The sequence below is a fragment of the Entelurus aequoreus genome, linkage group LG01 (genome assembly GCF_033978785.1).
Source record: "Entelurus aequoreus isolate RoL-2023_Sb linkage group LG01, RoL_Eaeq_v1.1, whole genome shotgun sequence".
Taxonomy (NCBI): Eukaryota; Metazoa; Chordata; class Actinopteri; order Syngnathiformes; family Syngnathidae; genus Entelurus; species Entelurus aequoreus.
In genome coordinates this window covers 98,429,020-98,501,108 of record NC_084731.1, presented here as the reverse complement: position 1 = coordinate 98,501,108, position 72,089 = coordinate 98,429,020, and positions in this window count along the sequence as shown.

Genomic DNA, 72,089 nt, shown 5'->3' with positions numbered 1-72,089 from the left:
CTTCTTTGCAGTCTTCATTGTTCATTAAACAAATTGCAAAAGATTCACCAACACAGATGTCCAGAATACTGTGGAATTTTGAGATGAAAACAGAGCTTTTTTGTATTGGATTCAAAGATGTACCAATACTTCCGTTTAACTATTGACGTCACTCGCATACGTCATCATACAAAGATGTTTTCAACCGGAAGTTTAGCGGGAAATTTAAAATGTCACTTTATAAGTTAACCCGGCCGTATTGGCATGTGTTGCAATGTTAAGATTTCATCATTGATGTATAAACTATCAGACTGCGTGGTCGCTAGTAGTGGCTTTCAGTAGGCCTTTAATTATTGCAATTTTTCTCATTCAAAACACATTTAAATAATTACGATTATTTTGAGAACACATACAGGTAAATATGACCTAAATGAGGGGACTCAAACTTGGTCTTGTGGGCCTTTTGTGTTTGATACTTTTCTTCACTTGAGGACAACTTTAGCCAATGCTTGGGTCAGTTTCTGGAGGTATTTGTTGACACATTTGGCCTTTGGTTGAAACCTGATTTTGATGTGAATCACGGGTACTCTTCCTCCAGGCAAGTTGAGTTTGTGAAGCCTGATCTAAGTTGTTTAGGATCATCGTCACAGAAAGCCAAATCATTCCAACATGGAGACTGTGTTATTGTCCCAGCAGTAAAACGGGTTTAAACGGTTTATATATTTATTTATTTGTATAGCGCTTTTCTACCTTCAAGGTACTCCTTGACACTATTTCCACATTCACCCATTCACACACACATTCACACACTGATGGCGGGAGCAGCCATGCAAGGCCCTAACCACGGCCCATCAGGAGCAAGGGTGAAGTGTCTTGCTCAAGGACACGACGGACGTGACTAGGTTGGTAGAAGGTGGGGATCTGTCAGGTTCAAACACTGATGACATGTATTAATCAGACAAGAAGCAAGGAATCATGCAGAGACAGAGTTCAATTTAGCTCATGAGGAGAACGCATGGAGCTGCACACTTAGTCACAGTCTCACCCTACGCTCTAAGGCAGTGGTTCTTAACCTTGTTGGAGGTACCGAACCCCACCAGTTTCATATGCGCATTCACCGAACCCTTCTTTAGTGAAAAATAAAAAGTTTTTTTTTTTTTTCAAATTTAAGACAAAGTTATATGTTTTTGGTAACACTTTAGTATGGGGAACATATTCTAAGTAACAAAGACTTAATTTAGAGTTTTTTGGACACTAGGGGAACATATTCTAAGCAACAAAGACTTAATTTAGAGTTATTTGGACACTAGGGGAACATATTCTGAGTAATGAAGACTTAATTTAGAGTTATTTGGTTAGGATTAGGGTCAGGGTTAGAGGGTTAGGGTTATAACCCTCTAATGCCGAATAAGGCATTAATAAGTACTTAATAATGACTAGTTAAGAGCCAATATGTTACTAATTTGCATGTTAATAAGCAACTAATTAATGGTGAATATGTTCCCCATACTAAAGTGTTACCATGTTTTTTTTACTGGTGCACATAATGAAGCGTGCATGAACATCACCTTTTTCAAACAACAAAACCAACACAGTGCATAAACTCACAACAAATTACACACAGTGGGACTTCTGCTGTTGCCGTATCCGTAATACGCCGATAAGGATAAGTTTGTATTTACACGATGAGTCGGGTGTGTTTTGACCTCCGCCGAACCCCTGAGGTCGACTCACCGAACCCCTAGGGTTCCATCGAACCCAGGTTAAGAACCACTGCTCTAAGGTTCAGCTCTCTCGTCACTCTATTTATTCAGGAGTTCCACAGTCAACATCACTAAGGCCGCCTCTAAAAGGAGTGGTCACATATATTATGCAAAGCAGGTCCAGGACGCACAATATGTGACGGAATGTGCTGGGGGACTTGTGATTTCGCCTTGTCTCCGCTTCGTTTGCGTGCTGTCATCTTATCTGCGTTGAGGTCCTTGTTGTCTTTGCTTCGTCTGCGTGCTGTCGTCTTATCTTCGTAGAGGTCCTTGAAGTCCTTGGCTGTTAGTGGGCTAAAACAAAGATAACATCTGCGGCTGAGGCCACCCCTCAGACAATAAGTTTTGTCCTTGCACAGATAGAAAAAAAAACACTTTAGCACCATTGACAATAATTTATAGCAACGGCCCTTAAGCATAAAGTTATTGTGATAATAATAATAATAATAATAATAATAATAATACATTTTATTTATAAGGCGCCTTTCTGGGCACTCAAAGATCACCGTACAAAATCAAAACAATAAAATCACATTGGATAAAAAACAACAACAACAACAACAACAACAAAGATAGAGAAGAAAAGATGATTACAATGAATAAGCAGTCAGGAATAGGTGTGTTTTGAGTCTTGATTTGAAGCGGGATATTGAGTCTAAGTTACGAAGGTCTGGTGGCAAAGAGTTCCAAAGATGTGGGGCAGAGCGGCTGAAAGCTGGGGCACCCCTGGTGGACACTTTAAATAAAGGGACAGTGAGATGGATGGATGAAGAGGATCTTAGGGAACGTGAGGGTGTGGCGACATTGATCCGGTCAGAGAGATATGACGTAGAGAGGTTATGGATGGCTTTGAAAGTGAGGAGAATTATCTTAAAGTGGGTACGATGTTTGATGGGTAGCCAGTGGAGTTGCTGCAGAACAGGGGTGATGGGCTGGATTGAAGGAGTTCTGGTGATTATCCGGGCTGCAGAGTTCTGGAGAAGCTGAAGTTTGTGAAGTGACTTGTGAGGGAGACCAAACAGGAGAGAGTTGCAGTCGTCCAGGTGAGAGCTGACCAGGCTATGGACTAGTATGGCATCAGTATGAGGGGTAAGGGATGGGCGAAGATGATTAATGTTCCGAAGATGATAATATCTACATTATTATATTAACAGGATCGAACCAAGAACCCTCAGGTTGGTGGCACTGCCAGTTTCCCAACGGCGCCACGCCGTCCCCAGTAATCATGGTTCTAAGGAAGCAGGAAACCGGGGTGTGGCGAAGGAGTTCTGAAAAGTTTCACTAACTTTCACTGAAGTTATAATGTGATTCAGTTCATTTTCTATGTGCATTAAATTACGATTGTCACTGAATTTGGCGTGAATTTGTACTTGTCCTACAAAGTCCTGGTGTTAAAAATGTCACGTCGATGGCGACCCACGATGCTAATCTAGTCACTGTGGGAACAACTAGCTCAGCACCCTAGTCCATGTCACCCCAGAGTGTTCACCGTGGCATCCAGGCTGCAATTTCAGGGGCTTCAGAATGTCCTGGAAGCCCCCGATGCGACCGCGCACCTGCCACACATTTCATTTCTTGCATCCCGAACACCGCACCACACCTCAGCGATATCAAAGAGCTCGACTGGCGCCGACTCGCAGGCGGCAACAGCCAGGGCATCTGCGGAGCATTGGCTGCATTGGCGCCTCGACTGTGCGACACCAGCCAGCCTACCCGGCCTGTTTCTTGGCCAACGAGCCAGCGGGAGCCCCGCCGTGTGTTACAAGTGGCGGCCATGTCGGAAGCAGAGGCCTGTGGCTGCATCCTGGACGTCTGACGGCGAATCCGCCAGCCAGGAGCCGTGCACGCTCGCACACACACACACACACACACACACACACTTTGTCGTGGTCTGAATTACACACGTGAACACTTAAACACGCGCACTGGCTCCCTTGACTCCATGAATATTCATTTGCAACTGTGATGAGCTGTGACATGTTTCCTGGCAGCGGCCCGGGACCACATGGCAAATCCTGCAAAAAAAGAAAGGCCGTGTCCGAGCGTGTTACCCGGACCTGTCTCATTCAATCGCGTCCAACCGTAATGCTCGGGATTTCTCCGACTCAGATAGATTCCAGACGTTCCCTCGAGCAACTCCTCCCCTCTTTCAGCTCTTTGATGGAAGAACTTTCCGTGTGCACGTTCACATATGGCAACGGAGTCGAGGTGCACCTTGCTCCTGAGCCGCACCACGTTTTCCCGGTTACGAACCTCGTTGGTCTTTTGTGTCCGTCAGTTCAGGGAAATCTGGCAAGGCAACAGCACCTTTCCACGGCCTGCTCATTGTGCACAGATCTTAGCATTGTTCACTTCCCCCTCGTCCCCTTTTTGCTCCTCCCGCCCGGGCCAGCTGGCACGGCGATGGCAGTGCCTTTGACGAGGTTCACAATACCCCCTCCAGTCCACGCCACAATAGCGGGACATGGACGCAGGCACCTTTTGAGGCACACAAACAGCCCGTGGAGGGGAAACGCGGGGCGCACGGGCAGGTGTTCCTGCCAACTTCTACACGGTGTGTCTGCAGCTTTCAGCCTGGACAAGAGGCTGGCAAAGAGGGTTTTTTTTTCATTTAGCCTCAAATTGTTTAGTTTTTTTTATAAGGAGCACAGGCGCCGACATTGCCGAGCACCCTTATGGGATTCATGGCAACTTTCAATCTTTATAATAAGTTTTGAAAAATCGATCTTGTTGTTGTTAATTTTGTGGCGGGTTTGGTCTTTGGTTTTACGTAATATAAAAAGTCACAAATCATGTAGACCAGTGGTCCCCAACCTTTTTGTAGCTGCGGACCGGTCAACGCTTGAAAATTTGTCCCAAATTTGTCCCAAATTTGAAATATTTTTTTATTTGTTTATTTTTTCATAAAGAAATACAATCATGTGTGCTTACGGACTGTATCCCTGCAGACTGTATTATACTATATTGATACATAATGTATACATTGTGTTTTTATGTTGATTTAATTTTTTTTTTTAAATTAAAAAATTAAAAAATTCTTGTGCGGCCCGGTACCGGTCCGCGGACCGATTGGTACCGGTCCACGGACCGATTGGTACAGGGCCGCACAAGAAATAAAAAAAAAAAAAAAAAAAAAAATTAAATTAAATCAACATAAAAACACAATGTATACATTATATATCAATATAAATCAATACATTCTGCAGGGATACAGTCCGTAAGCACACATGATTGTATTTCTTTATGTGGCCCGGTGGTTAGGGACCACTGATGTAAACCAGGGGTGTCCAAAGTGCGGCCCGGGGGCCATTTGCGGCCCGCAGGTAATTTTTTTAACGGCCCTGTGGCACATTCTAAAAAATACAATAAAAAAAAAACAAAAAACATAAACAGTGGTATAAAAGAACAAACAGGTGAAATTTAACAAGAACATGTTGCAATGTTTTACTCTAATGCAGGCTATTTATTTCTTCAAAAAATAATAATGAATACAATTCAATGTTATTATGAATTATTGACCTATTCAAGGCTCCAATTACTTCACATTAAATATTCCACTTTGAGATTTTTTGGGGGGAAAATTATGCATATTTAGTGTTTGTCATTTAAAAAACAAAGTTGTTCTTATTGTTTTAAAAGAAGCGCCTGAAACGAACAAACACAAAAACATAAAGAACAATAAAACTTATAATTGACGTATAGATCCGAAGTTGATTTTGAGACTATTGTGTTAAAAGTAAAAAAAAAAAGTTTTAAACTTTACTGAGCAGGACTCTTTTGGATCCCCAATAATTTTAGTAGGACTTTTTTCAAGCGTGATTGCTCAAAAATAATAATGAATACAAATCAATGTTGTTATGATTTATTGACCCTTTTAAGGCTCACATTATTTTATAATCTCAAATAGTCCACTTTCAAATTTTATTGGGGGAAAATATTCCATATTTTGTGTTTTTTCCATAAAAAAACAGGGGTTTCTTTGACAAAAAGGGCATACAACTTAAATCTTAAAACACTTTATATTGACAGATAGACCTAATGTTGATCTAGAGATTTAAACCTTGAATAATACTAAAAATAATAATACTAAATAATGACACAATTTTAATATTTTTTTTACCAAAACCCTTTAGGGTCCCCAGGATCAAGCCTGAGTGGAGGCCTAAATGTATATGTTTTGTACATATATTGTATTGGTTTTAAAAAAATAAAAAATATCAAAATTGCTTTGGTTTTCCAGTGTGCGGCCCTCAGTGGAAAAAGTTTGGACACCCCTGATGTAGACTATTATTAACAAAGCCTAACCAGATTTTATTGTACCCGATAATGAACTAAAAACACAATTATCTTGTCATGAACACACTGCACACAAATGAATGAAGTGCATACTTACATGTCACACTAAGGGTGGCAGTATGAACAATGCCAACACTGTCATAAACAGGTGCCATATAGTGAAAGCACACTAAACAACAACGACAAACACATTTTGGAAGAATATTTGCACCGCAACACAACATAAACACTACAGAACAAATTCCAATATATTAACATATAAACAAACGCCATTGGTGGATCTACACCTAACATCCACTGTAATGATACCACGTACAATAGCGTATCTAGTCGATACTACTATTATTATACCGATATTTTTTAACATCACAAAATCTTCTTTCGTTTAAAAAAAAAATATATTATGTTTATAAACTCGGGAAATATGTCCCTGGACACATGAGGACTTTGAATATGACCAATGTATGATCCTGTAACTACTTGGTATCGGATTGATACCCAAAACTAATGTAAAGTATCAAAAAACAGAAGAATAAGTGATTATTACATTTTAACAGAAGTGCAGATAGAACATGTTAAAAGAGAAAGTAAGCAGATATTAACAGTAAATGAACAAATTGATTAATAATTAATTTTCTACGACTTGTCCTTAATAATTTTGACAAAATAATAGGTAGATAAATGACACAATATGTTACTGCAGCTAAATTAGGAGCCTTTTTTTGTTTACTTACCACTAAAAGACAAGTTCACTCTTTTATTTAAGGACTAAATTGCAATAATAAACATATGCTTAATGTACCGTAAGATTTTTTTGTTAAAATAATGCCAATTATGACATTTTTTGTGGTCAACCTTTATTTAGAAAAGTACCGAAAAGTACCAACATACTTTCGGTACCGGTACCGGTACCAAAATATTGGTATCGTGACAACACTAATACACACACACATCGAGCACCCACTGGCAGAAGTGTAGATCAGCGCCTATGATAAGGTGCACAGTAAAAAACAGTATGTTGGATTAACTCTTAAAGGCCTACTGAAATGATTTTTTTTTATTTAAACGGGAATAGCAGATCCATTCTATGTGTCATACTTGATCATTTCGCGATATTGCCATATTTTTGCTGAAAGGATTTAGTAGAGAAAATCGACGATAAAGTTCGCAACTTTTGCTCGCTGATAAAAAAAAGCCTTGCCTGTAGCGGAAGTAGCGTGACGTCACAGGAGCTAGTATTCCTCACAATTCCCCGTTGTTTACAATGGAGTGAGAGAGATTCGGACCGAGAAAGTGATGATTACCCCATTAATTTGAGCGAGGATGAAAGATTCGTAGATGAGGAACGTTACAGTGAATGCCTTGAGAGGCAGCGATGGACGTATCTTTTTCGCTCTGACCGTAACTTAGGTACAAGCTGACTCATTGGATTTCACACTCTCCTTTTTCTATTGTAGATCACAGATTTGTATTTTAAACCACCTGGGATACTATATCCTCTTGAAAATGAGAGTCGAGAACGCCAAATGGACATTCAGTGCCTTTTATCTCCACGACAATACATCGGCAAAATGCTTTAGCTACGAGCTAACGTGATAGCATCGTGCTTTAACTGCATATAGAAACAAAAGAAATAAACCCCTGACTGGAAGGATAGATAGAAAATCAACAATACTATTAAACCGTGGACATGTAAATACACGGTTAATGCTTTCCAGGCTGGCGAAGGTTAACAATGCTGTGCTAACGACGCCATTGAAGCTAACTTAGCAACCGGACTGCACAGATCTATGCTAAAAACATTAGCTCTCCACCTACGCCAGCCAGCCCTCATTTGCTCATCAACACCCGTGCTCACCTGCGTTCCAGCGATCGGCAGAAGGACGAAGGACTTAACCCGATGCGTTTGGCGGCCCGAAGACGTAGGAAGTCAAGGTGAGGTCGGCGGCTAGCGCGGCTAGCGCTCCAACAAAGTCCTCCTGGTTGTGTTGCTGTAGTCCGTTGCTAATACACTGATCCCACCTACAACTGTCTTCTTTGCAGCCTTCATTGTTCATTAAAACAATTGCAAAATATGTCCAGAATACTGTGGAATTATGAAATGAAAACAGAGCTTTTTGTATAGGATTCTACGGGGTACCATAACTTCCGTTACTCGGACTTCGTCACGCGCATACGTCATCATACCGCGATGTTTCAGCCGGATATTTCCCGGGAAGTTTAAAATGTCACTTTATAAGTTAACCCGGCCGTATTGGCATGTGTTGCAATGTTAAGATTTCATCATTGATATATAAACTATCAGACTGCGTGGTCGGTAGTAGTGGCTTTCAGTAGGCCGTTAAAGAGTTGATATTTACTCCGTTTCAGATAACATTTGGTCCCACTCAAAAACAGAGTAAAATTTACTCAATGGCCAGTGTCAACTTTTCAGAGTTAAGTCTACTCAATTTAGTGTCACAAGTAACAAGTATCATTCCTGCAGGGATGATACTTGTAAGAAACTGACTTTATTAGAAGCATTTAAGTCCCATCTTAAAACTCATTTGTGTACTGTAGCCTTTAAATAGACCCCACTTTTAGACCAGTTGATCTGCCGTTTCTTTTCAGCTCTGCCCCCCTCCTCTTCCTGAGGGTGTTTCAGTGTTATAACTTCACCTTTATCTTTAGTTTTTAAGCCAAAATGCGTCTGTTCTTCCTTTTCTGTCTACACACTGTGTCTGCTTGTAAGTACTCTGTGTGTGTGTGCTGCCGAACATGCTCGTCTGCTTGTAAACCAGTATTGACATGACGTGACGACGACAGGGGGCGGAGGGGTGGAGGACCGGTACTTTTTAGAGGCTGTATAGTACCGAATATGATTAATTAGTATCGCGGTACTATACCAATCAGGGCCGGCCCGTGGCATAGGCCGTATAGGCAAATGCTAAGGGCGCTGTCCATTAGGGGGCGCCACGCCAGTGCCACAAATGTTGGAGAAAAAAAAAATTAAAAAAAGTTGGTACTATTTTTTCTAAATACAAAAAATAATCCCACGTTAATTAAAATGCAAAGTAAAGCCTATTTAATAGAAATATTATTTGTTACAACATTACGCCCTCCCCTCCCCCCCGCACGGTGCGCCCCCCCTCCCTTCCCGTATCATGACTCTTTTTGGACGTCACCACATCAAAAAATCAACACAAGATGTCAAAACGGCCAAAACTGTCAGGTGCCCAGGGAAGAAAAAAGAGAAAAGAAGAGGAGAAACGAGAAAAAGACAGAGGTAGCAGGTAGGTAACGTTAGCCTACATGAAATTATTTGTCTGTTACAGAATGTGATAGTAACCTGGCTTTTTAGCATTAAGCTAATGTTACATGATTCGGCAATCACTAATCAATAAATAGCTAGTTCTGTTTTAACATCGGGTTAATATTGTGGAGGGGGCTAAATTGTTATGGAAAATAATAATGTAATGTTAGGTAATTACAGTACTCCCTGGTGTACAGTAATTTGTAAGTCATTCTAGTTAATGCAATATTAAAAAGCACAAATAGAGAACTCTGTAGGATCCCCTTTTTTTGTAATATAGTTGTTAAAGTCATACTGATTTGATATCTTGTTTTGTGCAGTGCCTTATTTATATTGTATTTTTAATTTATTTTATGCAACTTGTTGACACGTCTTATTTTGTGTTTATGTATGTAAAAATTATTGTATTTCATATATTCATTTTTTATTTTTTGTATTCATTTATTTATTCATATTTTTTTTTATCTTGTTAACTATTCTGATTGTTAATTTGCTTTCTTTAAGTAAAAAAAAAAAGGTCAAAGACAAAGCTATTCGGTTTCTTGTGAGTATATACACTTCACTGCCGATGTGGGGGGGGGGGGGGGGGATTGGGCGCCACCTAAAATCTTGCCTAGGGCGCCAGATTGGTTAGGGCCAGGCCTGATACCAATACCGGTATAGGTACCGGGCCTTTTTTTTTTATTTTTTTTTTTTTATTAAATCAACATAAAAAACACAATATATACATTATATATCAATATAGATCAATACAGTCTGTAGGGATACAGTCCGTAAGCACACATGATTGTATTTCTTTATGAAAAAAAAAAAAAGAAAAAAAAAAAAAAAAATCACCCCCCCCCCCCCCCCCGGTCCGTGGGACAAATTTTCAAGCGTTGACCGGTCCACAGCTACAAAAAGGTTGGGGACCACTGGTATAACTAACAGCTTAACTATTAGCTTTTATCTGGAACCCTCTCACACACGCATACCATGCAACCCTTATATCGCCCCTCTTTGATTGTGTCAGCCTGTTCAGCACTTTTAAGGGAACTAATGCTCTTTGAAATGCATAATGTGCACAGCCTGACACTGTGTGCATTGCTGACTAATAGCGGAGGCCAAATGTTTAATTGCACATGGCAGGCCAAGCAGCGGGAGGCCACACTGCGGCGGGGGGCTCAACAACAACGGCCGGGGCGCTTTTTTTCTCAGTCGGAAGGGCCAACAACAAGCGCCCCCCTTTCCAGAAAGCACACTGGGATTACAGACGTTAGGCCATAGGGGGGCGATGGAAGACGTTTTGTCGGTAGGTTGAGGGTACTATCAAAATACATGAATTCTGTGTTTCCGTGCCATGCACTATCACAGCTCACTGAGTAAGGTCAAACAACTTGCACTGAGCCTGGTCTATAAAATCCGCCACACCTCCCTGATACCGAAGTACATGTCAAACTACTTCCATAACGTAAATGACCGCCATAACCACAACACCAGGGGGAGCTCCACAAACCTCGTCAAACCCAGATTCCGAACTAACAAAGGTCTTAACTCATTCTCTTTCTATGCCACATCAATATGGAATGCGCTCCCAACAGGTGTAAAAGAAAGGGCATCTCTATCCTCCTTCAAAACCGCACTAAAAGAACACCTCCGGGCAACTTTAACCCTTGACTAACACCCTCCCCCCTCCACATCCCACCTCCCCGGATTGTAAATAATCAAATGTACAAACCCCGTTTCCATATGAGTTGGGAAATTGTGTTATATGTAAATATAAACGGAATACAATGATTTGCAAATCCTTTTTGAACCCATATTCAGTTGAATGCACTACAAAGACAACATATTTGATGTTCAAACTCATAAACTTTATTTTTTTTTGCAAATAATAATTAACTTAGAATTTCATGGCTGCAACACGTGCCAAAGTAGTTGGGAAAGGGCATGTTCACCACTGTGTTACATGGCCTTTCCTTTTAACAACACTCAGTAAAGGTTTGGGAACTGAGGAGACACATTTTTGAAGCTTCTCAGGTGGAATTCTTTCCCATTCTTGCTTGATGTACAGCTTAAGTTGTTCAACAGTCCGGGGGTCTCCCTTGTGCTATTTTAGGCTTCACACATTTTCAATGGGAGACAGGTCTGGACTACAGGCAGGCCAGTCTAGTACCCGCACTCTTTTACTATGAAGCCACGTTGATGTAACACATGCAGCTTGGCATTGTCTTGCTGAAATAAGCAGGGGCATCCATGGTAACGTTGCTTGGATGACAACATATGTTGCTCCAAAATCTGTATGTACCTTTCAGCATTAATGGTGCCTTCACAGATGTGTAAGTTACCCATGTCTTGGGCACTAATACACCCCCATACCATCACACATGCTGGCTTTTACACTTCGCGCCTATAACAATCCGGATGGTTCTTTTCCTCTTTGGTCCGGAGGACACGACGTCCACAGTTTCCAAAAACAATTTGAAATGTGGACTCGTCAGACCACAGAACACTTTTCCACCTTGTCTCAGTCTATCTTAGATAAGCTCAGGCCCAGCGAAGCCGACGGCGTTTCTGGGTGTTGTTGATAAACGGTTTTCGCCTTGCATAGGAGAGTTTTAACTTGCACTTACAGATGTAGCGACCAACTGTAGTTACTGACAGTGGGTTTCTGAAGTGTTCCTGAGCCCATGTGGTGATATCCTTTACACACTGATGTCGCTTGTTGATGCAGTACAGCCTGAGGGATGGAAGGTTAGCTGCTTACGTGCAGTGATTTCTCCACATTCTCTGAACCCTTTGATGATATTACGGAGCGTAGATGGTGAAATCCCTAAATTCCTTGCAATAGCTGCTTGAGAAAGGTTTTTCTTAAACTGTTCAACAATTTGCTCAGGCATTTGTTGACAAAGTGGTGACCCTCGCCCCATCCTTGTTTGTGAATGACTGAGCATTTCATGGAATCTACTTTTATACCCAATCATGGCACCCACCTGTTCCCAATTAGCCTGTTCACCTGTGGGATGTTCCAAATAAGTGTTTGATGAGCATTCCTCAACTTTATCAGTATTTATTGCCACCTTTCCCAACTTCTTTGTCACGTGTTGCTGCCATCAAATTATAAAGTTAATGATTATTTGCAAAAAAAAAAAGTTTATCAGTTTGAACATCAAATATGTTGTCTTTGTAGCATATTCAACTGAATATGGCTTGAAAATGATTTTCAAATCATTGTATTCCGTTTATATTTACATCTAACACAATTTCCCAACTCAATCAATGTTTATCAATCAATGTTTATTTATATAGCCCTAAATCACAAGTGTCTCAAAGGGCTGCACAAGCCACAACGACATCCTCGGTACAGAGCCCACATACGGGCAAGGAAAAACTCACCCCAGTGGGACGTCGGTGAATGGCTATGAGAAACCTTGGAGAGGACCGCATATGTGGGTAACCCCCCCACCCCCCTCTAGGGGAGACCGAAAGCAATGGATGTCGAGTGGGTCTGACATAATATTGTGAAAGTCCAGTCCACAGTGGATCCAACACCTCAGCGAGAGTCCAGTCCATAGTGGGGCCAGCAGGAAACCGTCCCGAGCGGAGACGGGTCAGCAGCGCAGAGATGTCCCCAACCGATGCACAGGCTAGTGGTCCACCCGGGGTCCCGACTCTGGACAGCCAGCACTTCATCCATGGCCACCGGACCTGTGCAACTCCCCCTCCAAAGGGACAGGGGAGAAGAGGAGAGAAGAAAAGAAACGGCAGATCAACTGGTCTAACTCATATGGAAACGGGGTTTGTATATACTTGTTCTCATGCTTTCTGAACTCACCATGTTCACTGCTCGCTGTACATATCCTACCAAGTCAGACCTACACGGTTTCAATGTCCATTTCTCTGATTATGCAATTGTTGATGACTGAAATACTGATATCAACCCCCCCCCTCCCCCCTCCACATCCCACCCCCTGGATTGTAAATAATGTAAATAATGTAAATAATTCAATGTATATACTCTGATGATTAACTTGTGTGATGACTGTACTATGCTGATAGTATATATTTGTACCATGAATTGATTTACTTGGACCCCAACTTAAACATGTTGAAAAACTTATTTGGGTGTTACCATTTAGTGGTCAGTTGTACGGAATATGTACTGTACTGTGCAATCTACTAATAAAAGTTTCAATCAATCAATCAAAAAGGTATGTCGTATCCCATATTTGTACCGTCCTGCTTAGCATGAATTCCATGACGGGCCCTCTTCTTCCCAGCAGATTGTCCTGGTGCCGCTAATGGTTCCCGACTGGTCCCCGGGAGCTAGACGGGGTAAGTCGAGCAAGTCGGGACCCCGTGTCCCAGACACCCGGAGGGCGGGAGGAAGCGCAGATCAGCACGCGAAGTGAAAGCACCTGTGCAGGTCAGCGGCAGGCTGTCAAGCTTCGCTAATTTTAAAATTGACCCCTGACACCCATTCCCACGGTGCACCGTGACCGAGAAAGTTCTGGTTTCCAGTTCGACTCCTGTTTCTAATTATCTGCTAAACAAAGTTGTTATCCGATAAGGCTACTTAGAACACCAAATCATTGATCGTCTCCTTCGCGGGGTGTTGTTACAAATGGGCCCATTACCACGCAACGGGGATGTGGCGAGTGGTTTAATAAATTGGAGCGAAAGCTGATAATCGCCATTGCTCGGGCGGTCGACCCACTGTGAGGGATTATCTTGGTCAGTGATACAGCACACACACACTCACACACACCTAGGCCTGAGACGACAACACGTTATATTGTCCGACAAATTATTGTCAATAAACAAAATTATCATCAGCAATAGTTTGAGAGCAAATTAAGCACTAATCTAATCACAATAAATAAATCAGAACAATGCAAATATTTTTTTTTTTTTAAGTACTTTAAAAATGTTATTTGACAATCAACAATTTTTATTTATCCTAAATAAATAAACAAATAATATGAATTGTCATCTCTGTTCCAAATTTTTTTTTTATTTTTTAAATTTATTTATTTTGGCTTTTGTTGACGGGCTCATGTTGCTCATTCGGATTGAGGTCAAAATATTCCCGCAACGAGACATTCGGCTATGCAATCATATTTTTTTCCTCCTAATTGTTGTTACCATGCGGCGCTTGCAAGGTCATGGAGGCAACAAGTGTCGATCACTGACAAGAGGGTTCACTCTGTTTATTTAATTCCGCTTTTGAATAAACGTTCTCAGTTGCTGAGAGCGACGTGTAGGGATGATGTAGCCTCTTGTGTTTTTTCCTGACCTAACGTAAAAAATGCAGTATATGAATTACAGATTATTCGACCCTGGAAAAACAACACTTTATTAAATTAAAATCCCCTGACGAGCAGGGAAACCTGAGAAACAGGCTTGTAGGGATGATATAGCCTCTTGTGTTTTTTCCTAACGTAAAAAATGCAATATATGAAATACAGATTATTCGACCCTGGAAAAACAACACTTTATTAAATTTAAATCCCCTGACGAGCAGGGAAACCTGCGAAACAGGCTTGTAGGGATGATATAGCCTCTTGTGTTTTTCCTGACCTAACGTAAAAAATGCAATATATGAATTACAGATTATTCGACCCTGGAAAAACAACACTTTATTAAATTAAAATCCCCTGACAAGCAGGGAAACCTGCGAAACAGGCTTGTAGGGATGATATAGCCTCTTGTGTTTTTTCCTGACCTAACGTAAAAAATGCAATATATAAATTACAGATTATTCGACCCTGGAAAAACAAGACTTTATTAAATTAAAATCCCCTGACGAAAAGGGAAACCTGAGAAACAGGCTTGTAGGGATGATATAGCCTCTTGTGTTTTTTCCTGACCTAACGTAAAAAATGCAATATATGAATTACAGATTATTCGACCCTGGAAAAACAACACTTTATTAAATTAAAATGCCCTGACGAGCAGGGAAACCTGAAAAACAGGCTTGTAGGGATGATATAGCCTCTTGTGTTTTTTCCTGACCTAACGTAAAAAATGCAATATATGAATTACAGGTTATTCGACCCTAGAAAAACAACACTTTATTAAATTAAAATCCCCTGACGAGCAGGGAAACCTGAGAAACAGGCTTATAGGGATGATATAGCCTCTTGTGTTTTTTTCTGACCTGACGTACAAAATGCAGTATATGAATTACAGATTATTCGACCCTGGAAAAACAACACTTTATTAAATTAAAATCCCCTGACGAGCAGGGAAACCCGCGAAACAGGCTTGTAGAGATGATATCGCCTCTTTTGTTTTTTCCTGACCTAACGTAAAAGATGCAATATATGAATTACAGATTATTCGACCCTGGAAAAACAACACTTTATTAAATTAAAATCCCCTGACGTGCAGGGAAACCTGCGAAACAGGCTTGTAGGGATGATATAGCCTCTTGTGTTTTTTCCTAACGTAAAAAATGCAATATATGAATTACAGATTATTCGACCCTCGAAAAACAACACTTTATTAAATTAAAATCCCCTGACGAGCAGGGAAACCTGAGAAACAGGCTTGTAGGGATGATATAGCCTCTTGTGTTTTTTTCTGACCTGACGTAAAAAATGCAGTATATGAATTACAGATTATTCGACCCTGGAAAAACAACACTTTATTAAATTAAAATCCCCTGACGAGCAGGGAAACCCGCGAAACAGGCTTGTAGAGATGATATCGCCTCTTTTGTTTTTTCCTGACCTAACGTAAAAGATGCAATATATGAATTACAGATTATTCGACCCTGGAAAAACAACACTTTATTAAATTAAAATCCCCTGACGTGCAGGGAAACCTGCGAAACAGGCTTGTAGGGATGATATAGCCTCTTGTGTTTTTTCCTAACGTAAAAAATGCAATATATGAATTACAGATTATTCGACCCTCGAAAAACAACACTTTATTAAATTAAAATCCCCTGACGAGCAGGGAAACCTGAGAAACAGGCTTGTAGGGATGATATAGCCTCTTGTGTTTTTTTCTGACCTGACGTAAAAAATGCAGTATATGAATTACAGATTATTCGACCCTGGAAAAACAACACTTTATTAAATTAAAATCCCCTGACGAGCAGGGAAACCTGCGAAACAGGCTTGTAGGGATGATGTATCCTTTTGTGTTTTTTCCTAATTAAAATCCCCTGATGAGAAGGGAAACCTGCGGAACAGGCTTGTAGGGATGATATAGCCTCTTGTGTTTTTTCCTGACCTAACGTAAAAAATGCAATATATGAATTACAGATTATTCGACCATGGAAAAACAACACTTTATTAAATAAAAATCCCCTGACGAGCAGGGAAACCTGCGAAACAGGCTTGTAGGGATGATGTATCCTTTTGTGTTTTTTCCTAATTAAAATCCCCTGATGAGCAGGGAAACCTGCGAAACAGGCTTGTAGGGATGATATAGCCTCTTGTGTTTTTTCCTGACCTAACGTAAAAAATGCAATTTATGAATTACAGATTATTCGACCCTGGAAAAACGACACTTTATTAAATTAAAATCCCCTGACGAGCAGGGAAACCTGCGAAACAGGCTTGTAGGGATGATGTATCCTTTTGTGTTTTTTCCTAATTAAAATCCCCTGATGAGCAGGGAAAAATGCGAAACAGGTTTGTAGGGATAATATAGCCTCTTGTGTTTTTTCCTGACCTAACGTAAAAAAAATGCAATATATGAATTACAGATTATTCAGGGGATTTAAATTAAAATCCCCTGACGAGCAGGGGAACCTGTGAAAAAGGCTTGTAGGGATGATACTACCTCTTGTGTTTTTTCCTGACCTAACGTAAAACATGCAATGTATGAATTACATATTATTCAACCCTGGAAAAACAACACTTTATTAAATTAAAATCCCTTGACGAGCAGGGAAACCTGCGAAACAGGCTTGTAGGGATGATATAGCCTCTTGTGGTTTTTCCTAATTGAAATCCCCTGACGAGCAGGGAAACCTGCAAAACAGGCTTGTAGGGATGATATAGCTTCTCGTGTTTTTTTCTGACCTGACGTAAAAAATGCACTATATGAATTACAGATTATTCGACCCTGGAAAAACAACACTTTATTAAATTAAAATCACCTGACGAGCAGGGAAACCTTAAAAACAGGCTTGTAGGGATGATATAGCCTCTTGTGTTTTTTCCTAATTAAAATTCCCTGACGTGCAGGGAAACCTGTGGAACAGGCTTGTAGGGATGATATAGCCTCTTGTGTTTTTTCCTGACCCAACGTATATTCCGCTGTACCCCGGTATTGAGCACTGTATAACGGAAAAAAAACACAGAAACCTCGAGTATATTGCATTTTTAATGTTGTTTTTATTATATTTCATTAATTGATTCTGGCTCAAAATTATACATAGAATGACCTAAATATTTTAATAAGTTATGTCTTAACATAACACTATTAAGTCCTATTACCTTCTTGTTAATGATTATAATTGGAGGTGGTAGTTTCTATTTGGCAGGAAGAATGTATGTAGGAAGTAGATTTACAAACATTGGGAAAGTCATTCGGTGCCATTTCTAAACACCTGCAAATTCAAACATTAGTTCAAGCAATTGAACATACAGAAAGTGTACGTTTATTTATTTGTTTTGCATTTATTTAAGGTTACCTTCAATTAAAAGGAAATTGGCCACAATTAAGAACCACAGAGCCTGCCATGAACTGGAGACAGCTGGAACACCAGTGTCACTATCTCCAGCAATGACAGTTTTCCCAAGAAGGAACACCCTGTTCTGAAATGAACACCTTCAAACTTGCCTAAAAGTTTCAGCTGGCCACATGAACAAACCAGACGCTGTCTGGACAAACTTTTTAAAGTTTCGACAAATATTGAGCTATTTGGCCATCATGACAAGAAATTAGTTTTAAGGGGTCAAGATGATGCATTTAAACCCAAGTTCAATGTACCATCGTTAGGCAAGGTGTTGGTCTGGGTATGTTCTAGGAATGGGTGCGCTCTAGGAATGGGATATTGGAGAAGGAGGAATAAATTATCTCCAAATTCACCACAAATCAGCAGCTAGACAGCAGAAACATGGACACAATTTGTTTGGTGTTCCAACATGCCAATCATCCCAAACATACATCAAATCAATATTGGTTAAGAGATAAAGCAGTATAATATATGTTTTCCTCCTAAATACTCAACCCTAACCCTATTGAAAATTTGAGGACTGTGCTGAAAAGCCTGATCCATGACAGGAAACCAACGGATTGAAATTAACTCCATTATCGTTACTACTCCTGCCAAAGAAATGTGGTCAAATCTGCAACCGGAATTATGACCGATGCTGGCTACAGAAAGGTCTGGTTGTGGTGAAATTTGAAAAAGCACATTTAACCATACAGTCGTGGTCAAACGTTTACATACACTTGTAAAGAACATAATGTCATGGCTGTCTTGAGTTTCCAATAATTTCTACAACTTTTGTGATAGAGTGATTGGAGCACATATTTGTTGGTCACAAAAAACATTCATGAAGTTTGGTTCTTTTATGAATGTTATGAAACAGCTCAATTTTTGTTTCTTCTGACATCACATGGACAAAGATAAGACCTTCTGGAGGAAAGTTCTGTGGTCAGATGAAACAAAAATTTAACTGTTTGGCCACAATACCCAGCAATATGTTTGGAAGAGAAAATGTGAGGCTTTTAATCCAAGGAACACCAGTCAGGCATGGTGGTGGTAGTATTATGCCCTGGGACTGTTTTGCTGCCAATGGAGCTGGTGCTTTACAGAGAGTCAATGGACAATGAAAAAGGAGGATTACCTCCAAATTCTTCAGGACAATCTAAAATCATCAGCCCGGAGGTTGGGTCTTGGGCGCAGTTGGGTGTTCCAACAGGACAATGACCCCAAACACACGTCAAAAGTGGTAAAGGAATGGCTAAATCAGGCTAGAATGAAGGTTTTAGAATGGCCTTCCCAAAGTCTTGACTTAAACATGTGGACAATGCTGAAGGAACAAGTCCATGTTGGAGAACCAACAAATTTAGCTGAACTGCACCAATTTTGTCAAGAGGAGTGGTCAAACATTCAACCAGAAGCTTGCCAAAAGCGCCTTATTGCAGTAAAACTTTTACCAAATGACATGTAACAAAATATTAACATTGCTGTATGTATACTTTTGACCCAGCAGATTTGCTCACATTTTCAGTAGACCCATAATAAATTCAAAAAAGAACCAAACTTCATGAATGTTTTTTGTTGCAAACAAGTATGTGCTCCAATCACTCTATCACAAAAAATTAAGAGTTGTAGAAATTATTGGAAACTCAAGACAACCATGACATTATGTTCTTTACGCTATTTATGTATACATTATGTATGTACATTTAACCATGTATGTATGTTGTTGACAACTGGTTGAATGATTAGATCATTCTTTTCCTTAGCTTTATAAAAGTGATCTCAGTATGCCAGTGGTTCTTAACCTGGGTTCGATCCAACCCTAGGGGTTCGGTGAGTCGGGCTCGGGGGTTCGGCGGAGGTCAAGACACACCCGACTCATCGTGTAAATAAAAACTTCTCCCTATCGGCGTATTACGGATACGGCAACAGCAGAAGTCAGACTGATTTGCAGGTGTGTAATTTGTTGTGAGTTTATGCACTGTGTTGGTTTTGTTGTTTGAACAAGGTGATGTTCATGCACGGTTCATATTGTGCACCAGTAAAAAAACATGGTAACACTTTAGTATGGGGAACATATTCACCATTAAATAGTTGCTTATTAACATGCAAATTAGTAACATATTGGCTCTTAACTAGTCATTATTAAGTACTTATTAATGCTTTATTCAGCATGGTCTTATTATAACCCTAACCCTCTAACCATGGCCCTAAACCTCTAACCCTGGCCCTAACCCTCACCAAATAACTCTAAATTAAGTCTTTGTTACTTAGAATATGTTCCCCTAGTGTTCAAAAAACTCTAAATTAAGTCTTTGTTACTTAGAATATGTTCCCCATACAAAAGTGTTACCAACAACTTATAACTTTGTCTTGAATTTGAAAAAAAACATTTTATTTTTCACTAAAGAAGGGTTCGGTGAATGCGCATATGAAACTTGTGGGGTTCGGTACCTCCAACAAGGTTAAGAACCACTGCAGTATCCCAAAAATTGTGTCACTAAGCTAAAGACACAACTGATTTCCTCTGTTGACATTTTGAGGATTTATCGTTTTCACCCGTCAGTAAAAGGCACAATACACACACTCACATGGCCGCCTTCATTTATCACAAGCATATCCCTTGAATCCTGGCATTCTGCTCCTCCATTGTTCCTCTACTGCTGCCATTAACATCATAAAAGCCGTGCGGCTATGCATGGTTTCATTTACAAAATCATCTCCCGGTGTATGGGTGATGAAATCCAGGGAGGGGTAGGAAGTGTGTGTGTTGGGGTTGGTTTGCATGCTGCCCCAGGAGCAACAATTAAACGAAACCAGCAGTCTCAAGCCAAGGCGTGCTCACTCAAGCAGAAACCCCCCCCCCCCCCCCCCGAACAAAGAGGTGCTTGTGTGTTTTCATCAGCCCACCGTTGTATGGGGCCTTGACCCCAACCTGTAAGAGAAACGCTTGTTTGTTTGGAAATTACACTCGTGACCTTGTGTTGGACCACAAAGATTCTGTCAGTCATAGCGCCGTGTAAAATCTTAGATTGGGACTGGTTGAAGCATCACGCCAGCACGCAGCTGCTGGTCAGTTTGACAATACGTATACCTTGTGAGGGCTTTTAAGCAGTTGTCCACTTTCAATCAGCCAGCGTAGCTCCTGACCACCAGGGATGGTCCGAACATGAGGCGGCACTCAGTGCATGCTGGGCCTTGGAGCCAGCAGGGGAACCTAGTTGAACGATGCTCTGGGAGATGCGATGCTTAGGGCGTCATGGCTTAAGAAAGCCAAACAAAAACAAACCTAATTCCATGCTCCGATGTTGTAGACCTGGACTGCCTCCTTCACCTTGCGTTCACCTTAAAAGGTGTTCTTTGCAGCGGTTATGCGGCTACATATTGAGGGTGCTGGCATTCAGATGAGCTGCAGGCGTTATACCCCACACTCTTCCTGGTCTGTCCATGAGAGCTAATCATAATGAGAGGCATTGGATTAATATAATGCCTTTGGAAACACAGCTGCCAATTTAAGCCAAGTGCCTTGCCGACTAGCAGCAAACATTTCTACACCAGTGTAGGCTGCGCTGGAGGCAAAGTATGTGAAGTGTCTTGCCCAAGGACACAACAGCAGTGACTAGGACTGTGGGAGTGAGGTTTGAATGGATGGATGGGTGGATGGATAGACTACATTCAACCCACAATGGGGAAGTTATGCGGTTGCAGTGCATACACAACAAGTCCACAAAGAACTAGAAGAGGCAATTCCTGAAGGAATTGCGTGTGAATGCTCCAATGCTGAAGTTGAACTGAAATGCTGACGGAATGTAGTATGAATGTAAGAATAGTTTCAATGTTGGAATGGTTTGAATATTGAAGAGCTGACGCTGAACTGAAATGCTAATGGAATGAAGGGTGAATGTAGAAATGGTTTAAACGCTGAAATGGTTTGAATGTTGGGATGGTTTGAATGTTGTAATGGTTTGAATGTTGAAGAGTTTGAATTTCCAGGAAAACCGGAATTTGGTTTGGAACTTGGGAAACTTTTAGTTTGAATGTCCAGGATGAGAGGAATGTGTTGATGTTGGGATGGTTTGGATCGGTTGAAGAATGTGGGGATTGTTGAACTTGGAAAAATGTCCCATTGATTTCAATGGGAATTTCAGAAAAAAATAGGGAATTTTGGGAAAAGCGGGAATAAGAAGTTGATTGGTCTTAATGAGTTGAAATGGTTGGTATTTAAATTTTTCAAATCGGTCGAGAAATGTTGAAGTAGTAAGACATTGAGTTGAGAAATGGTATTACGGAATTCCTGGAATTTCGGGAAAACCGGGGAATTTTTCCAGTTCAAAAACAACTTTGTTTTTTGTCCTGATTAAGAGGAATGTTTTGACGGTGGAACAGTTGACATGCGTTGAAAAATGTGGAAGGAGTAGTTGCCAGTAAAAAGGGTGGAAATAGGGCTTTGGAAAACCAGGAATTCTGGAAAATCCTGAAATTTTTTTGAACTTGAAAAAATACAAGTTTGAATTTCCAGAATGGTGGAATATGTTGTAGGTAAAATGGTTTGAATAGGTTGAAAAATGTGGAAAAGGTGGAAGTTTGAAAAATGGTCAATTCATTTTGAATGGGAAACATGTCCCAGAAAACCTGGAATTATGGGAAATCTGGTAATATTTGGAATTTTTCAAGGGAAAGCCCGCGATTCCTGAATAGGCTGAACAGTTTTAATTTGGAACGGTTTGAATCGGGTGAAAAATGTGGAAGGTAGAGCGCGCCAAAATCTGGAGAAGAAGAAGAAGTTGAATAAAAACCATGTGTGAGTGCTTGGAGCATTCACAGAATAAGATAAAACCATATTAAAAAAAGAGGGAACACAAAGGAAAAAAGAGACATTAAGAGCACAGAGCTAATAAAAAACAGCCGCCACTTCGGCTAAAAAGGAAAAAACACAAAAACAATGAGCAATAAATTATACACGTTGCGTTTGCACCATGCATAGACAAAGAACAAAACAAAACAAAAACACAATTTCAACACCCTCCTACACCGCGGTGGCCTCTGCAGTGATTCACGCTATCGTCTGCTGGGGTGGGGGGGCAGCACGACCAGAGACAGGAACAGACCCAACAAAGCAACCAAAAGAGCCGACTCTAGGCTGCCCACTAGCTCTCGACCAATGTCCTGTCTGCGCCTATGAGCGAGAATCCGTCCAGGGAGACCGAGGCGACCAATACATGCTTATTCAGCCAGAGCCCCGTGACGCTCGACCATCCCGACGCTCAACCCTAGCACCGCAGCCCCGTCTCTTCATCCAGTCTCTCCACACGGACTCTAATGTGTCAGAGAGCCAGCAACTGGTCTCTGGGATGAACTTGACCTCATGGCGGATCCAAAAGTTCACAAACACCACCAAATAGCACCACAGAAATCACAAAAGTGCCATTTCTTGTTGCGCAGTCCAAAAGGTGCCCGAAGCAAAAGTCAAATAACACATGAAAACAAGAGGGAGACATCAATAAGACAAATGAGGGAACACAAGAGCCCAGAGCTCCTGCAACCACCAGCCAATACAGAGGCACCACCTTGGTAAAAAAATAAAATAATTTAAATGAACCACCAACCCCCGGTTTCTGGATGATCTGCTCAACCTCCAGTGCCACTGCCACCCACTAATACGCCTCACTAATACACACACTTGCAACAAAAGATAATGTAATGCTACAAAAGCAGTGTTTGTAAAAGCATATCATTTTACTCACCGGTTCAACATAAATATACTGTAGCAACCTTAGCATCCGTTTTTTAATCCTTTTCACATTTGCATGAGTAAGCCGTGATTGACAGGTAATACTCCACTTGTGTGGATAGAGATTATTTTAAAATCTGAGTGGGGGAAATGCACATTTTTAAAAATATCAATTTTCATGTGCACAAGGCCTTCAACTGGTCACTGGATGAGCAAGTAAGGAAGGCATGGAAAATGGAGGGGGAGCTAGTGTGTGGTGGTTGACAGAAATGCATTTGTCCAATAAAAAAATTGCTGATCCACCACCTTCGCTTCATCCTTTCCGGGCACAAGCTACAGTATTCTATATACAAACAAAAACATCACAATCAGAAAGTCGGGATGTCGATACATAGGGGAGTGTTATGTTCCACGTAGCGGTGGTTTGTTTGTCTTTCTTCCCCTATTGCTTCTACAGGTCACACTCCCGGACAAGCCCCCATAATTTATGTTATAATAAAAATAATAATGGATTAGATTTGATATAGTGCTTTTCTATCATTAGATACTCAAAGCTAGTTATGTTCCCAGATGGCTCCTAGTCTAGGGATCGTAGGAGAACGCAACATAAAAGTGCTTAAACTAAATAAGGTGTATATTAAAGACAACGAAGCCAAGAATTGAAAACAAAACTAGCGTTATTGAAAGGTAACCATGTTACAACAAGACACAACACTAGCCTAGCTTGGGAATACAGGTGCTGTCAAAGGAATGAACAAATCATACCAAAATACACCTCTGAAAAAGAAAGGTAAGCTTACTAACCAAAGCTATGTAATTAGCATAAACCAAAAACCTACCTACCCACTCTAGCCAAGAGGGGGTCCGAAACCTACAAGGGTGACAGCCACCACTAAGCCTGTTGTCTCTATACATTAACAAGTCCTACGTGATGGCCTAGAGGCCTCTGTCTAACCTTTCCCAGGACTAGGCTGCACATTAAAAATACACTTACCAAACACGGACAGTTAAAAGGTAAAACAAAATGAAGACAAACATTGGGTATGCAAAGAGTTTAACAAAAATAGGTACAAAACAATGTAGCGTCAAAGACAAAGTAGAGTCTATCAAGGCTACACACAGCATGAAAGAAAAATAATCACCCCGATCCAGTGGTGAGCAGGTGGTTTTCAGCAGGATAGGAGGATGAATGGTGGACCGGGTTTGGCTGGCTGATCAACAGGTGAAATGAGGAGCAGCTGGGAACAGGAACCGGTTGATTGTCAGCAGCTGCAGTGAATGAGCGTGACCTACAGAAACAATAGGGGAAGAAACACAAACAAACCACCACTACGTGGAACGTAATCGGGAGATATCCGGGAGTCTTCAGCAGAATCTAAACAAGTTTGCAACTCTGCCTTAAATGAACCCTCTAATGCCGACAACATTGGCACTTATTTCATACTGTAATTTTGAAACTACAGTGGGGAGTTTTAGGACATTTCGGAATGCCTACGTTTAGCGCCAAAATGTGGGAAAACCTGCATCAGCCTGTTGACGTCACCTGCAGATGACTGGAGGCAATTTCATATTGTGTCTTACGTGTTTTGGTAGCATCTTCATACTGCATCGTGTAATATTTGAGGAACTTAAAGAATTTTGCAAAATACAGAACTCTTGAGGGGAAAAAGACTGAGTCATGTTGTGTTGTACAAGTTTTAGCAATTTTTGGCCATGGACTTTGCGGTTCTTTCTTGAAGCAGACAAGTCATTGGTGTGCGTAATGGAGCTTTTTTGCTTCCCTGGATGAAAGCGGTAGACAATGGATGGATGGATGGATGGATGTGGTCGTTTCATCGAGACTTTGCGGCTTCTCTTTGGCTTGGAGGCCACACCCCAGTGGCTACATTATGAAGCTTAATAGTATTCATATCATAAACATGCAGTAGCGGACATAAGCTCCACCGCGCTCTGAAAGGACACAAAAAAAGGTAAAGCGCTAGTAATCTATTTTGCGTCCTCTTCTACTAATGTTTTATTGCTGGAGTTGTACCTTGAGTTGACCTGAATTTTGCTTAAGTAAATGCTGAAAGAACATAGATGAGACAGATACTTGATTCGTCTTGAAGAGAAATTCACATTACCAGCAGCTTGATAAGGGTGGTAACACACAGGAGCATGCAAAATAAAATAATACAATGTATTAAAAATGTCCTAATAAACTTAAGCAAATACCCATGAAAGGTAGACACTGGAGATAAGGACTACAGTAACACTGCAGGGTCAGATGGCCAATTCAGATTTTTTTTGTCGAATCTGATCTTTTCTACAGGTCACACTCCCGGACAAGCCCCCATAATTTATGTTATAATAATAATAATAATGGATTCAATTTGATATAGCGCTTTTCTATCAATAGATAGAACATGCGATTTCTAATGTGAATGCAATCTGACCCGCATGCGGACAAGACATGTTTACGGAGGTAGAAATGACTTCAACCGTATTCAGTCTAGTTGTGGCACGTTTGTGGCAGTTTCAAGGATTTTGTGCAATCATTGTCAACATTCTATGAATCAAATTATTGCACATAGACGATTAAGGCGGTATTTTGGCTCTTGCAGTTTTACGGGATCATTTGCTTCGATGTCAGTTTGACATCGAAGCAGACGTGCAGGCAGAGACAGGAGTAGTGGAACTTTTTTGTGCTCCATAATGTCATGGCTGTCTTGAGTTTCCAATAATTTCTACAACTCTTATTTTTTTTGTGATAGAGTGATGGGAGCACATACTTGTTGGTCACAAAAAAACATTCATGAAGTTTGGTTCTTTTATGAATTTAATATGGGTCTACTGAAAATGTGAGCAAATCTGCTGGGTCAAAAGTATACATACAGCAATGTTAATATTTGGTTACATGTTCCTTGGCAAGTTTCACTGCAATAAGGCACTTTTTGTAGCCATCCACAAGCTTCTGCTTGAATTTTTGACCACTTCTCTTGACAAAATTGGTGCAGTTCAGCTAAATTTGTTGGTTTTCTGACATGGACTTGTTTCCTCAGCATTGTCCACACGTTTGAGTCAGGACTTTGGGAAGGCCATTTTAAAACCTTAATTCTAGCCTGATTTAGCCATTCCATTACCACTTTTGTGTGTTTGGGGTCATTGTCCTGTTGGAACACCCAACTGCGCCCAAGATCCAACCTCCGGGCTGTGGATTTTAGGTTGTCCTGAAGAATTTGGAGGTTATCCTCCTTTTTCATTGTCCCATTTACTCTCTGTAAAGCACCAGTTCCATTGGCAGCAAAACAGGCCCAGAGCATAATACTACCACCACCATGCTTGACGGTAGGCTTGATGTTCCTGGGATTAAAGGCCTCACCTTTTCTCCTACAAACATATTGCTGGGTATTGTGGCCGAACAGCTCAATTTTTTGTTTCATCTGACATCCCATGGACAAAGATCTGGAGGGAATTTCTGTGGTCAGATGAAACAAAAATTGTCCACATACGAAAGAGGCCTGGGTCGGATATTACAAAATTGGAATCGCACTGTTGACACGGCCATGACAAAATCTGATACAGGTTGCATATAGGCAAAAAAAATCTGCAGTGGGAACAAGGCCAAAGAAACACATAAAGATATACAATCATGTGTGCTTACGGACTGTATCCCTGCAGACTGTATGTATATATTGTATTTTTTATGTTGATTTAATTTAAAAAAAAAAAATATATATATATATATATATATATATTTCTTGCGCGGCCCGGTGGTTGGGGACCACTGGTCTACATAACATGTGATTGTGGTTCTTTGGTCAAAATGTTGCATAGATAATGTTTTACAGATCATTTTCAAGCCGTTTTGTGGGCGGTCTTATTTGCATGGCTCACCTTCGGTAGCGTCTTCTCCCCGCTATCTTTGTTGTAGCGGTGTAGCGTGCAAGGACGGGAGTGGAAGAAGTATCAAAAGATGGAGCTAACTGTTTAAATGACATTCAGACTTTACTTCAATCAATAACGGCGCAACCACACCGGAAATGTGTCCCGTGAAAAACGTCTGACCGGAACTCTCTAATAACGAAAGTTACTTGGGTGAATAATATAAACTCACTACACCGGTATGTTTTAGCGCTTCCATGGCGAGTTTACTGACAGATATAAGTAAGAAATTTACACTACTTTTTATTAGAAATGGCAACAGCGGAGGATGAATGTCCCATAACAAGAAGATAGAGAAAAATAACGAGATTATCGAGTACGTGTCGGCACGGACTACAAAGGCGGACTCGTGCAATTTTTCAGGATTCACGCAGATCCCAAATAAAGATCAGCAGGTACCAGAAGGTAAGAAAAGTTGCTTTTGCATAATATTGCGAAACAAAACGCCAGATAATATGTCTTACCTTTTACACACACCATAATAATACTCGTATGTTTAATGTGCCGACGATCCTTCAAGCAGTGCGGCTTCATAGCTTACCAAAGTCGTACAAAAACATTTTGATAGATTTTTGAGCGCCGTGTGTAATGTTATATATTTTCAATGGAACATTTAAAATGTAGCACCTCCAAGTCCGAGTCCATGGTTCTCGCCCGGAAAAGGGTGGAGTGCCATCTCCGGGTTGGGGAGGAGACCCTGCCCCATGTGGAGGAGTTCAAGTACCTCGGAGTCTTGTTCACGAGTGAGGGAAGAGTGGATCGTGAGATCGACAGGCGGATCGTTGCGGCGTCTTCAGTAATGCGGACGCTCTATCGATCCATTGTGGTGAAGAAGGAGCTGAGCCGGAAGGCAAAGCTCTCAATTTACCGGTCGATCTACGTTCCCATCCTCACCTATGGTCATGAGCTTTGGGTTATGACCGAAAGGACAAAATCACGGGTACAAGCGGCCGAAATTAGTTTCCTCCGCCGGGTGGCGGGGCTCTCCCTTTGAGATAGGGTGAGCTCAAAGTAAAGCCAATGCTCCTCCACATGGAGAGGAGCCAGATAAGGTTGTTCGGGCATCTGGTCAGGATGCCACCCGAACGCCTCCCTCGGGAGGTGTTTAGGGAACGTCCGACCGGTAGGAGGCCACGGGGAAGACCCAGGACACGTTGGGCCTGGGAATGCCTCGGGATCCCCCGGGAAGAGCTGGACGAAGTGGCTGGGGAGAGGGAAGTCTGGGCTTCCCTGCTTAGGCTGCTGCCCCCGCGACCCGACCTTGGATAAGCGGAAGAAGATGGATGGATGGATGGCATTTAAAATGCTGGTGTTGTTTACTAGAGACCCATCATAGTGCAGTCTACACGTATCTCTTATGTTTGACTGCCATCTACTGGTCACACTTATAATTACACCATGTACCAAATAAAATAGCTTCGAGGTGGGTATGCTCAACCAAAATTACATTACATTAGGCCAGGGGTGTCCAAACTTTTTCCACTGAGGGCCGCACACGGAAAAATTAAAGCATGCGGGGGCCATTTTGATATTTTTCATTTTCAAACCATCACAAAATATATGGATTTTGTTTGTTTTTTACCTTTAGGGCTCCCGGGGACCATAAAGGGTCTAAGTCAGGGGTCGGTAACCCGCGGCTCTGAAGCTGCATGCGGCTCTTTAGCGCCGCCCTAGTGGCTCTCTGAAGCTTTTTCAAAAATGTATGAAAAATGGAAAAAGATGAGGGGAAAAAAAAAATGTTTGTTGTTTTAATATGGTTTCTGTAGGAGGACAAACATGACACAAACCTCCATAATTGTTATAAATCACACTGTTTGTATTAAACATGCTTCACTGATTCAAGTATTTGGCGAGCACCATTTTGTCCTATTAATTTTGGCGGTCCTTGAACTCACCTTTAGTTTGTTTACATGTATAACTTTCTCCGACTTCCTAGGACGTGTTTTATGCCACTTCTTTTTCTGTCTCATTTTGTCCACCAAACTTTTAACGTTGTGCGTGAATGCACAAAGGTGAGTTTTGTTGATGTTATGGACTTGTGTGGAGTGCTAATCAGACATATTTGGTCACTGCATGACTGCAAGCTAATCGATGCTAACATGCTATTTAGGCTAGCTATATGTACATATTGCATCATTACGCCTCATTTGTAGCTATATTTGAGCTCATTTAGTTTCCTTTAAGTCATCTCAATTCTATGTATATCTCATGACACACTATTTGTATGTAATATGGCTTCTAATTTGTTGCGGCTCCGGACAGATTTGTTTTTGTATTTTTGCTCCAATATGGCTTTTTCAACATTTTGGGTTGCGGACCCCTGGTCTAAGTCATTAAAATGTTAAAAACAAGTCAAATTATTATTTTTTTTTAATTGATTTAACGCTTACAGTAAATCTCTACAGTATATCAACTACAGGTTGACATAAAGTTTAAAAAAACAAAAAGGTTTTATGCCTTTTCTGTCAAAGACAACTTAGTTTTTTTTTAATAAAACTGAAATATGCAGTATTTCCCCCACTGACCAAAACATTCAGAAAGCAATGTTTGATGTGAAGTAATTAGAGCCCTAAAATATTAATAATGCAGGACACCATTGATTTTAATTCATTATTATTTTTGATTAATCACAGTGAAAAGATAAATAAAATCCTATTAAATATATTTGGGATCCAAAAGGTGCCCCACTCAGAAAGTGATGAATTGTTATTAGTTTGTTACGAGATCAACTTCAGATATATCTGTCGATTTTACGTTTGAACTATTATTTTGTTTGTTTTATGCTCTTTTGTCAAATAAAATGTTGATGTTTTTGTATGGCTACCACACAATATATGCAATATTTTCCACATAAAACATTTTAAAGTGAAATATTTGAAATAATTGGAGCCCTGAATAGGTCAATAATTCTTAACTTATTAATCATTGATTTTTTTTTTATTTTTTTTTTCAGCAATGGCAAAAAAATAAAAATAAAGACAGACAAAAGAAACATTGCAACTTTTCTAGTTCGATTTCACCTCATTCCACTTTTTTTATGTTTTTTTTAATTTTTGCAACGGCATTTCCAGAATGTGTGGCGGGCCGGTAAACAATTAGCTGCGGGCCGCAAATGGCCCCCGGCTGCACTTTGGACACCCCTGCATTATGCGCACTGGGTTATAAAAAAAAAGATTTATCCTCCCGGGTCTGGACATAATTTTTGAGACTAAAATGCCGAATTCCATCACAAACCATTTTAACCTTCAGGGGGATTTTCGCGCAAAAGGGGAGATCGTATTTGAAATGGTCCGGATCCTTTTTTTGTTATGTTCTGTTAGTTTTGGACTCTTTTAATTCCTGTTTGACACCTGAGTTTGTTTTAGTTACCATGGCTACTTATGATTTTCACCTGCCTCTGGTGTTCGGGACGCGCACCTGCTGCTAATCAGAGGACTATTTAAGCCTGCCTTTGCCAGTCAGTCGTCCTGGCGTCATTAGTTGTTTGCCTCATGCCTGGACTACGTAAGTTTTAGTTGTTTCATGCCACAGTTTCATATTGGTTTCATGCCACAGTTTTGTGTTTGTTCTATGCCATAGTTAATGCAAGTTGTTTCATGCCACAGTTTTGTGTTTGTTCTATGCCATAGTTAATGCTAGTTGTTTCATGCCACAGTTTCGTATTGGTTTCATGCCACAGTTTTGTGTTTGTTCTATGCCACAGTTAATGCTAGTTGTTTCATGCCACAGTTTTGTATTGGTTTCATGCCACAGTTTTGTGTTTGTTCTATGCCATAGTTAATGCAAGTTGTTTTATGCCACAGTTTTGCGTTTGTTCTATGCCATAGTTAATGCTAGTTGTTTTATGCCACAGTTTCGTGTTTGTTCTATGCCATAGTTAATGCTAGTTGTTTCATGCCACAGTTTCGTGTTTGTTCTATGCCATAGTTAATGCTAGTTGTTTCATGCCACAGTTTCGTGTTTGTTCTATGCCATAGTTGATGCTAGTTGTTTCATGCCACAGTTTCGTGTTTGTTTCATGCCACAGTCTCGTGAGGTTCATGTCTATAGTTTCATGTCCTAAGTTTTTGCCTTTGCTTCCGCGTGCGATAGGCACGCTCGCCTATGGGTTGTTTTCTGTTTTTTGTACCCTTTTGAGTTTTGGGAAATAAATATGATCCTACCTGAACGCCTTGTCCGGAATAGTCCGTTTGCATCTTGGGAGAACAAACCTCGCAGCAAGCTGCGACCCCCCCCCCCCCCCCCCCGTCGTGACAAATGTGTGGTGTTGCTTTGACATTAGTCACCTTCGCATTATACTTTTTTCACTACAAGGGACCTATGACGATGTTAATCTACATTTAAAACCCTTCCTTGTATTATTAACACTATCAATTTGATATGCTTTGATGCATTTTTAATGCTTTGGACACCCCTGCATTATGCGCACTGGGTTATAAAAAAAAAAGATTTTAAGTGTGCCTTATAGTCCGGAAAATATGGTAATCCAAATAATATGAACAATTCTTCTGAAAATGACTTATTTAGTGAAATATCTTGATGAGTGTGGAGTGAGTTTTCTTCCACTCGAACCACAGCTCACTCATGACTTTTGGATGCCTTTGTTAAACAGCCATTTACAGCCTGAATACATTTCCTCTGGGGGAATTCAATGATTTTTTTTTTTTTTTATGTGCCATCGTGATGGATCGGCCCCATTTTTTTACTTATTTATTTATTTATTTATTTAAAATCCCGAGGTTGACAAGCAACTGAGGAGAGACCACGCGGCTGCGGCGCGGCCTTTTGTTTTGCATCGCAGTCCATTTGCTGATAGACTATAAATCTTCCCCATGCAAATACGATCTCCCCTTTTGCGCGGAAATCCCCCTGAAGGTTAAAATGGTTTGTGATGGAATTCGGCATTTTAGTCTCAAAAATTATGTCCAGACCCGGGAGGATAAAACCGGCAATGCGGGGGGATTAGTGACATTGAGTGATTTTATGTCGGTTGTTACAATTTGATGGCACTTCTGTGGCAATTACTTGAAATAAAAGCCATTAAAGTTTTTAGTGTGCACTGTTTCCACGCTTACTTTCATAAAACCATCGGAAAATTGCCCCCTTCAGGATTTTCTGTGAAGCCATTATTTAGCGTGGCTACGCGTGCACGTGATTAAAAGGAAGCAGGCAGCTTGAGTACCTGCAACCGGCGGGGCCTGCACAACAAAAGCGGGTGGGCCGTTCCCTCTCAGATAAACAGACATAATTCAAATGTCAGCGTTTGAATGTCATCCTCAAAGAGCTCTCTCCATCAGCGCTCAATCATTACGGGCGATACGGGAGGAAGGAAAGGAGGGGTCTGTGGGGGGGGGGGGGGGGGGACATTGTTTCATCTGTTTGAGCTTTCTACCCCTGTAATTATTAAAGCGCCTTCGCCACCTCGCAACCCCCCTCCTCTTTCAGAAACGCACGCAGGGAGAAAAAGATTAGAAGTATTGTTGTCGTTTTTTTACTGATTCTCCACTTCCCCCTCTTCCTCTCTCTCTCCGGAGAACAAAGATGTATAGATGAAGTGGCAAACTCTGGATCGGCGCCAGGTGAGCCGTCCCTCACAGTGACGGCCAAACAAATCGATGTGTTCCGCAAACTGTGCCACGATAGCAGCGGGTTACGCCGTCGCCTGCCAATTAAACCTTGTCCCGGCTACCGTGCCAGGCGTGTGCCCACCCCCCGGTGGCAGGACACAGGCTGGTGAACAATTGCAGGAGATCCATGACATAATTTGCAGCATCTTTGACAGAAAAGTCATTGGCTTGTCCGGCATTGTCCCAAGTGGTCCTATGGCCACAACACAACCTCCCCGACTTAGTGCACGCCAGTGGCGGGCCGTGCGTTTCCCGCCTAGGCCTTCAGTGATGTCCGACTTCAATGATTACCTCTCAAAATACCATCATTTATGTCACCGCTAGAGATGTCCGATAATGGCTTTTTTGCCGATATCTGATATTGTCCAACTCTTAATTACCGATTCCGATATCAACCGATACCGATGTACACAGTCGTGGAATTAACACATTATTATGCCTAATTTTCAACCCCTTTTTACCGTATTTTCTGGACTATAAGGCGCACTTAAAATTACCGTATTTCCTTGAATAGCCGCCGGGGCGCTAATTAATTTAAAACCTCTTCTCACTCCTGCGCTTACCAAAAGCATGCGGGATAGGCAAGCATGCGCTATATCCCGCATGGGCGGTATAGCTCGGTTGTTAGAGTGGCTGTGCCATCAACTTGAGGGTTGCAGGTTCGATCCCCGCTTCCGCCGTCCTAGTCACTGCCGTTGTGTCCTTGGGCAAGACACTTTACCCACCTGCTCCCAGTGCCACCCACACTGGTTTAAATGTAACTTAGATATTGGGTTTTCACTATGTAAAGCGCTTTGAGTCACTAGAGAAAAGCGCTATATAAATATAATTCACTTCACTAATTATTTTAAAACCTCTTCTCACTCCGGCGCTTACCTTATCATGAAAAGCCCATTTAATAAAAAAAACGTTATTATGGTCTTACCTTTACTTATAAATGATGTCCATGTGCAGCTGCTTCTGATCAAAGGCAGTCTTCCCTATCTTTCTTCAGTTTTAAAAGTCTCTGGAGATATTCCTTTAATTATTTCCTCCTGCTTCGATTGAAAGTCCAGTTTCAGAAAACTGTTTTATTTTAGATATGTAATCCTCCATGGTAAAAGTGCAAGCAAACGATCGCTGATCATGCTTGCTGCTGGTTGTCTTCTTCTGCAGCACCGGTCTTCTGCAGTACTGGTAGTCGCAAGAAGGATCACTAGCGCCCTCTACCACCAGGAGGCAGGAGTCATTTAATGACTCATATTTGACCCGGCGGAAGTGCCAAGCATGCGCTAATTATTTTGCGAAACGAGTTTGACCCGGCTGTAATTCTAGGCAGGCGAATACTATATTCCCGGCGGCAATTCAAAGAAATACGGTATTACTTTTTTCTCAAAACTTGACAGTGCGCCTTATAACCCGGTGCGCCTAATGTAAGGAATGCGTTTGGTTGAGCTTACTCACCTCAAAGCTATTTTATTTGGTGCATGGTGTAATGATAAGTGTGACCAATAGGGATGATGTTTGATAAGAAATTATCGAGTTCGAGCCTATTATCGAATCCTCTTATCGAACCGATTCCTTATCGATTATCTTATCGAGTCCAGATAGGTTGTTGTATATGGAAAAAAAACACACAATATTTGGTTTAACAAATCACTTCACATTCTCTACTGCTCGCTACTATAGTATTACCATATCTGAGTTATTGTGGGGCGGTATAGCTCGGTTGGTAGAGTGGCCGTGCCAGCAACTTGAGGGTTCTGTGTTCGATCCTAGCTTCTGCCAACCTAGTCACTGCCGTTGTGTCCTTGGGCAAGGCACTTTACCCACCTGCTCCCAGTGCCACCCACACTGGTTTAAATGTAACTTAGATATTGGGTTTCACTATGTAAAGCACTTTGAGTCACTAGAGAAAAGCGCTATACAAATATAATTCACTTCACTTCACTTCACATTGTGCAGAAATGTGGGGAAATAACTACAAATGTGCGCTACATTCGTTAACCGTGTTGCAAAAAAAATTAATTAGACTGATACATAATGTTGGATATAGAGAACATACAAACACTTTATTTATTGACTCAAAAATATTAAAGTTCGATGATTTGGTAAAATTGCAAAGAGCTAAAATTATGTGGAATTAAATGATGGAATGGATGAAGTAAAGAAGTTAAACATTGTACTGATATGATCCACTTTAAGAGGTTGTTCAAATGAATAGTGCTTACAAAGTACAAAGAAGAAGAATTATGAGAAATACTTTCAACCTTATTGAAAATAAGATATTCTTCATCTCAGTATATTAATAATGACTGAATTAATTAATTACATATTACAAAACTGCTGTATATACTAATTCACAGATATTTTATTATAAAAAGGTCAGTAAATGATGTATTTATTTGTAAACGCTATGAAGTGGGAAAGGGGTAGGATTAAATAAGCTTTACTTCTTCCTACTCCTGGAAAGTGAAATGATATGAAACTGTGATGTATTACGATGTGGTCGGATCATGTTTTGTTTAGTTATGTTCTGTTAGTTTTGGACTTCCTTAGTTGTTTTGTGCACTTCGGGAGTTTGATTAGTCACCATGGTTACTTATGATTTTCACCTGCCTTGTACGCGCACCTGTTGCTCATCAGAGACTCTATTTAAGCCTGCCTTTTCCGCTCACTCGTCGTGGCTCCATTGTTTGCATTTGCAACAGTTATGTTGGCATTCTGCTTTTCGAGCGCATGATTCCTGTGCTAAAGTTACCTTAGCTTCTAGTATTCCTGCGCTAAGGAAGTTTTTGCTTTAGCTTCTCGTGCGAACGGCACGCTTTCCTTTTGTTTCGTTCCTGTCTGTTGTAATGTGTATGATTTATGAGAAATAAATCAGCTCCTACCTGCACGACAAATGACTGAGCTACGTGACATCATTTCTTGTGATGTTACACGGGGTATTTTTTGTCGGGACGGGATTCGTTCCGAGTGATTCGAATAAAGAACCAACTCTTTTTCTTTACTATAGTGGTCTCGATAACGGGTACCGGTTCTCAAAAAGGGATTTGAGTCCGAGGACTCGGTTCTTTTCTTATCGAACAACCGGGAAAACTGGTTTCGAGCATGATCCCTAATGACCAATAGATGGCGGTCAAACATAAGAGATACATGTAGACTGCACTATGATGGGTCTCAAGTAAACGACACCAACATTTTAAACGTTCCATTGAAAATATAGAATATTACACAAAATGTTTTAGTAGGACTTTGGTAAGCTTTGAAGCCGCACCGCTTGAAGGATTGTCGGCGCATTAAACATACGAGTGTTATTATGGTGTGTGTATAAGGTAAGACATATTATCTGGAGTTTTGTTTCGCAATATTATGCAAAAGCAACTTTTCTTGCCTTCTGGTACCTGCTGATCTGTATTTGGGATCTGCGTAAATCCTGAAAAATTGCGCGAGTCCGCCTTTGTAGTCCGAGCCGACTCCATAGTCGATAATCTTCTTCTTTTTCTCTACCTTCTTGTTATTGGACATTCATCCTCCGCTGTTGCCATTTCTAATATAAAGTAGTGTAAAGTTCTAACTTATATCTGTCAGTAAACTCGCCATGAAAGCGCTAAAACATACCGGTGTTGTGAGTTTACATTATTCACCCAAGGAACTTTAGCTATTTTTCACGGTTTTTCACGGGACACATTTCCGGTGTTGTTGTTTCTGGATGGGGAGATTCCGCTCCGTTATTGATTGAAGTAAAGTGTGAATGTCATTAAAACAGTTAGCTCCATCTTTTAAAACTTCTTCCACTCCCGTCCTTGCACGCTACACCGCTACGACAAAGATGACGGGGAGAAGACGCTGTCGAAGGTGAGCCACGTAAATAAGACCGCCCACAAAACGTCGCATCCTGAAGCGACTGTCAGAAAGCGGCTGGAAGATGATCTGTAAAACATCATCTATGCGACATTTTGACCAAAGAACCACCATTACATGTTATGTAGACCACAAGGAAGTGTTTTACATTTAGAAAAAAAATAAAATAATATGACTCCTTTAATGCGCCCTATAGTCCTGTGCATCCGGCAGTGGAGGCTCCTCTATGGGGTCTTGGGGCACTAGGAGGTTAACCCCTTTACTACTGTTACCCCAGGTGACCCTCAGCAAAGGCCTAGTACCTGACTGCCCCCTAGCCAGGGACACGGTGAAGACCTCAACGGCGGAGCAGGCGGAAGACGGTAGATTTAAGAACTACCACAACGGCTGCGATGGCGGGAGAAGGCTGCAGCAGAAAAGGGTCCCCAGTCGTCTTCGACTCCATGCCACTGGACCCTGACCCCATTCTGTCAAGGATCGTGCGGTGACTGCCTGTGCACCAATCTCCCCACGTTAAACTAAGTCACGCACAGGCATCCTCCATAAAGGGATACACCCCTACCAGGAGGATCGTCACACTCGTTCGAGTGACCGCCGATGATGATGACTCCGGTGCGCCTTATAGTCCTGAAAATCCGGTACTTATTTTGGAGGGTGTAGTGGTAGTGAGTGAGGGGGTGTATTGGGGTTGGGTCGAAGTATTTTGTGTGAATGAACCCCAAAAACACCTTTTCAATGAGAAAACAATCAGAAATGAAATGCTACTTTTCACGGTCAAATATATTAAACAAAAATACATTTTTTTGTTAAGGAAATAAAATTGAGCTCACTCTGAATTGACATTTATATGAAGTAGAGGCTCTGGATGAGCCAAGCATCAGATTCTGGAGCCTCCCACAAGCCCAGCTGTGGCCCTGGTGGCCTCGCCGCTGCTATCTTTGACACATAATGAGCCTCCCCGCTTTCTTGCAATCATCCCAAATCAATAAGTACACTGGAAACACGCTTTATCCCCTTCTGATGAATGGCTTGAATGACTGGAGACATTGGGGGAATGTTGAGGAGGAGAGATAATCATATCGCTACCCTCAGTCTTACAAGCCTACTCCTCATTATCGGGGGGGGGGGGGGGGGGGGGGGGGGCTGGAATTACCTTAAATTGGGAGCCGAGTTTCGTGTTTGTTCTATGCCACAGTTTCAAGTTTGTTCTATGCCATAGTTAATGCTAGTCGTTTCATGCCACAGTTTCATGTTTGTTTTATGCCATAGTTAATGCTAGTTGTTTCATGCCACAGTTTCGTGTTTGTTCTATGCCACAGTTTCGTGTTTGTTCTATGCAATAGTTAATGCTAGTCGTTTTATGCCACAGTTTCATGTTTGTTTTATGCCATAGTTAATGCTAGTTGTTTCATGCCACAGTTTCGTGTTTGTTCTATGCCACAGTTTCGTGTTTGTTCTATGCAATAGTTAATGCTAGTTGTTTCATGCCACAGTTTCGTGTTTGTTTTATGCTACAGTTTCGTGTTTGTTCTATGCCATAGTTAATGCAAGTTGTTTCATGCCACAGTTTCGAGTTTGTTCTATGCCATAGTTAATGCTAGTTGTTTCATGCCACAGTTTTATGTTTGTTCTATTCCACAGTTTCATGTTTGTCCTATGCCATAGTTAATGCTAGTTGTTTCATGCCACAGTTTCATGTTTGTTTTATGCCATAGTTAAAGCTAGTTGTTTCATGCCACAGTTTCGTGTTTGTTCTATGCCATAGTTAATGCAAGTTGTTTCATGCCACAGTTTCGTGTTTGTTCTATGCCATAGTTAATGCAAGTTGTTTCATGCCACAGTTTCGTGTTTGTTCTATGCCATAGTTAATGCTAGTTGTTTCATGCCACAGTTTTGTGTTTGTTTCATGCCACAGTCTCGTGAGGTTCATGTCTATAGTTTCATGTCCTAAGTTGTTGCCTTTGCTTCCGCGTGCCTACGGGTTGTTTTCTGTTTTTTGTACCCTTTTGAGTTTTGGGAAATAAATATGTTCCTACCTGAACGCCTTGTCCGGAATAGTCCGTTTGCATCCTGGGAGAATAAACCTCGCAGCAAGCTGCGACACCCCCCCCGTCGTGACAAATGTGTGGTGTTGCTTTGACATTAGTCACCTTCGCATTATACTTTTTTCACTACAAGGGACCTATGACGATGTTAATCTACATTTAAAACCCTTCCTTGTATTATAAACACTATCAATTTGAAATGCTTTGATGCAAATCCAGCTCCACGGTCACATTTATAAGCTGCTTTTTGCAAGTGCATGCAAGATGCTTGTGGAGTTAACGGATGGCAAATGAAACCACACCCCACCCTCTCTAAAAGTATCATAATTTATCCTTGAAAAATGTACACCGTTAAATATATATCTTGAAGACGAATGTGTCTGCTATTTTTTTTAACAGGCACGGTCAAAAATTATTTTAATAAACATGATGTAGCATCAGTCGGTCACAACATTAGGTACACCAGCCCACTCTCTAATCGATACAGACTCCAGAGCTGCATAGCAAAAAGCTGCTTTTACCAGCATTTAAGTCCCTGGATGTTGCACGTCTGGTATTATGAGTATGCTAAGATCAGATAAATACTTAATCCTAACTTATCTTGTGTTTCATCAAACCAAGTTTCATTTCAATTTTGTAGTGACCCATCTTGACAAAACCATCCCGTGTGAAACGAACGACACCGTAAACCTCAGGCAGCAGTCTCAGCTGTGTCGGATCAGCAGAGGGGGAGGAGGCTTGCTCACACAGCATGTCCGAAAATGACCACATGCGTACATCCGTCAATCTGTGACATCACAAATGACCCACTGCTAAAACAAAAAATGACTGCAAAACACTGCATTCGGAGCAGTGGCAGAACAAATCAGAGCTGGGCCGGGGGGCAGGTCACGTGACCAGGCCCTTTAAACCAGGGGTCCCTAAACTACTGCCCGCATGCTGGATCCAAAATCCAGCCCGCTGGAAGTCCCAAATTAAAAAAAATTAATAAAACAATTAAAAAAAAATAAATCTATCCTTTCTAATCTAAACAGGCTTGTAGGGATGAAATATCCTCTGTGTTTTTTCCTGACCTAACATATATGTATATATATATATATATATATATATATATATATATATATATATATATATATATATATATATATATATATATATATATATATATATATATATATATATATATATATATGTATATATATATATATATATATATATATATATATATATAAAGTCAAGGTTTCTGTGGTTTATTCGTTATACAGAGCTCAATACCAGGGTAGAGCGGAATATACGTTAGGTCAGGAAAAAACACAGAGGCTATGTCATCCCTACAAGCCTGTTTCACAGGTTTCCCTGCTCGAGCAGGCGAAACAGGCTTCTAGGGATGAAATAGCCTCTGTGTTTTTTCCTCACCTAACGTATATATTTTTATATATATATATATATATAGTCGAGGTTTCTGTGGTTTATTCGTTATACAGTGCTCAATACCGGGGTAGAGCGGAATATACGTTAGGTCAGGAAAAAACACAGAGGCTATGTCATTCCTTTCAAGCCTGTTTTGCAGGTTTTCTTGCTGGAGCAGGCGAAACAGGCTTGTAGGGATGAAATAGCCTCTGTGTTTTTTCCTTACCTAACGTATATATTTATTTATATATATATATATATATATATATATAGTCGAGGTTTCTGTGGTTTATCCGTTATACAGTGCTCAATACCGGGGTAGAGCGGAATATACGTTAGGTCAGGAAAAAACACAGAGGCTATGTCATCCCTACAAGCCTGTTTTGCAGGTTTCCGTGCTCGAGCAGGCGAAACAGGCTTGTAGGGATGAAATAGCCTCTGTGTTTTTTCCTCACCTAACATATATACAGTATATACCTACTCAGTGGTCTTGTGGTTAGAGTGTCCGCCCTGAGATGGGTAGGTTGTGAGTTCAAACCCCGGGCCGAGTCATACCGAAGACTATAAAAAATGGGAGCCATTACCTCCCTGCTTGTCACTCAGCATCAAGGGTTGGAATTGGGGGTTAAATCACCAAAAACGATTAGCGGGCGTGGCCACCGCTGCTGCTCACTGCTTTCCTCACCTCCCATTGGGGTGATCAAGGGTGATGGGTCAAATGCAGGGAATAATTTCGCCACACCTAGTGTGTGTGTGACAATCATTGGTACTTTAACTTGAACTTAATTGCCGATGTGCTGCGCTGCTATACTAATTTGGTATTCCCCCGCCATTCTCTCACACACACACACACACCACTCTCACACACACACACACACACACACACACACACACACACACACACACACACACACACACACACACACACACACACACACACACACCACTCTCACACACACTGTGCGCCATTCATCGTCTATTCCTGTCTTGTGACCCCCCCCTCCCACCCGTCCACCCACCGTCTGAAGGGCAGGTAACTTTCCTAATTGATCTGCGGAGATTTCGGCTAACCTTCTTCCTCTTGCAAAGGGAGATGAGAGAGCAGAGATTAGAGGCGGGGGAAGGGGGCGGGGCCCGGGAAGATGGATGGGTGCTCCTTTCGCCACCGCCCGGTATGGTACGTCCACGACATTGCGACGAGTTTATGAATTTGTTTGCCTCCTATCATTTGTCTGAAATATCACTTGTAATCTGCTGCAATAACCTTGCAAGCATGATGGAGGAGAACGATGCGCTTCTCCTCATCAACAAGCGTAAAAGAACAAGACACCAGGAACGGCTTTGCTTTTTTTCTTTGCTTTTTTTTCCCGGAACATAGCGAGGCGATAAGGGGAAACCATTATCTGGGCGATCGATAGAGAGTGAGGGGGGTTCATGATTAATGTCAGCGTGCATATCCCACGGCAGCCCCTCGAAATGTTCTATACCAGCTTTTTGTGGACAAAACATGCCAGAGGCTGTTCACCTTGGAGACCTGCTGCGGATATGGGTACGGCCTGGCGCGAGATTTACACCTTCTCCCCCGGATTTTCAAGGGCCAATATATTGCCAAAAGTATTTGGCCACCCATCCAAATGATCAGAATGAGGTGTCCTAATCACTTGGTGTTTAAAATCAAGCACTTAGGCATGGAGACTGTTTCTACAAACATTTGTGAAAGAATGGGCCACTTTCAGTGATTTCCAGCGGGGAACTGTCATATGATGCCACCTGTGCAACAAATCCAGTCATGACATTTCCTCACTCCTAGAAATTCCAAAGTCACCTGTCGGCTTTATTATACGTGTACAGCTCTGGTAATGGGTACATCCGCACCCACCTGCACGAATGCACTTCAAAATGTAACAATCAAAATAAATCTGACTTTTTGTTTTGTTTACTAGGGCATGCATGTATAATATGCATTAGTTTGACCATTTCAAATCAACGATGATAAAAAGGAGATGCTTGGAAATAGCATAAAAATGCCCCAAAAACGCTATTCAGAGCGTTACTTTTTGGTGTAACCATCATGAGCGTTCTGGTCAGGTATATTTCTTTTATATTTTGATAAATCATCATATTTATGTATTACTAAATTTAAATAGGTATTGATCAATCTTTAAGTTGTGTGTATTTGATTTCAGTTTGCTTTTGACATCTTATTTAGAATAGTAGTTGACACTTTTACGACCTTGTGTTGCGCTCATGATGGCGTAACCAAACTAGATTTCATTTAATGATCTTATTTTGAATATTTATTCCCTTTTTTACATTTAGTATATTTAAATATTCATTTATAAACATTGAATACATTTCAAATATCAATAAAATGCAATTGCCTTCATCTTATAGGGTAATGTTTAGTTACACCAAGTCATGAGCGTAAAACTAAGCTTCATCACTTTGACTTGTAAATTCTCTAATTCTGGGGGTGTTTTATGCTTTTTTCTTTTTGGAACATGTACTATACATATAATACAATAAAGTCCCAAATACAATTATGTACTATACATATAATACAATAAAGTCCCATATAAAATTATGTTTCTAGCAATACTGTAATGGTTTACTAAGGGGAGGTGACGGCAAACATACACCAGGGGAAAGTATGAACAATGTTTTATTATATATATATATATATATATATATATATATATATATATATATATGTGTATATATATATATATATATATATATATATATATATATATATATATATATATATATATATATATATATATATATATATATATATATATATATATATATATATATATATATAATAATAATAACCAATACAAACAACTACACTATAGAATGAAGTGTGTGACCAAAATACCAGAGTGTGTGATGTAAGACTATGTGTGTAGTTAGCTGTTGTGTATTACCGTGATGTTGGATGAGGAAGTAGACAAGTCCAAATTGGGCAAGGCAAAAGGGGTCCAAGATGCGCGAGGGGTCCGTGGGGCAGAGAAAGACGTCAGAGTCCGGGGGGCGAGCGAGAAGTCGGGAAACGAGGAAGCCAGTCCAAAACACAGGGGAAGATCCAGGGAATAGTGAGACGCACAGCTCACAGTCCAGGCGACGGAGGGTACTGCGGGGACACGGGAGAAAACAAGGGACAAGTAAGCCATGGAGAGGGAAAACCAAAATAGAGCATAAAGCTTGTTGCTTACTGAACACCATGAGAAAACTAAGTTCCCGCGCCGATCTTTGGGTTCACTGGTCCCTTTATGCGGCTCGCCCTCATCAGTCCCAGGTGTGCAGATCTCTGGTGAGTGATTGCAGCTGCTGGCTGCTAGAGGGCGGAGACGCACGCGGCGCATCCCTGGATTTGCGCGGCCGTGGGCGTGTCCCCAGGTGCGCACAGACGGCAGGGGTCTGAGCCGTAACAAATACTTTAATTTTGCCTTTGAAAGTAACACTCCAATGTCCATTAGTGAGGGTGTACACATAAGAAAATGGAAGATTTCGGGAACAACAGCAACTCAGCCACCAAATGGTAGGCCACGTAAACTGACAGAGAGGGGTCGGCGGATGCTGAAGCGCATAGTGCAAAGAGGTCGTCGACTCTCTGCCAGTTGCTACAGAGCTCCAAACTTCATGTGACCTTCCAATGAGCCCACGTACAGTACGCAGAGACCTTCATGGAATGGGTTTCCATGGCCGAACAGCTGCATCTAAGCCATGCATCACCATCTGGCAATCTAAAGGACGAGTCTGGGTTTGGAGGTTGCCAGGAGAACGCTACATTTTGGACTGCATTGTGCCGAGTGTGAAAATTGGTAGAGGAGGAATTATGGTGTGGGGTTGTTTTTCTCTAGGAGTTGGGCTTGGCCCCTTAGTTCCAGTGAAATGAACTTTGAATGCTCCAGGATACCAAAACATTTTGGACAATTCCATGGGATGGCACTTCAAGTTCAAGTAATGTTGTAACAAATAATATTTGTATTAAATAGGCTTTACTTTGCATTTTAATTAGCGTGGGATTACTTTTTTTTTTTTTTTTTTTTTTTCTCTAACATTTGTGGCACTGGCGTGGCGCCCCCTGATGGACGGCGCCCTTAGCATTTGCCTATACGGCCTATGCCACGGGCCGGCCCTGCCAACTGTACTACTTTATGAGTACGTATTTTCTATTGTTTCATGGAAAATAAAACAGCAAAGTCCATCTGTTTTAATTGTGAGACAAAATTGTGTCAAAGTCATGATTTTTTTTTTCATGCTTGAAATAAGAAATGATTACTTTAAAAAAGTGGTTGTATACTTGTGAGAAGAATTATCTTATCAGACAGAAAATAAGCAAATATCACCCTTATTTGAGATATTTCATCTTACTTAGATTTCAGTTTTTGCAGTGCATGACATTGACCTTTGAGCCTGTGTTCATCAACCCTGACATGGATGTGCTGCAGAGCTCTCCTCAGTGTCGTCCCTCCCCTCCATGCAGCTATTATTTACAGGATTAGAGTGGTGGATATCTTAGCTTGAGCACTCCTCCACTGCGAGTGGAGGGGGGGGAGCAGCAAATTACCAGCTAATGGACCACTGGGCACTAATATCTAAATCCCTGATCTGCCCGTAATTGCTGCAAAATGCTCTGGCTCGTGCTTTATGAGAGACTTCTAAGCAACTCTGCTCCCTCTTTATTACAGCAACAAGAAACACGGGATGAGGGGGGGAAAGAGCTCTTATATTCTCCCTTTCAGTCACTTTCCATTTCCCGTGCCGGAATCCCCGAGACATCGTTAATGTCTCTCCCCTCTTTCATATCTCCATGGAAAGTGAGCCAAGTGACCGTCTTGCGCATGCCCATCCAGCAGTGATTACTTCTCTTGTAAGGGAAGAGACCTTGTTGTAATGGTGCTTTATGTCATGTCTGTTTATCGTGTTTTGTTTTGGCCATGTGTTGTTTAGTTATGCTGTTAGTTTTGGACTTCCTTAGTTCCTGGTTTCACTTCCTGGTTTTGTTTTGTTTCCATGCTTACTCATTAGTTTCACCTGTTCCACGTTTGGACTCACACACACCTGTCTCACGTTTTCACATTTTGAGTCACGCACCTGCTGCCACTATTATTTAAGCTCCCAGCTGCCAGGCTGTCTTCCTGGCAACATCACCTTCTCCGCACATTTGTGCTCTGCCCACTTTCTGATCACGCGTCTTCATGCCATGTTCTATGCCAAGTAAGTTTTTGTTTATTGTTCATAGTTTTGTGCCCACGTGCATGTCTTTTGTTTCATAGTCTAGTTTTGTACTTCCGCCTTTGTGCGCGCCTTTTCTTTTCATAGTCAAGTTTTTTACCTCCGCTGTGAGCGCCTTTTGTTTATTCCTTTTTATTGTCATTATATTAAATTATGTACTCACCTCCAAGCCACGTCCGGTCCACATCATTTGCACCACGGGAGAACAAATCACGCCATAGACCAAGTCTAGACAGATGTTGCCAGCAAAAAAGTTCTCCCGCAAAATTGGACGAGGGAGCGTGGGAAGTCCTGCGCGCTATGGAGGCGGAAACACTGCGCTTTTCCCCTGGGGAGCGCAGGGGGATGATGTGGGGGCCCGGAGGCAAGCTGGTGCCGATCGGCGCGTTGCTCCCGTCCCGGAAACGTCGCCAAGGAAGAGGAAAGACTTCCTTGAGTGGACAGGATGCGTCACTCCTGCGGGCTCCTCCCCCTCCGGGCGGAAATGGAAGTCAGCCAGCCTGGCAGCTCAAGGAGCACTCCACAGACCTGGAGATTTTTTTTCCAAATTCTTTACCCGGTCAATCACAGTCACCCAGTTTTCATGCCCCGCCCCCCAGGACTCAGGCCACGCCCATGTCACAATTTTTTTTTTTCACCCACAAAAGCCCAGGTGGGGGGGAAGGAAAGACTTTTTGGACAGTTTGGAGGGGAGGATTTTGCCCCCCTCCTGACCTCCCTCCACCCACCGCTAAAGAAGATGCCAGACCGCAGGGAGCGCGTCTGGTATCCGCTCCTTGAGGGGGTGGGGGGCTGGGGCCGGGAGCTGTGTTGGTGGGGTGGCTCAGCTGCACCCAACCAGGCAGCAACCTCCATCACGGCCGCCACCACCAGTCCGTCACCATGCCAAGCCACAGCTTCCAGCACGGCCGCCACCACCAGTCTTTCGGCCTGCCAAGCCGCAACCCCCAGCTAGGCCACCTGCACCAAAGCTAGCACCTGTCGCAGCACCACGCCAGGCACCTGTCGCAGCACCACGCCAGGCACCTGTCGCAGCACCAGGCCAAGCTCCGGTACCAGCACCACGCCAAGCTCCGGTACCAGCACCACGCCAAGCTCCGGGAACCAACACCACGCCAAGCTCCGGTACCAGCACCACGCCAAGCTCCGGTACCAGCTCCACGCCAAGCTCCGGTAGCAGCTCCACGCCAAGCTCCGGTAGCTGCTCCACGCCGCCAAGTGCCGCCAGTAGCTGCTCCACGCCAAGACTCAAGCCAAGACCCACCAAGCCAGGACTAATTTTTTTAGAGATAAAACTTTTAAATCAGTCACCAGAACACAAGAGAAAATAATTCAGGCAGTGATGTAGTGGAGGGAATACAACCTGTTTGAGCCCACTGTAGCAAGCCAGCTATTTTGACTACCACATTCACCCAGTGTTGTATAATTGCAACAATTATATAACAAGCTCTAAATGAAATTTGGTGCATCTGTTCCACAATAACTACATATGTACATGCTCTAGACATTGTAATAACAACAAAAAAAATTCTTCTTGTCGGATTAATAGATGTCATCGGTGATTGAACCTGACATTGTAGCGGTGTAGCCTGCAAGGACGGGTGTGGAAAAAGTGTCAAAAGATGGAGCTAACTGTTTTCGGACTTTACTTCAATCAATAACGGAGCAGCATCTCCTCATCCGGAAAAAAACAACACCGGAAATGTGTCCCGTGAAAAAACATCCGACCGGAACTCTCTAATAACTAAAGTTCCTTGGGTGAATAATATAAACTCACGACACCGGTATGTTTTAGCGCTTTCATGGCGAGTTTACTGACAGATATAAGTAAGAACTTTACACTACTTTATATTAGAAAATGTTTTTGCCATGTGCTCTTGCCTTTCCTGCGGCACGCCACTCTTGTGTTTTGGCCTGAAACTGGATTAAAGAATCATCTTACCTGCATGCTGCCAAATGTCCTCCGCATCATTGAAGTCGCAACCAATCAATCAATCAAAGTTTATTTATATAGCCCTTAAACACAAGTGTCTCAAAGGGCTGCACAAGCCATCTACGGCTCTGATCCCACATCAGGGCAAGAAAAAAACTCAACCCAATGGGGTACAATGAGAAACTTTGAAGGGGACCGCAGATGTGGGGACCCCTCTTGGGCGACCGGTGCAATGGACGTCGAGTGGATGTAGTTAGTAGTGTGAGAGTCCAATCCATAGTTGCTAAGCAGGCTATCATCTTGAGTGGAGACGGGTCAGAAGCGCAGAGACGTCCCCAACTGATGCACAGATGAGTGGTCCAACCCGGGTTCTGACTTTGAACTGCCAGCGCCTCATCGGTGGTCACCTAATATTCTCCCACGCAGGAGAGGGGGGCAGAACAGAAAAGAGACGGCAGATCAACTGGTCTAAAAGGGGGGTCTATTTATAGGCTTGCGTATACAAATGAGTTTTAAGATGGGACTTAAATGCTTCTACTGAGGTAACATCTCTAACTGTTACCAGGAGGGCATTCCAGAGCACTGGAGAAAACGCTTTAGATCCCACAGACTTTTGTTGGGCTCTGGTAATCACTAATAAGCCCGAGTTCTTAGAACGCAGATTTCTTGCCGGGACATATGGTACAATACAATCAGCAAGATAGGATGGAGCTAGACCATGAGATGCCAGCATACAACAAAAAAGGAAATGATGCAATGAGTTACCACATATGTCAGCATCCTAATCAGGAGCTTTTGTAACCTGTTTTGAAATTATTATATTACAAACCCCGTTTCCATATGAGTTGGGAAATTGTGTTGGATGCAAATATAAACGGAATACAATTATTTGCAAATCCTTTTCAAGCCATATTCAATTGAATGCACTACAAACACAAGATATTTGATGTTCAAACTCATAAACTTTTTGGTTTTTTTTGCAAATAATAATTAACTTAGAATTTCATGGCTGCAACACGTGCCAAAGTAGTTGGGAAAGGGCATGTTCACCACTGTGTTACATGGCCTTTCCTTTTAACAACACTCAATAAACGTTTGGAAACTGAGGAGACACATTTTTGAAGCTTCTCAGGTGGAATTCTTTCCCATTCTTGCTTGATGTACAGCTTAAGTTGTTCAACAGTCCGGGGGTCTCCCTTGTGCTATTTTAGGCTTCATAATGCGCCACACATTTTCAATGGGAGACAGGTCTGGACTACAGGCAGGCCAGTCTAGTACCCGCACTCTTTTACTATGAAGCCACGTTGATGTAACACGTGGCTTGGCATTGTCTTGCTGAAATAAGCAGGGGCGTCCATGGTAACGTTGCTTGGATGGCAACATATGTTGCTCCAAAACCTGTATGTACCTTTCAGCATTTATGGCGCCTTCACAGATGTGTAAGTTACCCATGTCTTGGGCACTAATACACCCCCATACCATCACACATGCTGGCTTTTCAACTTTGCGCCTATAACAATCCGGATGGTTCTTTTCCTCTTTGGTCCGGAGGACACGACGTCCACAGTTTCCAAAAACAATTTGAAATGTGGACTCGTCAGACCACAGAACACTTTTCCACTTTGTATCAGTCCATCTTAGATGAGCTCAGGCCCAGCGAAGCCGACGGCGTTTCTGGGTGTTGTTGATAAACGGTTTTCGCCTTGCATAGGAGAGTTTTAACTTGCACTTACAGATGTAGCGACCAACTGTAGTTACTGACGGTGGGTTTCTGAAGTGTTCCTGAGCCCATGTGGTGATATCCTTTACACACTGATGTGGCTTGTTGATGCAGTACAGCCTGAGGGATGGAAGGTCACGGGCTTAGCTGCTTACCTGCAGTGATTTCTCCACATTCTCTGAACCCTTTGATGATATTACGGAGCGTAGATGGTGAAATCCCTAAATTCCTTGCAATAGCTTGTTGAGAAAGGTTTTTCTTAAACTGTTCAACAATTTGCTCACGCATTTGTTGACAAAGTGGTGACCCTCGCCCCGTCCTTGTTTGTGAATGACTGAGCATTTCATGGAATCTACTTTTATACCCAATCATGGCACCCACCTGTTCCCAATTTGCCTGTTCACCTGTGGGATGTTCCAAATAAGTGTTTGATGAGCATTCCTCAACTTTATCAGTATTTATTGCCACCTTTCCCAACAACTTTGTCACGTGTTGCTGCCATCAAATTCTAAAGTTAATGATTATTTGCAAAAAAAAAAAAGTTGATCAGATTGAACATCAAATATGTTGTCTTTGTAGCATATTCAACTGAATATGGCTTGAAAATGATTTGCAAATCATTGTATTCTGTTTATATTTACATCTAACACAATTTCCCAACTCATATGGAAACGGGGTTTGTAATTTCCCCTCGGGGATTATTAAAGTATTTCTGATTCTGATACTGATTCTGGATATTGTAAGTGTAGGTCGATGTGGTGCGGAACTCCATTTTATATATGTGGAAGTCTGGTTTCACCGGGTTCTTCTGACCACCAACCACGGACATGACAGCAGCGTTCAGGGTTTCCAACAAGGTTTTATTTTTCAATAAACTGTCTTTCTTGTCCTTTCCAGCCATGTCCAATTTCTTCGCTCGCTTTCGCTCACGCTCGTGCTCGCTCACGCTCGTGCTCGCTCTTCCCCCACCTGAGCACACGAATGGTTTCTCTGTCTCTCGCGGCGTGCTCTGCCATCCACCAACAACCACCCCTCTCCTTCCCGACTGCTGCCTATAAGGTGATCAGACAAACACTCACAGCTGGGTCATCTACGCACCTAATCTCGCGGCCGGTCCTGACACGCCCCGCTTCTCCGCAGGCCCGCAGGCCACGCCTCCCACAATATACTAAGAAGGATGTTTAATAAAAAAAACGTGATTGTCTTTGCTAATGTTGCATTGTAAGCACGTTTCTTCAAGCACGTGTATCACTTTGGTTTCGTTTGTGCGTGTGCACCGATAGTGATGGATGGCGTTAATGTATCATCATACTTTTCACAGGCTGCACATCTTCTGAACATTGTCACACAATTAACAACACAACTGAATTATACAATCGCAAAGACACCGCAGTGGCAGGGGATCCAAGCAGCCCACAAAACTTTAAATGGGGAAAAGGACGTTCACGGCAAAGTAACTTTCTCAAAGTACAATCTGCAAAAATGCCTCCGTAGCAATATTCCATTTAATCAAGCTACGCCACAATAGGACACAGCAGGAAGCATGTGTAAATAATGCATTAATAACCATCCCATCACCACTCCTGGAGGCAACGCAGGCATGCAGGGAGTTTAAATATCTCTAAGGGATACCTTCATCTGAAAAGTGCTCAGCACTGCTCGCAACCCCTGATGGAAAGAATAGTCGTCAAAACTAATTGTGGAAAGTTCAATAGCAGTTCAGCCTTAACTGCAATTTCTAAGGCTGGATTTACACTAAAGGGCTAAGTTCCCAAATCCATTTTAGTGCCATACCCCATCAATGTTTTACTATATTCCTGTTTACTTATTGTACGCATCCCCAAAAAGCATGTGGACAGTTACACAAGTGTCACACCGTTGGCGTGACCCCAGCATGCAGAGCGTGGAATGTTAAAACCTCTGAGCTTCGAAGCGCATTCAGCTATCTTTGACGCAAATTAAAAGGATGTTGTGTTGGACAAGGGGAAAGGTCAAATAACAATTGACACCGGCTAAGGATTGTTTTATTGTGCACCATTCTAATCTACAAGAACAAGAAAGTTTGATCATATTACGCCTATACTGGCTCACCTGCACTGGCTTCCTGTGCACTTAAGATGTGACTTTAAGGTTTTACTACCTACGTATAAAATACTACACGGTCTAGCTCCATCCTATCTTGCTGATTGTATTGTACCATATGTCCCAGCAAGAAATCTGCGTTCAAAGAACTCCGGCTTATTAGTGATTCCCAGAGCCCCAAAAAAGTCTGCGGGCTATAGAGCGTTTTCTATTCGGGCTCCAGTACTATGGAATGCCCTCCCGGTAACAGTTAGATATGCTACCTCAGTAGAAGCATTTAAGTCCCATCTTAAAACTCATTTGTATACTCCAGCCTTTAAATAGACCCCTTTTTTAGACCAGTTGATCTGCCGTTTATTTTATTTTCTCCTCTGCCCCCCTCTCCCTTGTGGAGGGGGAGTTACACTGGTCCGGTGTCCATGGATAAAGTGCTGGCTGTCCAGAGTCGGGACCCGGGGTGGACCGCTCGCCTGTGCATCGGTTGGGGACATCTCTGCGCTGCTGACCCATGTCCGCTCGGGATGGTCTCCTGCTGGCGCCACTATGGACTGGACTCTCACTATTATGTTGGATCCACTATGGACTGGACTTTCGCTGATATGTTGGATCCACTATGGACTGGACTTTCACAATATTATGTCAGACCCACTCGACATCCATTGCTTTCGGTCTCCCCTAGAGGGGGGGGGGGGGGGGGGGGGGGTTACCCACATATGCGGACCTCTCCAAGGTTTCTCATAGTCATTCACATCGACGTCCCACTGGGGTGAGTTTTTCCTTGCCCTTATGTGGGCTCTGTACCGAGGATGTTGTTGTGGCTTGTGCAGCCCTTTGAGACACTTGTGATTTAGGGCTATATAAATAAACATTGATTGATTGATTGATTGAATCTGTCACTGATTTTATCCCACTATTTTATCAATTGTATTTATTACACATCACACATTTTACTAACCCTTTTTAACTTAGTCATTTGGCACTTTAATCCATTTACTGGGTTTGTGCAGTAATTTAAATTATTATCCGGTGCTGTTATTTTAAAGGTTGGTTTTATTTTGCATTGTATTCCCTTATATTTGCAGTGTGTGTTTTCTAGTGTGGGAATTTTTGTGTTTTTTCCATCCATCCAACCATTTTCTACCGCTTGTCCCCCATCGGGGTCGCGGGGGTTGCTGGAGCCTATCCCAGCTGCATTCGGGCGGAAGGCGGGGTACACCCTGGACAAGTCGCCACCTCATCACAGGGCCATCACAAATAGACTGACAACATTCACACTCACATTCACACACTACGGCCAATTTAGTGTTTTTTATTATATTTAAGTATTTTATAATAGTACTAGTTTTAATTCAGAGCTACTGTTAAATTACTGCATTTCAGCTACGAATAACATGGTGTTTTATATTTGAAATAAATGTACCAAACTAAAGTTCAGCTTCCTCCAGTTTACTCTAGCAACCTGTTTTAGCTAAACATAGTTCAAGATGATGTTAGTGCTGTGGAGAATGCATACATTTTTAAGAGTTCTTTCTTTATCCATAGTCATGTTTAAAGAAGCTAATATTTTCCCATTTGTACACAAATGCTCGTTAGTGAACTCTGTGTTTCACCTTGAAGGCCTGGAATGTCTGTTGGGAGTATAATGTACTCTCTTTTTGTGGAGGAGGCTTTATCGGTTTAGAACAACCAGGCTGTATTTCTTTCTGGGGGCTGTTTTCGTACGAAATAAGCCGACTCTTTCCGTTTGAATTTTAGACCGCTTCTTGATGCTGCTACAGTATTACCGCACTGTAAGGGCTGGTCTCCTGAAGCTTTAGTAAAACTTGGTAATATTGCTATTCTGTCTTAGTGGTCCGTCTTACTCAACATATATGTCATCCGAAAGAACTTGGGATTGACCAGTGTGTTTTATTTCCTGAGAGGAAAACTGGTCGGACGCAACAGTACCCATACTCACTTAGAAGTACTACATTAAGAATGGCAAGAAAGAGCAACACAGCCAGCGCAAGAACTCTTGGATAAAACATAAGCACTATGGCATGCATTGGGTGAAGCACACAGAAAAAAAACAAAGAACCAGCTCATCCATTCATCCATTTTGTACCGCTTGTCCCTCTCGGGGTTGCTGTAGCCTATTCCAGCTGCATTTGGGCAGAAGGCGGTATACACCCTTGACAAATCGCCACCTCATCGCAGAGTTAAAGAACTAGCTCACCAACTTTTTTGACTGCCCGTTGCCGTGGGATGCAATATTCAAATGAATCTACAAAACCACTATCTATGTGCAAAATCGTTATTTTCAAACTACAATTATTTATAACTTCCTACCCACCGGAAAAATGTTAAATATATGGAATATGACAGAGTCAGATGATTGCCGATTTTGTTGTCAGTATCCTGAATCCACCCTACATTTGTTTTGGTATTGTCCTATTGTGTCTTCGTTTTGGGTGGAAGTTAAAAAAATGTGTTTAAAGATTGGTTTGTTCATGAAGCTTGATGTGGTTTCTGTTATTTTAGGAGAGTTCATTGACAGTCATGATTTAGTCAATTTAATTATAGTACTCGGTAAAAGGCTTATTTTTAAGGCCAAAAACAGATATTCACTTAGTATTTCTTTCTTTAAAACATTTATTCAGTATTTTTTAACTTTGGAAAATTATATGGTTGAAAACGATAATGATGCCAAAAAACATGAAAAAAAGATGGGAAGTCCTCAAAGGCTTATTTTGAAAATGTAATTTTGTTTGAATATGATATGCAATCTGTTGTTATATTCCCTATTTTAAGTGTACATAAATGAAGGTGTGTGTTGCTGAGTCCGACTTGGATGTGATCTGGACTGTACATGGGTGCTTGATTTGAAAATGTATTTTTGTTTGTGGATTGTATGCAACCTGTTGTGTTCCCTGGTTTTCAGCGTACATGGGTGAAGGTGTGTGTTGCTGAGCCCGATCTGGACGTAATCTGAACTGGACCTGGGTTTTAAGAACCATTTTGAACAATCTGATTTCATTGACAACCCGGTCTGGTGAAGATAAGGTCCTTTGTTTGTTTTGTTTTGATTTATTTATTTTTTTATTTTTTTAAGTGGAATAAAATAAGATAAATACATTTAAAATAAGAAATAAAAAATAAATAACAAATAAAAAAATACTTTTTCTTGGATAGAAAAGAAAGTAAAACATTATAAAAACAACTACATAAAAAATCATGTGTGCTTTAAAGACTGTATCCCTTGCAGACTGTATTATTCTATATTGTAGGAACCAGAAGTTTTTAATAACAGAAAGCGACAGCCCCTTTTGTGTAAATGAGTGTGGATGAGTGTGGATGGGGGAGCTCCATTCTGGCAAATAAACCCTCCTAAATATGTCACAGATTGGGAGGATCAGCAATCCAGCCAGAGAAAGTCAAAGAAAAGAAGAGCGCATGACACAAAGTAACACTGAATACATCCATCCATTTTCTACCGCTTATGCCCTTCGGGGTCGAGGTGGAAGCTGGAGCCTATCTCAGCTACAATTGGGCGGAAGGAGGGGTACACCCTGGACAAGTTGCCACCTCATCTATAGTAAAATATAATATAATGTAGCTAAATATAATACAACATCCACCTGGCAACCTTAGCGCTCTACAAGCCATTGTTAGTAATCGTTATTCTTATGTAATGTACCACATTTAGACCATATTTAGTGGAGCAGACCCAACAAAGCAACCAAGCACCCTCGGCCGCCCACTAACTCTCGGCCAGTGTCCAGTCCGCAACGATGAGCGAGGATACGTCCAAGGAGACTGAGGTGTCCGATACCTGCTCATTCAGCACTCAGCGCCAGTTCCGCAGTCCTGTCTCTTCATCCGCATCTCATCCAGTCTCTCCAAACAGACTCTGGTGTGGCAGAGACCCAGCAGCTGGTCTCCATGGCCAAAACGTTCCCGGGAGGCAGATCCAGAAGTTCACAAAAAAGCACAGCAGAAGTCACGAGAGTGCCACCCCTTGTCGCACAGTCCCAAAGGGTCCCGAACCAAAAGGCAAAAAACAACAACACATGAAAACGAGGGAAACATCAGGAACACAAAAGGTTGATACAAGAGCACAGAACTCCTGCCAAAAGTAGCCATCTCGGGTATTTTGCACTAGCAGGAACATTTCTACACGCCTTACTCGTTGGTTTAACTTTAACTATGACTTAGCCGCCATGTGCGAACCGAACCTGCCTTGCTAAAATCTGTATGCCAGGACGAGAAGCCCAATAAATATCAATCAATCAATCAATGTTTATTTATCTAGCCCTAAATCACAAGTGTCTCAAAGGGCTGCACAAGCCACAACGACATCCTCGGTTCAGAGCCCACATAAGGGCAAGGACAAACTCACACCCCAGTGGGACGTCGATGTGAATGACTATGAGAAACCTTGGAGATGACTGCAGCCTCTAGGGGAGACCGGATGCAATGGACGTCGAGTGGGTCTGACATATTATTGTGAAAGTCCAGTCCATAGTGGATTTAACATAATAGTGAGAGTCCAGTCCATAGTGGGGCCAGCAGGAGACCATCCCGAGCGCAGAGATATCCCCAACCAATGCACAGGCGAGCGGTCCACCCCGGGTCCCGACTCTGGATAGCCATCCCTTCATCCATGGCCACCGGACCTGTGCCGCCCCCCTCCACTAGGGAGAGGGGGGCAGAGGAGAAAAGGAAATAAACGGCAGATCAACTGGTCTAAAAAGGGGGTCTATTTAAAGGTTAGAGTATACAAATGAGTTTTAAGATGGGACTTAAATGCTTCTACTGAGGTAGCATCTCTAACTGTTACGGGGAGGGCATTCCATAGTACTGGAGCCCCAATAGAAATATGATGAAACCTGAACTGTTGTTGCCTTTGATCTGGCTTTGTTAATGTGGTGGAAAATTCAGAGTCTTAAACAGGAACAATAGAGAGTTGGTTACAAGAGTTTATTTACCCAATCAGATAATACAAAGTTGGATTGGAAAGACATGTGTTTACACAGACAGTATCTCCGGAGACAAAAGATGGTGCACCCTCGAAGGAATTAGAAAGAATGCACACCCGTATCGGTCCACAGCATTTATTTATAACCTTCTTGTGGTCTGAGTCTAACAAAATAACAACTTATGCAACTGTCCAAAGATGTAATATCACCCCACCAAACGAACTAGCATTATGTCAGGATGACCTGACATGTAGTGTCGTGTCCTTCCCAATTCAGTTGAGAGGTAACCCTAGGGCAATTTTTTCAATACATGAATTTCTTCTGCAGTCAATAGCCCACATAGCCTTGGCCGTAAGGCCCTCATGTCACTTCTGTCATCATGTAAACATCTACGCCTCCTTCAAGTCCTGGTCAAGAGCGCACGCTATGGTGTGGTCTGGAAGAAAACAAAAAGATTTTGCCTATCAAAGCCAGCCGGGCGCTGTTGAAAGAGCTGTCAGCATGCAAAAAAACTGAATCCACTTTCCCCGAGTTGCTGAAAAGTTGACATTTTAGAAGTTTGGCATTCTTCCCCTTCGGCGAAGTTATCATATCCCACTGGGGACGCCTGCTGTGTGAATGAGAACATCTGGTCGGCGAGATTTCAGCGGGTTTGTGTGTTTGTGAGCAGATGTATGTACACAATGACTATATACTTTGGGGTCCCATTCAATATAGGCCTGCGGGATTACAACCAACAGGGACCCTCTTCCACTATCAAGCTCTTTTACAAGCCCCGTTTCCATATGAGTTGGGAAATTGTGTTAGATGTAAATATAAACGGAATACAATGATTTGCAAATCCTTTTCAAGCCATATTCAATTGAATATGCTACAAAGACAACATATTTGATGTTCAAACTGATAAACTTTTTTTTTTGCTGAAAGGTACATACAGGTTTTGGAACAACATATGCTAAGCGCCGTCTTTTTCATGGACGCCCCTGCTTATTTCAGCAAGACAATGCCAAGCCACATTCAGCACGTGTTACAACAGCGTGGCTTCGTAAAAAAAGAGTGCGGGTACTTTCCTGGCCCGCCTGCAGTCCAGACCTGTCTTCCATGGAAAATGTGTGGCGCATTATGAAGCGTAAAATACGACAGCGGAGACCCCCGGACTGTTGAACGACTGAAGATCTACATAAAACAAGAACGGGAAATAATTCCACTTTCAAAGCTTCAACCATTAGTTTCCTCAATTCCCAATCGTTTATTGAGTGTTGTAACACAGTGGTGAACATGCCCTTTCCAAGCCATGAAATTCTAAGTTAATTATTATTTGCAAAAAAAAAATAAAGTTTATGAGTTTGAACATTAAATATCTTGTATCTTTGTAGTGCATTCAATTGAATATGGCTTGAAAAGGATTTGCTAATCATTGTATTCCGTTTATATTTACATCTAACACAATTTCCCAACTCATATGGAAATGGGGTTTGTAGTACCTGTTTTTTTCTGCCCATTGCCAAGATCCCTTGATGGTCAGACCTGTGCTATGCCAGAGGCAGGGGTAGGGTAAGTTGGGGGTTTGGTAGTGGGTTTGAGGAGGGTGAACAGAGATGGCAGCAATGCAAGTCAATCCATCAGCGGGGTAAAATGGTGCCTTATAACTGCAAAAAAACAACCTTTAAAATGGTGAGAAGTGGGTTACTGTTTGAATGGTGTTATCCCGACAGGATTACTTCTTACACGCACGCCTTCTGGCTTGTTGTAGGTTTTTCCGAAACATCATTTTTACAGCTCCGGTTAATTAGTCTTTTATCTTTGCAGCGTAAAAATAGAAAAATGCAAGTTCGCAGAATCAGAATAACTACTTTTTTAAACAGAGCACAAACACATTCAGTACCAATTGCACAAAAGCAGTGCCTTTAAACCCACTAATCTTCTGTCTTTGTCGCTCTGTCCCTGCACACACACGTTTGAAAGGAATTGGGAAATGCCCCCATTTGGCAGCGCTGGCACTGCCACAAACAAAACGGTCTTTAAAAGAGCCGTTGGGAGCAAAAGGTAAGGAGATACATCAATCAATTAACAATTACCCCCGCTGCTAATCAGCTGTCCACGGCCAGCGCCAGAGCGGCCCTTAATCCTGTTGGCAGCATCAATTAAATTCTTAAGGTTAGTCTATTGAATTTTCCAGATAGCGGAAGACAGGGGGTGTTGGAGGGGAAGGACAAACTCCGGCTCAAACCTGCACCCCTGTCCGTCACTGACGAATGCAGAGTGGCTTTAAAATGAAAAGGAATTCTTTCTTTGCTGCCCACAATCAATACAAAAGTCTTTGTACTGTATTTTTGTAAGCAATGCAATAAATAATGTGCATACTGTATTTGTATGTTTGACAATACACCAACAAGGCCAACGAATTAGGGTGAATTCTCAAGATACTTAAATAAAATGCATCAGAATAATCAAAAATATTCTTGTGGCATACCCCAGAGATCAATACCGGGACAACGTTTGTTCAATCTCTATATGAACGACATTTGATGAGTTACAAAAGACTTGAAGTTAGTACTATTTGCAGACGAAATGACCACAATTTGTTCACACAGAAGCTAATAATAATAATGATAGAAAAGATGTATAAATCAAAGAGATTGATTGACAAAAACAGACTATCCTTCAATATACACTACCGTTCAAAAGTTTGGGGTCACCCAAACAATTTTGTGGAGTAGCCTTCATTTCTAAGAACAAGAATAGATTGTCGAGTTTTAGATGGAAGTTCTCTTTTTCTGGCCATTTTCAGCGTTTAATTGACCCCACAAATGTGATGCTCCAGAAACTCAATCTGCTCAAAGGAAGGTCAGTTTTGTAGCTTCTGTAACGAGCTAAAGTGTTTTCAGATGTGTGAACATGATTGCACAAGGGTTTTCTAATCATCAATTAGCCTTCTGAGCCAATGAGCAAACACATTGTACCATTAGAACACTGGAGTGATAGTTGCTGGAAATGGGCCTCTATACACCTATGTAGATATTGCACCAAAAACCAGACATTTGCAGCTAGAATAGTCATTTACCACATTAGCAATGCATAGAGTGTATTTCTTTCAAGTTAAGACTAGTTTAAAGTTATCTTCATTGAAAAGTACAGTGCTTTTCCTTCAAAAATAAGGACATTTCCATGTGACCCCAAACTTTTGAACGGTAGTGTAAATCAAACAAAAAAGAATGGTATTCAATAACCACAGAAAAGAAAGTAAAAAAACATACAAATAGAAGGGGTAGACATTGACAGAGTAAAATAAATCTAATTTTGTGGCATAACAATAGATGATAAAATGAACTGGAAATCTCGTGTAAGAACGATGCAACATAAAGTGGTATAAAATACTTTACTAATGAATAAAACAAAAAGATTTGGACCAAAAAATACTCCATATTCTCTACTGCTCGCTAGTGTTACCAGATCTGAGTTATTGTGTAAAAAATGTGGGGAAATAACTACCAAAGTGTGCTTAATTCACTTACCTTGTTCCAAAAGTGGTCAATTAGAATAATAGGTCATGTTGGCTATCGATAAAATTTAAACCGTTTATTTATTGAATAAAAAATATTGAAATTCAATGTATTGGTTCATTTGTAAACAGCGAAAAATTATGCACAAAGCAAACTAGGGATGATGTTCGAAACCGGTTCTCCCGGTTGTTCGATAAGAAAAGAACCGTTCGATAAGAAAAGAACCGATTCCATGGACTCAAATCCCTTTTTGAGAACCGGTTCCCGTTATCGAGGCCACTGTAGTGAAAAAAAAAAGAGTTGGTTCTTTATTCGAATCCCTGGGAACGAATCCCGTCCCACAAGAAATGCCCTGTGGAACATCACAGGAAATGACTTAGCTCAGTCATTAGACTGAGCTACGTCATTTCCTGGCATGGCTATTCACCTATAGTGATCACAGAGACAGGTTGTTTTTGTGTTACTGTATATATTTGTTTTTCTGAAAAATCCCACTTAATATACTTTGGGTAACAACAGTCAATATATATATATATATATTTTTTTTAGGGCGGTAACAGTCAATATTATTTTTTTTTATTTATTTATTTTTTTCTTATAAAATAAAAGTGAGCTTTTGTTAAACCAAATATTGTGTTTTTTTCCATATACAACAACCTATCTGGATTCGATAAGAAAATCGATAAGGAATCGGTTCGATACCAGGATTCGATAATGGGCTCGAACTCGATAATTTCTTATCAAAATCATCCCTAAAGCAAACTACAACCTGCTACCCAAAAATGTACAACAATTGTTCTCAGCAAGTGAGGAAAATTCTTACTGAAAACATGTTTGCACGTACAACACTTAAAACCTTTATATCAATATGTGGAACTAATAAATAATGGAATAAACAAATAAGTCAAACAATATAGATTTAGACTAAGACAAAATGTATTGATCCACAAGGGACATTTTTCCACACAGTAGCCCAGTTACAAAGGATGGAAAGGATAATGCAGGTATACAGTAGACTAAAAATGTACCATAGTAGCAACATAACATATAACATACCGTATTTTCCGCACTATAAGGTGCACCTTCAATGTATGGCCCATTTTAAAACTTTGTTCATATATAAGGTGCACCGCATTATAAGGCGCACCGCATTATAAGGCGCATAGAATAGAGGCTACACTAGAGGCTGGGGTTACGTTATGCATTCCGTAGTTGCGAGACCTTTCGTGGCTCAATGTTGGTCCATATATAAGGTGAACCGGATTATAAGGCGCACTGTCAGCTTTTGAGAAAATTGGAGGTTTTTAGGTGCGCCTTATAGTGCGGAAAATACGGTATATGTAATATTTACATATTATATATACAGTATATATTATATACTGATATATTATATTTTTATATAATATATACAATATATAACAAATCCCAATTACCAGTTGGAATTATCAGTTTGTCAATCCGGTTTCAGTCCCTTTTGCTGGTGCTGCTCCCCCAACAAACCCCTGCAAAGTACAGGGCACTGGTGAACTAAGATCTTCAACAGCTCGCTGCACACATTAAAGGACCTAGGCTTCCTCAGGAAATAGAGTCTGCTCATGCCCTTCTTGTATACAGCTCTGCTGTTGTCCTTCCAGTCCAGTCTGCTGTTCAAGTGGATATGATCCAGTTTAATAAACTGTTCAAACGCAACATATATGGAAGTCGACTCTTGATAAACATCTTGAACCTTATTGAAAAACAAGTTCATTTTAATATTTCTCATTATGTGAATGAAAACCTTTGAACAACTATTTATTCAGATGAACTTTATTACCTTTTTTTATTTGTGTTACTTGTTGAGCACAGGATGTGAAAAAAACAAATTATTTGGAAATTGCTGGTTCTGCCGACTCCTTTTCGATGGGTTTTTAAAATGCGTTGCTCTTATCTCCTTTTATATATATCTATATATATATATATATATATATATATATGTATATATATATATATATATATATATATATATATATATATATATATATATATATATATATATATATATATATATATATATATATATATATATATATAAAATATATATATCAGTGGCGTGCGGTGAGGTTCATGTCAGGTGAGGCACTGACTTCATCACAGTCAGATTTACAAACATATGAACCCTAAAGAGTATCTTATTCACCATTTGATTGGCAGCAGTTAACGGGTTATGTTTAAAAGCTCATACCAACATTCTTCCCTGCTTGGCACTCAGCATCAAGGGTTGGAATTGGGGGTTAAATCACCAAAAATTATTCCCGGGCACGGCGCCGCTGCTGCCCACTGCTCCCCTCACCTCCCAGGGGGTGAACAAGGGGATGGGTCAAATGCAGAGGACAAATTTCACCGCACCTAGTGTGTGTGTGACAATCATTGGTACTTTAACTTTACACATACAAACTGTAGCACACAAAAAAGCACATTTAATTAAAAAAAACGTTATGGTCTTACCTTTACTTATAAGTGCGGGAGCAGCGGTGTTCGTGTTGGAAAAGTTGTGAATGAATGAAATATGATATCCGCGCTGCAGTCTGCAGGTGTACCTAATGTTGTGTCCCTGTTCACGGCTCCTCCGGTGCGCCGCGCGAGCATTGTTGTTTTTGCACTTTTTGGCTTCTTGTCAAGTGACTTTTTTTGGGTGGATTCGGTCTTGCACGTGGAGGGTTTGGGTGTGGGCTTTGGTTGGTGTGGCGCTCCCGTCGGGCGGTGCATTCTGCGGCGGGGTTATGAGACGAGCCTCCAGTTTTATGATCGCTCAGCACAAGAAATACGTTACACACATACAGTTGTTGACAAAATACACTGTACATTATATACCTCAGCTAACTAAACTGTGGAAATGTATAATATAATTCATATAGCAATACGCTCTCACTGCACAGCAGCTCAGCAGTTAGCCGAGTCATTGTGCACAATCCATGTTGAGGCACAAATCAGTGACATGCCTCAACTGGCTGCTGATCACCGCACCGTCTCTTCTCAGTATTTGAACGGCAAATGTGAAAATAAAAATACAAATAATCTAAAACTGGTGAAGTTAAATGGAAAATAACTTTATTATAATCACTGGATACATATAACAATTTAATATTTTTTTTTCTTTTTACTTTTTTTTTTCTTTCCATGATGGCAGGTGAGGCCCCGCCTCCCCTGCCTCTAGTGATTATATATATATATATATATATATATATATATATATATATATATATATATATATATATATATATATATATATATATATATATATATATATATATATATATATATATATATATAAATAACCTACTCAGTGGCCTAGTGGTTAGAGCAGGGGTCACCAACGCGGTGCCCGCGGGCACCAGGTAGCCCGTAAGGACCAGATGAGTAGCCCGCTGGCCTGTTCTAAAAATAGCTCAAATAGCAGCACTTACCAGTGAACTGCCTCTATTTTTTAAATTTTATTTATTTACTAGCAAGCTGGTCTCGCTTTGCCCGACATTTTTACTTCTAAGAGAGACAAAACTCAAATACAATTTGAAATTCCAAGAAAGACTTGGTCTTCACTTGTTTAAATAAATTCATTATTTTTTTTACTTTGCTTCTTATAACTTTCAGAAAGACAATTATAGAGAAAAAATACAACCTTAAAAATGATTTTAGGATTTTTAAACACATATGCCTTTTTACCTTTTAAATTCCTTCCTCTTCTTTCCTGACAATTTAAATCAATGTTCAGGTAAATGTATTGTTTTTATTGTAAAGAATAATAAATACATTTTTATTCAATTCTTCATTGTAGCTTCTGTTTTTTCGACGAAGAATATTTGTGAAATATTTCTTCAAACTTATTAAGATTAAAATTCCAAAAAAAAATTCTGGCAAATCTAGAAAATCTGTAGAATCACATTTAAATCTTATTTCAAAGTCTTTTGAATTTCTTTTAACATTTTTGTTCTGGAAAATCTAGAAGAAATAATGATTTGTCTTTGTTAGAAATATATCTTGGTCCAATTTGTTATATATTCTAAAAAAGTGTAGATTGGATTTTAACCTATTTAAAACATGTCATCAAAATTCTAAAATTAATCTTAATCAGGAAAAATTACTAATAATGTTCCATAAATTGTTTTTATTTATTTTAAAAAAAAAGATTCGAATTAGCTAGTTTTTCTCTTCTTTTTTTCGGTTGAATTTTGAATTTTAAAGAGTCGAAATTGAAGATAAACTATGTTTCAAAATTAATTGTCATTTTTTTCGTGTTTTCTCCTCTTTTAAACCGTTCAATTAAGTGTAAATATCATTAATTATTAATAAAAACATAGAGTTAAAGGTAAATTGAGCAAATTGGCTATTTCTAGTTTAGTTTAGTCTTTATTTGAAGGGACAATGTACAGAAACATTAAGTTCAAAGACAGATTTCTGGCAATTTATTTAAGTGTGTGTCAAACTGGTAGCCCTTTGCAATAATCAGTACCCAAGAAGTAGCTCTTGGTTTCAAAAAGGTTGGTGACCCCTGGGTTAGAGTGTCCGCCCTGAGATCGGTAGGTTGTGAGTTCATACCAAAGACTATAAAAATGGGAGCCATTACCTCCCTGCTTGGGCCCTGACCCTATGGTTAAGAAACACTCTACTATATTATACTTGCATATGAGACTCAGAAGTCTAAGATATAACAACTAGACAGCACATTTAAATGTAAAATGAAAACTATATATATATGACTATTGAATAAATCAACATTCATTATCACATAAACACACACAAATGTACCAAAAATCGGCACTGTGAGTACTGGCACTTTGACCTGTTCGGTGGCCTTGTGGTTCGAGTGTCCGCCCTGAGAATGGTAAGTCGTGAGTTCAAACTCCGGCCGAGTCACACCAAAGACTAAAAAAATGGGAGCCATTACCTCCCTGCTTGGCACTCAGCATCAAGGGTTGGAATTGGGGGTTAAATCACCAAAAATTAATCGCGGGCGCGGCCACCGCTGCTGCCCACTGCTCCCCTCACCTCCCAGGGGGTGAACAAGGGTGATGGGTCAAATACAGACGACAAACTTCAACACACCTAGTGTGTTGACAATCATCGGTACTTTAACTTAACTTTAACTTAACTTGACATCCACTGTAATGATACCAAGTACAGGAGCGTATCTAGTCGATACTACTATGATTACGTCGATAATTTTTGGCATTACATCTTATTTCGTCTTTTTTTAAATGTATAATATGTTTATAAACTCAGGAAATATGTCCCTGGACACATGAGGACTTTGAATATGACCTATGTATGATCCTGTAACGACTTGGTATCGGATTGATACCCAAATTTGTGGTATCATCCAGAACTAATGTAAAGTATCCAAACAAGAGAAGAATAAGTGATTATTACATTTTAACATAAATGTAGATAGAACATGTTAAAAGAGAAATTAAGCAGATATTAACAGTAAATGAACAAGTATATTGATAATTCATTTTCTACCACTTGTCCTTAATAATTTTGACGATGTAACACTCCAGTTAAGTGGGTACTGGTAATTATATTTAATAATATAAATAATAATAGATTGTATTTGTAAAAAGTACTTTACATTGAGTAAACAACCTCAAAGTGCTACAGTGTATTAAAAAATAAATAAATAAAAAGATAATACAAATAAAATAAAAATAAAAACTAGAACAGCCAAATAGCTGAAACTAGTATGCATATCACCAAAAAAAAAAGGCTTTTTTAAAAATAAGGGATTTTAAGCCTTTTTTAAAAGCATCCACAGTCTATGGTGCCCTCAGGTGGTCAGGGACTGGGAGCAGTGGAGCAGAAAGCCCGGTCTCCCAATGTTCGTAGCTTTGTCCTCGGAGGTTGGAGGTGTCGTGTGGAGGATTTGGGGGTGAGTAGTTCTTTGAGGTAGAGGGGGGGCATTTCCATGGAGGCACTGGTGGGTTAGTAGGGAGACTTTGAATTCAATCCTGAGTGGAACAGGAAGCCAGTGAAGGGATTTGAGAGTTGGTGTGATATGGTCGTATTTCCACACTCTCCTCAGGATCCTAGCAGCACTATTCTGTATGTATTGCAGCTTCTGGATGTTCTTGCTGGGGATCCCGACAAGAAGTGCGTTGCAGTAGTCTAGGATTTAGGATATTTTTCATCTTTTGCTTTGTTGGCTTCTGAGTTCTATTTTCAGTGAGGCCTTGAAAAACAAACAGCATGTCACCAAAACAAAAGCCAAAGGTCCACGCTCTCTCTACAGAACCAACAGAATCCTCCCCCCCACCCTCTGCCTCTGCATCCTCCATCAGAGCGTCTGGCGGCGCATCCAAGCATGAACGGGCAGATTTTCCGGTAGCCCAAGCCTGAGATGGGCTCCTGCGTCTCGGTGCTTCACCTGGCCTCCCGCCGAGCCGAACCAACTACCGCCGCTGCATGGAGGCGCAGAATGGCAGCCGCTGCAGGCCACACCGTCACCGCGGGTGGAGGAGGGGATGTGCGGTGCGGGCAAGGGGGCGGTAATGAGAGGTGAGGGGCGGCGAAGGGACAGGCGAGGGAGGGGAGGCAAAGGGAGGTAAACAGAAGTGGAGAGACAGAGGGGGGAAGAAATAGGAGCGACTGATTGCTCGCGGCTCATTTCTCCACACATGAACCCATCTGCGCGGCACCCAGGGTGGGACGCCACCACTGCTCTGCCTGAAATGACTTAGAAAGCCAAGACACCCGAGCACCGCGGGAGGCCAAATGCAATACCAGGAATCTCAGGATTGTGCTGAAAGCTCCTCGAAGGAGGCTGTTTTCCCCTTGACTTGACCATCGTGCGTTTGCAAGATAATGAGTCTGTAATCATACACAAACACTACAGTGTCACACACTTTTCTGTTTGTGTGAGCGTCCCCCTTTTCAAACCTTCTCCTTAGTTGTAAGACTAGGCCTTCCTTTACGGTCTTGTGGTAGTGAGCTAAACTCGCACCTTTCAGTCAAAGTGTGAAATCAGCAGTGGCGTGCGGTGAGGTTAATGTCTGGTGAGGCACTGCATCATCACAGTCAGATTTACAAACATATGAACCCTAAATAGTATCTTATTCACCATGTGATTGGCAGCAGTTAACGGGTTATGTTTAAACGCTCATACCAGCATTCTTTACACAACTGTAGCACACAAAAAAGTACATTTAATAAAAAAAAAACATTATTATGGTCTTACCTTTCTTGCTGGACATCCACACAGCCAGCCTTTGCGTGTGTACCACGCCGTTTGAAAAGAACGGGTCTTCTGTCCCGAAGTCAAAAGCAAACCTTTTAGCTCCGGCGTTGGTCTACCTTTAATTATTACCTCCTGCTTCCATTGAAAGTCCAGTTTAGAAAACTGTTTTATTTTACATATGTTTTTAATAAAAGTCCAGGCGAGAGGAAATAAACAATCGATGCACTAATTGACTTGCAAACATTTTTTTTTTGTTTTTTTTTCTTCTGCGGCCGAGGAATGATCTCTGGGATCACTACCGCCCTCTACCACCAGGAGGCCGGATTACTGCGAGCCTCAACCAGTACGTCTTTTGCAGCAGATTTATGAATGCTCAGCACAAGAAATACGTTACACACATACAGTTGTTGACAAAATACACTGTACATTATATACCTCAGCTAACTAAACTATGCCATAGTTTAGTTAGCTGATATAATTCATATAGCAATACAGTCTCACTGCACAGCAGCTCAGCAGTTAGCCGAGTCATTGTGCACAATCCATGTTGAGGCACAAATCAGTGACGTGCCTCAACTGGCTGCTGATCTCCGCACCGTCTCTTCTCAGTATTTGAACGGCAAATGTGAAAATAAAAATACAAATAATCTAAAACTGGTGAAGTTAAATGGAAAATAACTTTAGTATAATCACTGGATACATATAACAATTACATTTTTTTTTTTAACTTTTTACATTTTTTTTCTTTCCATGATAGCAGGTGAGGCCCCGCCTCCCCTGCCTCTAGTGACTGCACGCCACTGGAAATCAGAGTACCGTATTTTGGGCGCACTTCAAATATATTTTTTTCTTCTCAAAACTCGACAGTGCGCCTTATAAACCCGGTGCGCCTAATGCAGGGGTGTCCAAACTTTTTCCACTGAGGGCCGCACACGGAATAATTAAAGCATGTGGGGGCCATTTTGATATTTTTCATTTTCAAACCATAACAAAATATATGGCATTTTTTAAATTTATTTTACCTTTAGGGGTCCCGGGGACCATAAAGGGTCTCAGTTATTAAAATTTTAAAAATAAGTCTCATTTTTTATTATTATTTTTTATTTAACGCTTACAGTAAATCTCTATATCAACTTAAAAAAAAAAAAGGTTTTATCGCTTTTCTGTCAAAAACAGAACTGAAATATGCAATATTTAGTAATTAGAGCCCTAAAAGATCAATAATGCAGGACACCATTGATTTTAATGATTTAATATTTTTGAGTCATCACAGTGAAAAGATAAATAAAATACCACTAAAATATATTTTGGATCCAAAAAGTGTCCCACTCATAAAGTGATACATTTTTATTAGTTGTTTTTTTTAATACTTTCAACACTTAAGTTACGAGATCAACTTCAGATAAATCTGTCGATTTTACGTTTAAACTATTAACCATTTTATATGTTTCATTGAAAATATACGTCCATTGCACCGGTCGCCCGGGGGGGGGGGGGGGGGGGGGGTTCCCTCCATAGCGGTCCCCTCCAAGGTTTCTCTTTGTCCCATTGGGTTGAGTTTTTCCTTGCCCTGATGTGGGATCTGAGCCGAGGATGTCGTTGTGGCTTGTGCAGCCCTTTGAGACACTCGTGATTTAGGGCTATATAAATAAACATTGATTGACATTGATTGAACATTACACACGGCGCTCAAAAATCTATCAAATGATGATGCACAGATGAGTGGTCCACCCGGGGTCCCGACTTTGGACAGCTGGCGCTCTCATCTGTGGTCACCGATTCTGTGGAATATCGTAGGGAAAGTATTTATTAGGAATCGTGATTCAGACCTGCGTTCATTTTGTCCCTGCACTCCTAGTGTCGGGTAGTGTGTTTTCAGTAAGGGAGAAATTGACTAGCTAGTGCATGAAATGCTGTTTGCCGACAGCATCTTGCGGTATTGTAATATTTACCATTAGGACCTCAGGCTACATGACACGCTCCACTGTTGCCATCAAACAAGCAGCTCTGTGAGGGAGGGAACACATCTGTTTCCACCCCTCCCTCCTTCATCCTCTCCTGGAGGTATAGAAACCTAAAAGGAGGAGAAAATCCCCCCCCCCCCGACTAGTATTTCTCCTTAAAGTCAGGCCGCGGTGTAGGATTCCAATGGATCATCCGGCCGACCGATAATTCATTTTGATGGAGCAGACCTGGTTTGTGCATGGCGAGCACTGGCCGTGCACGAGCACCCGCATGCTAAGCAGCCCCGCTGACCAATCACGCTGGAGCTCTGCCAGTCAGCTGACCCGCCGTTTATCCTCTGATAAATGGCGGGTCAAGCCGGGTGGCGTTCACTGCCACATCCCTCATCACTACATCGCATGCACACCAAACCGCTCCCTTTCCTCATCACCCCCCGCTGCATTTGCACCTCGTGCATCCTCTATTCTCTACGCTTGCTGCACCGTCAGCACAGTCATGATTGCTGACTTCCAGTGCCTGCCTCTACTTTGAACGCAATTAACTTGGTAATTGCATTTGTTTTAGGAGCATGAGAGTGATTATCAAAGCCACCTATGATCCTTGGAGCGTACACGCTTCCCGCTACGCCTGTCTGTTGATGGCGGTGTGTGCAGCAGTGGAGACCACCGGGGGTATCAGCAGACGGTTGGGCCAGCTTCAAAGCCAAGCCGGCTTCTTTGCACAACCTAAAGGACCGTATGGCCAGAGTCCGTCTTTTTCCTCGGCGTTTGTGTTTTCATTTCCGAGACAACACAGATGTTGCTAATGACACAATCAATCAATCAATCAATCAATGTTTATTTATATAGCCCTAAATCACAAGTGTCTCAAAGGGCTGCACAAGCCACAACGACATCCTCGGTTCAGCGCCCACATAAGGGCAAAGGAAAACTCACAACCCAGTGGGACGTCGATGAGAATGACTATGAGAAACCATGGAGAGGACCGCAGATGTGGGTAACGCCCCCCCTCTAGGGGAGACCGGACGCAATGGACGTTGAGTGGGTCTGACATAGTATTGTGAAAGTCCAGTCCATAGTGGATCTAACATAATAGTGAGAGTCCAGTCCATAGTGGATCTAACATAATAGTGAGAGTCCAGTCCATAGTGGGGCCAGCAGGAAACCATCCCGAGCGGAGACGGGTCAGCAGCGCAGAGATGTCCCCAACCCATGCACAGGCGAGCGGTCCACCCCGGGTCCGGACTCTGGACAGCCAGGGATTTCATCCATGGCCACCGGACCTTTGTCCCCCGCTTCCGCAAGGGAGAGCGGGGCAGAAAAGAAAAGAAACGGCAGATCAACTGGTTTAAAAAGGGGGTCTATTTAAAGGCTAGAGCAGTGGTTCTTAACCTTGTTGGAGGTACCGAACCCCACCACTTTCATATGCGCATTCACCGAACCCTTCTTTAGTGAAAAATATATATATATATTTTTTCAAATTCAAGACAAAGTTATATGTTTTTGGTAACACATTAGTATGGGGAACATATTCTAAGTAACAAAGACTTAATTTAGAGTTATTTGGACACTAGGGGAACATATTCTAAGTAATAAAGACTTAGGGTCAGGGTTAGAGGGTTAGGGTTATAATAAGGCCATGCCGAATAAAGCATTAATAAGTACTTAATAATGACTAGTTAAGAGCAAATATGTTACTAATTTGCATGTTAATAAGCAACTAATTAATGGTGAATATGTTCCCCATACTAAAGTGTTACCATGTTTTTTTACTAGTGCACAAAATGAACCGTGCATGAACATCACCTTGTTCAAACAACAAAACCAACAACCAACAAATTACACACCTGCAAACCAGTCAGCTGTTGCCGTATCCGTAATACGCCGATAGGGAGAAGTTTGTATTTACACCTCATGGAGCTGGATGCAATCTTACTTGGAGGGGAGGGAGCAGGTGGTAGAGGAGAACGGCACCGTGTCCCCCCCCCGTCCCCCCCCCCCCCCCTCTTGGTGAGCTGTGGAGTCCCCCAAGGCAGTATATTGGGACCTTTACTGTTCCTAATATACATAAACGACATGTCATCGGCATGCGACTGTGAATTGTTTTTGTTTGCGGATGACTCTGCCCTGCTGGTATCCGGCAAGGACAAGTCACAGGTGGAGAAAATCCTCAGTGCTGAACTCTGTAGAACTTGCACCTGGCTCGCTGACAACAAGCTATCCATACACTTGGGTAAAACAGAATCCATCCTGTTTGGGTCCCACATCAACCTTAAGAAAGTCAATGACTTCTTTGAACGCACTTTTCTAAATAAAGGGCACCACAAAAAATGGCATTATTGGCTTTATTTTAACATAAATCTTAGTGTACATTAAACATATGTTTCTTATTGCAAGTTTGTCCTTAAATAAAATAGTGAACATACAAGACAACTTGTCTTTTATTAGTAATTAAGCAAACAAAGGTTCCTAATTAGTCTGCTGACATATGCATTTATCATTCCATTATTTGTCAAAATTATTAAGGACAAGTGGTAGAAAATGAATTATTAATCTACTTGTTCATTTACTGTTAATATCTGCTTACTTTCTCTTTTAGCATGTTCTATCTACACTTCTGTTAAAATGTAATAATCACTTATTCTTCTGTTGTTTGATACTTTACATTTGTTTCGGATGATACCACACATTTGGGTATCAATCCGATACCAAGTAGTTACAGGATCATACATAGGTCATATTCAAAGTCCTCATGTGTCCAGGGACATATTTCAAAATATCAACGTAATCATAGTAGTATCAACTAGATACGCCACTGTACTTGGTATCATTACAGTGGATGTTAGGTGTATATCCACCAATGGTGTTTGTTTACATATTGTGGCGGACCGGTACTTTTCAGAGGCGATATAGTC